Consider the following 72,089-nt stretch of genomic DNA (forward strand, 5'->3'; position numbering starts at 1 on the left):
CATTCCTCAGATTAGTTTAATTAGAGAATAAGAAAACACAAGAAACACTTCCAAATCTTATGCCTCTCTCCATTCACTTTTTCCCCATTTTTGTGCCACAGGTTAATTGCCACAATCCTAAGAATATATATTTTTTTCATCTAGCAGCACACGAGTGAATGTTCTCTGCTCCCAGAAGACTTGGCAGCCAAAGAATTACCATTCCTCAGGCCCAGTTACTCTCTGTAGGCTACTGACTATAAGAAATGGGATTTGCCTTAGGACTAATAGGTTATAAACTTGGCTCTGGATGTACCAGGTTAGTTTGTGTAATATATAAGAACTGTTAGGTTACATATAGTAGAAAATGTTACAAGTAGCAACTTAAGTCATAATGATACTTCTTATTCCATTTTTTAAAAGTCTAGGAGTAGAAGGTGCCAAGATTAGCTGACTTCAGTGGCATAGTGACATCATCAAAGTCCTAGACATGTTCTATTCTTCTATTCTGCTATTCTCAGCATGCTAGCTTCCATTACTCTTAGATATAAGATGGGTCACCCCACTCCACATTTATGTCCTTCTTCAATTCTATTAGAAAGCAGGAAGCCAGAAGGGAGAACAAGAGGAATTTTTCTCCCTGCTGCCCAAATCAAGAAGGAAAATCCTTGCTAGAAGCCCATTAAGACTTTGTTACTCAAATTGTGGTCCTCAGATCACAGCATCACCCACCACTAGTGAACTTATTAAAATGCAATATCCCTGGCCCTGCCTGATTCCGATTCAGCATTTTGGCACTATCTCCAGGTAATGCCTATACACAGCTGATTTTGAAAAGCACTACTCTAATGATGTTTTCCTATGTCTTTTTAGCCAGAAATTGGTGACAAGGCTATCCCCAGATGGAAGGAAAGATGGGAAAGTAATCTTTTTTCAGCCTCTTTACTGGAAAGAGAAAAGGGCCAGTGAGGTAGGAAATACATGTTGGGTAGACAATTCCCAGAGTCTGCCATGGTATTTTTCCAGGGACAGGGTGGTACAGAATGCCATGCTCCCTACAGTTCACTGTGACTCTCTGAGTTCATATAGCCTATGAAAGCTGTCCAGAGAATGCAGCACTGGCCTCACCAGTAGTATTTTTAAAGGCAGGTTGAGACTTTAACCATATGATTTTGGAAAGGTTTCTTGTTTTTATAATCCTGAAGCTTAAGAGAACCATCTGACTCAGGGGAATTCAAAGGAAAAATATTAAAGCTGGTATAATTGAAGGCAAGGTGAAGATTGTAAAATAACAGGTTACCTTTGAGTTTTGGTTTGCGTGAAACATAAAATCTACTCTCATGTACACTTTTTTCTCTGCTATACATTAGTTTTCTGGCCTTATTGAAAAAAATGTGCTAAGAGGATTGTTTATGAATATTAAATAACTGGCTTACAGAATTCTAGTTTAATTTATTAAATGAGAATTGAATGTTTCTAAATTAAGCCATTAATAAACTTAGTCTTCTTAAGTGTTTCATAAAGTAAAACTGTAATAAGCTTTCCAATAATACAAAGTAATAAAACATGAGAGTAAAATGGCAGATAGAAAAAATAATAAAATAAAGGAAAAATGTGAGACACATCTTAATCTTGGGGCAAGAACCTTGTAAACTCTAAGTCAATCTGAGTTTGACTTCCTGGTGATTACATCATGATTTACATGTGGTCGCATAAATACATCGAACACTCATTTAGAAGTCTCCTAAATGAGTGATTTTTCCTGCTGGTTATTAAAAGGCATGTTGAGAATTAATCTTGGGCCACATTTCCACCTTCTCCTAACCAAATCCTCATTTTGTTTCATTCATGGAGAATATATATTCCCAATGAACATGTATCATTGTTGCCTTAACAGTTCGATATGATAGAATAAATTGGATCTAATCCCAGAGAAACAGACATGTTTGCAGAGAAAAAGCAGAGGAGGCGTCCATATAGAAATGGTTGTTTGACTTCAGAAATACTGCACATACTCAATAGCGTGTCCTTAAATTGAGAGCAAAGATGTATCAATGGTCATATGCAGGAGAGCAAAGAACTGGGAACAGGTCACTCCTCACATCACTTGGCATGTTTTCGGTGTATATACTTCTCATCAAATTGGCTGGGAGGCTCCCACAGAGATCTGCTGGCAAACTGGCGCCCACTAAAACAACTGTGACTTTCCATAAAAATCCATGCCATGGGTGCCAAAGCAAACTTGTAAAAATTGTCCACTTTCAGGCAACCTGGATAAAAACCTTAGGAGGGCTGGAGTCATTATCAAAAGCGCTCTGTAAGAGCCGAGAGAAATGTATTCCTGGTTTATTCAAATGCAGGTTCTTGTAAATGGAACAGCCACGTGAGCCAAATTTGCATTTCATACCAGGAGCTTGGATTAAGCTCAGCCTAATCTGGCCAGTTAAAACAATGAGACCCTTTTGACTCTTTTACCTGAGATGCTAAAGGAAAATTTCAGAAATGTGATGATTCTGGACCTTAAATTTAAAGATTTAGGTATTAATTGGCAATTTTGGAGAAATGCTATTTTTAACTTTTCAGATAGATTGCATCCATTGAACTAAATGAGAAATAATATTCTCAACAAAGCAATAAAAACAAGTTTAATTATGAAACTCAAAAATCTAAGCTTTTTTTTTTTTTTTTCCTTTTTGATATCTGAATTTCATATTCTCATCAAATGTGAGTTACGTCCAGTCAGTTTAGTGGTAAATCAGAATGTCACCACTTGACCTTGGCAAAGTTACCTGGTAATGAGGATGAAAGGTACATGGAACAATTTGTGTCTATCTGAGTCACTGAGTTTTCCTTCAACAGCACAAATGTGTCATCTGTTTTGTCATGGCTTGTGTTGAGCAATAGAAGCTGTGGTGGCCACAAAGAGGAATGGGAAGGGCACTGGTTTCAGGCCGGGAGGCAATATTCACACATAGATATCCATCTGTAAATGCATAGACTTTCTGGGAGGATACACAAGAAATTGGTAGTGGAAGCTGCTGCTACAGTAGGGTCCTGGAGTGGGAACCTGGTGAGTCAGGGGTGGAAATAGAATTTTTTTTTTTTCAGTTTTGTAATGTGTGTATATATATGTGTGTGTGTGTGTGTGCGCGCACATACTGTCCATCCAAGAAAATTAACAATAAATAACAAAAGACAGAGTGAGAAAGGCCATATTTTCATTGGCTCTACTTTAAACTGGGTGGATAATTTTTTCCCCTCTGGACTTCAGATGCCTCTTTTCCAAAATAAGATGGAATAGAGTTTCGTCTGCAAAAATAGCTAATATTTCCCAAAGCATTGACTTTACAATAGTATAAATAAAATTTTCCATTCCGAGTCTGATGTTGGAGAGATAATATATTGTTAATAATAACAATGTGAAACATAAGCACTATCTTACTAGCCAAAAAGTTGAAAATTCGTGGTTGTTTATTGAAGAGCTGCTCTGAGAAGGAGCTTTAGAGGAGAACAAAGGGAAAGGAGAAGTGACTTGTGGTGGAAACTGGGGAGGACAGGAGAGCTGGGTGATTCCAGGTCCAGAGGATATAACAAATAGGGCATAAGCAAGAGAGAATCTGGTAAAGACCAGGTTCACCTGGCTGGGATCATCACTTTCGTAAAAGCCTTTACCAGTCATTTGCTTTATCTAGGAGCCAGCTGACCTCATCTTATTTTCCTATAACTTGGCTCTGACCTCACACCTCAGAGTCTGTACTTGCCCACATATCAGACAACCCCTAGCTTCATTCTGTCCCACTCTAATTCCATTACAAACTTCACAGGGAACACTTCGTCTCAGTTCTCTGTCTTTGCATTTTCTCGAGCTAATTTTTGCATTGCAGAAGTGATTTAGCCCTTAGTCACATACAACTGAATGTCTGCAGTTCAGCTGCTTGGGGCAGGTGATACGGAAAAAAGCGTGGGCCGTGAAGTGAGTCAGGCAGGGCCAGCGTGCACATTTCCAAGGTGTCCTCACATATTGGCTGTAGAAATATGAACAAGATATAGAGACTCTCTGTGCCTGCTGCTTTGTTTGCAATGGAATTCCTTGGTTATGAACCATGAATCTGGAAAAAGCCGGTTGACTCTGCCTGTTCTAGAAAGAAAACATTGCCACTCAGAGTCCATTTTATACCTGAGAGTTCAGCGCACAAGCCTCAGCCTTAGCATTTACTGATGTTTTGGACCAGATAATTTTTTTTGGTGTGGAGGAGTTAGTTGTGCTTTTTAGGATGTTTGGCAGCATCTTATCCTCTATCCACTAGCAGCGCTCCCCTTCACCCTATATGTGACAACCAAAAATGTCTGTAGACATTGCAAAATGTTCCTGGGGTGGAGGAATTATCACCATTTAAGAATCACTGATCCAGAGGATGTTTTCCTATTAAGTTTCATTTTGGTTCATATGAAGTCAGCCTAGGGATTGTCTGTACAGTATTCTCTTTTTCCAGCATCCTCATTCCTTACCGTGGGCCCTGAACTCAGCCTCATTAGGTAGTTAGCAAGGACTAGAGGGGCATGGTACAGGTCTTTACCTGAGTCGGCTTAGGGCTTTCAGGGTTCAAGGAAAGCCTCTAAAAGGTAAATAGACTTAGTCTTGCTGATATTGATCATCTCTTGGTAAAACTTCGTGTTATTACTCTGACCAAGTTTCTATTTTAGCAAAGATCTGCAGGAAATTAGGAAAGGAAGAGAGACAGAACACTCCACCTATTATAGCAAAGGGTGATCCCAATAGCAAATTGCCTGGTACAAGACTTGGCATGCAGCAAGAATAATCTCCACATCTCAGAATACAGTGCTCCCTACTAACCAGCTGTCATCTCTCTCCACTCACTCACAGTGGTGACAGACAGCGTCCACACCAAGCACTGTGGCTGTGACTTAGGTCTTGAACTCTTTACTTCTTGGATGGATTATATTCATACTAATCAGGTCTTGAAGTCAGTCTAAAAACTTGCTACATTTTTTTGCCTGTAAAATCAATGAGGTGTTTAAAGGAGAAGAGAATTTCTAGTGGGTGGGACGGCAACGGTTCAATGTATCAAAGTCATGGTGGGTGAGAGAAACCAGGAAAAGGTCTTGGCTGAGCCGACTGGGAGCACACCAGTGATGTTCTCAGAAGACGCTTCGGTGAGAGAAGCAATAGAAACCAAATGATGGGGTAGAGAGGTGATTAAATGTGTGTGTGTGTGTGTGTGTGTGTGTGTGTGTGTGTGTGTGTGTAAAATAGAGCCAGGGGCTTGGATCTCTTCTACTCAAGAAGTAGGTAGGAACACACAGAAAATGCAGATTACTTTCTTTTAAGATAGAGGACAACTGAGTCTGTTTAACAAAGTCGAGGGTAAGAAGCCAACAGAATAGAAGAAACTAAAGGTGCTAGAGAGGAGAGGCTAACTAGAGGGGCAAATTACCAGAGAGAAAGATATCCCTTTCTCTGAGACTGGTGGAAAGAAGGACAATTAGAAGGAATTTCCTTATAACTTACTATCTTTAATTAAGGAGCTGAAAAGCACTTCATAAAACACACATGAAAACGTCAAATATTAGACTATTATCAGCCATGAACACTCTAATTTAAACCGGCTTTAGAAACCTTTGGGTGATAAACTACTGATTAAATATTTATTGTTCACATGCCATAAGGTCTTGGACTTCTGCCAAATCTCTAAAAAGATACAAAATTGTTTCAAAATGTTAACATTATAAGGTAAAAATCTTTAAATGTGAATCTGGTCTTAACATCTTGTAACTTTGGTTATCTTCAACCCACTTGTCACTATTATCTCTTTTAACAAAATAAGGTGTGTGCCCAGCATAGTAGGCAAATAATCACTGAGAATCTACTATGGAAAGCTGCTCTGGGTCCTGATTTAGGGGTGTTGGGAAAGTTAGGAAAAGAGGTGGAAGACCAGGGTAGAAAACTGAGCCAGTGCAGCCTGGAGAGCCAGGATTGTGATGAGTTGCCCAGACTCACAACAAACATTTAAAATCTAGACTCTCATATCCCTGAAACAGGAGGCTTTACAACACAGTATATACAAAATATTTTATTATCTGTGGAACACTAGATACAACACTAAAGAAACATTCCCTGTTCATAGGAAGGGAGATCAAAATACAGAAATTTTTCTATCTGTCCTGGTAATGTTTTTCTTATGGCAAAGATAAAGCAAAGGCGTCTTCTGATAATATTTTTTTTCTTGGTGTCAGAATTTAAATCTGTGCCACATAAACAAATAGCTTAATATTCTCTACTTAAATGCTTCATCAATTTAAAAAGTCAGACCAAAAATATCTTTTTGCCTGAGAACAGTTGGCTGGACTTGATGCAATTTTGAAGTCCACTTCAGCTCCAAGAGTTCTATTTCTATGATAAAACCACTCAAATACATAGAAAATATCATAAATTTATTGCCCTTTTTCAAACAAGTCCATTTTTCTCTTGAACACACTTAAGGGAAAATTTGCTGCTCTCTTTTGTTTAGGCAATCTGTGGAGGATTACCATGGTTTCTGTAGCCTCCTGGCTACTTTTTCTGTACATCAGCTTGGCCATGAGATCATCTGAGGCCAACACTGTCAGCTCTCTGGATGTATGACCCTCAGCATGCATTCCCCATGGAAGCAGTGAAAACTGTTTTCAAGGGTGACATAATCTTAGATATTGCATTTGTTTGTAGCGGGCCAAAGAACCACAGTACATGAATAGATATAAGGTATATCTGTGATATATTACAATTTCACAGTGGATGAGGGAAGATTAGGAAAATAAACCTTAAAAGTCTTTGTGGCAGAGGGACACTAACACAAAAAGGCTGAGAAATACTATCTTAGGGCAAGGATTCCTTGGGGATTTAAGATCTGATGGACAGGACTCCTGTGCATCAAATACAATACACTTTTAAAGTTTTAAAGTATTTAAAGTGCACCTCTCCTCCTTTCCTTCGAATCTACCACAAGACACTTTTTGCACTATTTTAAATTTAGACATTTTAAAGTTCAGTCTACTACAGTATATAAAACTCAATTTACACAAAGGCTGTTCTTGTGACAAAAGGCATGTTTGAAAAATGACTCTGTCTTTTGAGGTCGGACTCATCATAAAAACATTGCCAGGACAGATAGAAGGATTTCTGTCTTTTGATCTCCCTTCCTAGGGACAGGGAATGTTTCTTCAGTGTTTTATATAATGTTTCTCCAGTGTTTCTTCAAGCATCCTGTTTCAGGGACATGAGGGTCTAGGTTTTAAATGTTTACTAGTCTGGGCAACTCATAGAAGATACTATTTCTATGAGCTGGGCATGGCAATATGGCAGCAAGATCTAGCAGAAGGCAGCAAAGGGAAGCCATCTGGGCACCAGAAAGACACACATGTCCATCCCAGATTTGCTTTGGAATAGCCTTGCCAATGGGGCAAGTTGCTTCATGCTCTTGAGCCTCAGTTTTCTAATCTGTCAAACAAGGATACTAATGCCTACCTTGTAGGATGGTTAAAGGATTTGAGATAACAGATGTCAGGTGGCTGGAACCTGCTGCTTCTGAGTTAGGTGATAAGAATGAAGTAAACAATAATTGGGTAGACGAGAACAAGGCACTCAGTGGACCTATTTTGCCAGACTTCACGAACATCCTGTTTGGATCCCTGCTGCTGCCATTGCAATGTTTTTTTTCTCACAGCATGTAGTCTCTGCCAAGTTTAAATAAACTCCAAAGGATTATTGGTAGCTTGCAAAGTAAGATTTGGACTTTGCATCAATGAACAGTCTTGAGGATGGGCAGAGATACCAGCAACGAGAAGCATTTCTCCTGCTCCATGAAAATGAGATTTATTCCTTTAATGAAAAAGTCAGGGGCTTGTGCAGGCACAACAGCTGTGGTTTTATGAAGGGAAAATAATCCAGAATTCCTTATGGTGGGGCTGCTGCCACAAGGGGTCAGATCTGGATTATTGCTGGAGGTTGGCATCATCCCACAGTGACACAAGCATGATTGGATATCACATAACTTGAAATAACTGGCAATTGTTTTAGGTGAGAAAAGCTCAAGCAAGAGCAAACCAGACCAGCTCAAGTAAAGGCTTCAGTGTCTTTGATCTAAGGCTGACTTGAATGCCTGGAGTCAGAACAGAAGAAGGAACACGGTTATCTTTGAAGCTCACACTGGTTGCTGGTTGCCCACTCAACAGATGTAAGCAGTTTAGTTGTCACCATAAATCAAGGGCTCCCCCACAATGTTATAAATAGGGATGGGTAAATATTTTGGATTCATCAATCTCCAAGTATTCTTCAGATGTTTTGGGTTCAACTAAACAGAATACATAGTGCAAAATACATACCCTCCTTGATTTTTTAGGACCGTGTGTGATTTATGGAAAATAGAATCCATATGTTTCTGCTTCATTTACACTTAAATCATCAAAAGGTTGTGTGTTGTAAGAGCTATTTGATGTCCAAGATGCCTCTGCGCATGCTTTAAAAAAAAATACGAGCAGCTTAAAAGTGTTGGTCGCTCGAAAAGACCAGAGAGACACAGAGACAGGGAGAAGGAGAGAGAGACAGAGCACCTAGGAATGCCTGTTTTGCCAAGATGAAATACATTTGAACACCAAGAAGTTCAATTCTGACTGAAACTACAAACCCATGAATTAAAAATGAGTCCAGAATTTGAGAAACAAAGGCTCCACTCCAGCCAGTTTTAGAAGCAGCTTCGATGAATACAGAAAAGCAGCTGGCAACTCGGCCACCACACCAGGGAAGAGCGGGTCGTGAGTGCACCATTAGCTACAGCTAACAAAGCCTGCAAGCTCTGTTATTCTTGGGCCTCCTAAGAGTTGCTCCAGCCAGGATAGAGACTCTGCCCTGCTTTAGCTCAGAAATATCCACTCTCGTGATGTTTTCCTGAGGTTGTCCTCTCATAGGCCAACACTTCCTGTCTCTTCTTCTGCCATCTGGCCCAAATAGCCAGCCACTGGACTGAATATTGGGTGTGCATTTGAAATAATGTTTATTTATTGGGCACTTTCTTTTGAGAAAGATCACATTTAGTTCACAATAGGGCCGATAAAACATGCAGTTTTTGTAAAGTGAAAAGTGTGTTAACTAGGGGCCTACAGGTCAGTAAAAGGCAACATGTAAAACGGTTTTCTTGCCCCTATCTCAACATTTACTCACTGATATTATGTCAGCTCTATGTCATTGTATGCACGTATTATTATTTGTATATGGTATCTTATGATTTCAGAAGCATCTAAATTAGAAATATTTTATATTATATCATAAATTAGATATCTAGACTAGTTAGAGCAGTACTGCAAGTTAGAATGTGAAATGTTACTGTCCCTTGGGATCTCTAGACTGTGTGGACTGAAGAGTCACTTCAGTAGAATTAAGAGTCCTGTGAATTACCTCCATATCCCAGTTACATTATCTGGGGACACGGGGCAAGGTTGGGGAGTATTAGAGGTCAAGTTTTTGTTCTTTTTTTTTTTTTTTTTTTTTTGCTAACCAGTAAGGAACATTCAGTAAAATGTTCTTTAATCTCACCACTCACAGGCAACCACTGTTAACACTGGGGTGTATATTCTTTGAGTTAATTGTGTGTTTGTGTGCACATGAGCACACACAAATAATTTGATGAGATTATACAATTTATTCTGTTTTTTAGCTTCTCTTTTTCATTTAGCAATACGTTGTAAACTTTTTCCCAGGTCAATAAACTATTGCCTCATAAGCTTTAATGTTTGCAGAGTATTTCATTGTGGAATTGTACTACAATTATCTTAATATCTCAGAATATTTTAAAATATGAATCTTGTAAACACTACTTCAGTTGTATTTTTAAATACTGACCTTAGTTTTTAAAATGTTTTCTATGTCTTAGGACATGTTAGAAAAATAGAAAGCATAGATTCTGCATCTTGTAGTTGCTTGCATTTTAGATCAAAGCATAGGACACGCTTTGAGAGTCACGGAGACTATCCATCTTTAGAGGAGAACAAGATCTTCATCGTCTTTTTCTTTCTTCTTTCCTTCTTTTTTTTTTTTTTTTTTTTTTTTTGGATGGAGTTTCACTCTTGTCGCGCGGTCTGGAGTTCAATGACGCAATCTCGGCTCACAGCAACCTCCACCTCTAGGATTCAAACGAATCTCCTGCCTCAGTCTCCCAAATAGCTGGGATTACAGGTGTGTGCCACCACGCCTGGCTAATTTTTGTATTATTAGTACAGACTGGGTTTCACCATGTTGACCAGGCTGGTATTGAACTCCGGACCTCAAGTAATCCACCCGCCTCAGCCTCCCAAAGTGTTGGGATTGCAGGTGTGAGCCACCGCGCCCAGCCCAAGCTCTTCTATATAGATGGTATTAGTATTAGTCAGGGTTCTCTAGAGGGACAGAACTAATAGAATAGATGTATATATGACAGGGAGTTTATTAAGATGTATTGACTCACACAATCACAAGGTGAAGTTCCACAATAGATCATCTGCAAGCTGAGAAGTAGAGAAACCTCAAAAGTAGGGACGCCAACAGTGCAACCTTCAGTCTGTGGCCAAAGTCCCGAGAGCCCCTGGCAAACCCCTGGTGTAAGTCCAAGAGTCCAAAAGCTGAAGACCTGGAGTCCAATGTTCCACGGCAGGAAGCATCCAGCACAGGAGAAAGCTGAAGACCAGAAGACTCAGCAAGTCAAGTCCTTCCACCTTTTGCCTGCTTTATTCTGGCCGCACTGGCAGCTGATTAGATGGTGCCCACCCAGATTGAGGGTGGGTCTGCCTTTCCCAGTCCACTGACTCAGATGTTATTCTCCTTTGGCAGCACCCTCACAGACACACCCAGGAACAATACTTTGCATCTTTCAATCCAATCAAGTTGACAGTCAATATTAACCATCACAGTATTTTTAAAGTCCCTAGAAAAGATCAATAAGATAATCAGTAAATGTTGTTTTCTTTTCTTCCTTAAAATAAAATGTTGTGTTTCTACAGCAAGAAGAACCTGTGACTTAAATTTATCTGTCCCTGTTGGTTGCTGAGTCCGTCGGCAAAGTTCCTGGAGTCAATTTAAAAGAAAGCTGAAATCCATACCTACTTTGCTCTCTGTTTCCCATCAGTTACTAGAGAACTCAGTCCCGTCCCTTTTGTTGACAGGTTGCCAGGATACATCCAGGCCACAAAGGCTGCAGTTCCTGTTACTCAGCAGCCTCAAAAACTCACACCAACTCCTGCAAGGAATGTGAATCTTGGAGGTCCCAGCTATTCTGTTCCTGTTTCCATCAGCTCCTTCCCTGAAAACTCAGAGGTGCTCAGCATGCCACACTAAAAACCAAACTAAAAAGGTAAAGAACAAACGTCCCAAGGTGAGGCTCTCGCGGAGAGCATTCTCTGTTGTCTGGTGCATTCTCGGTTGCATTCTCTGTTGCATTCTCTGTGTGCATTCTCTGTTGTCTGGTAGGTCTTAAATCTCAAACCTTTCAACTAATAACAACTACTTCTCTTAGACATTCTTGGTCTCTTCCATTGGCTTCTCACCAGTATTCAGTAAATATTTCCTTGCTATAGAAAATAAATCCAAATGATAATAATAATAATTGGTTCTTAAGTGAAAAATCTCAAGTACTACTAAACAAAACAATAAATGTCATTTTACTTCTTTGGATGCTGGCAATGACGAATGAACTATGGATTAAATGTTCTAATACTAAAAGATAATAAAATTGTATTTAAAAGAATGATTTTTAAAATAACTTTCTTCAAAGAAAAGTAGATGAAGTAGGGTTTTAACATTAATTCAGAACTATATGCTTATTAGCCAGATTATCCGTGACAGAAAAGGGGTGTTAAAGGCTATAATTACTCAATTGTTGTGGCTTTTTTTTTTAATTATTTGAAATAAAATCGACGTGGGGTAAATTGTAACCACTCTGGAGTTCTTAAATTCAAGTTTCTAAAAGCAATGTGTTTAACAGGTACATACAACCGTGTCATGGTCACCTCAGTCAGGGCAAGGGACATTTTTTCACCCCAGAATGTTTCCACATCCTTTCCAGCCAGTCTTCCCTCCATAGGTGGCCACTGTTTTGATTTCTATCCCCAAAGAATACTTGGCCATTCATGAACTTTATGTGAATAGAATGATACCATATATATTATACTGTTGGACTGATGTCTCTGGTTTGGCAGAATGTTTTTTCAAACATTTCAATGTGACTTTTTAAGTCAGTAGTACAATTCTTTTTAAAGGTAAGTATAATTGCATTATATGCGTATTCTACATTTGTTTATTATATTGATTTTTTTTTTCTAGTTTGGGCCTCATATAGCTAAAGCAGCTATAACCATTCTTGCACAAAGTATTTTTCTCCTAATTTTATTTTTTATGTCTAATTTTTTTCCTGCTTTATTGAGGTACGATTGACAAATAAAAATCACACATATTTGGGGTTTATCGTGAAATGTGTTGATATCTGTAGACATTGTGAAATGATCACCACAATCAAGCTAATTAAGTATTCATCATATCACATAGTTACCTTTTTTGAGTGTGGTGAGAATGCTTGGGATCTACTATCTTAACACATTTCAATTATTAATTATAATAATTCTTAATTATAGTCACAATGCTGTACATTAGGTTTCTAGCATTTACTCACCTATAGCTGAAGGTTTGTACCCTTTTCCTATCTTCCCTTCACCTCATCCTCCACTCATGGTAACCATTATTGCACTCAGTAGGTAGGTATAGGAAGATGCTCACCATCACTAATCAACAGAGAAATGCAAATAAAAATCACGAGGAGATATTACCATATATTTGTGAGAATGACTGTTAAAAAGATAAAAGATAACAAGTGTTGGTGAGAATGTGGAGAAAAGGGAACGCTTATACACTGTCTGTGGGATTGTAATTTAATATAACCATTATGGAAAACAATATGGAAGTTCCTCAAAAAGTTAAAAGGAGAACTACCATCTGATCTAGCAATCCCACTGCTGGGTATACATCCAAAGAAAATGAAATTAGTATATAAAAGAGATATCTACACTCCCTTGTTAACTGCAGCAGTATTTACAATGGTCAATGTATAGGAACAAATTATCTATCAACAGATAAATGGATAAAGAAAATGTGGTATAAACATATAATAGAATATTATTGAACCATAAAAAAGAAGAAAATTCTGCTATTTTCAACAACATGGATGAATCTTGAGGACATTATACTAAGTGAAATAAGCCAGATACGAAAGACAAACACTGTGTGATCTCACTTATATGTGAGGGGAAAAGGAAGCCTGCACAAGTCTTAGTAGATATATGTCCTTATTTATTTTGGATTCGGACCCAGGAGTGAAACTAATGAGTGATAGGGTAGATGTTTGCGATAAATATGGAATAACATCTCACAGTGATCACAATTTGCATATTCCTGATGACTAATGGAGTACTTTTCATGAGCTTCTTGGAGATTTGTATCTTTTTAAAAATTATCTATTCATACCTTTTACCCATTTAACATTTTTTTCTTTTTAATGTCTTTTTCATTAATGTATAACTCACATACAATAAAATGCATAAAATGCACCCATTTTAAGTACACAATTTGATGAGTTTTGACAAATGATTATATCCATGTCACCAACAAAGATATAAATAAAAGAAAGTGTCCATAACCTTTGTAGTCAATTTTCCATTCGTGCACCTACCCACCAAACAATCACTGATATACTTTCTGTCACTACAGATTAGCTTTGCTTATTCTAGGGTTTCATATAAATGGAATAATTCAGTACCTATGCTTCTTTTGTATTTGACTTTTTTAGCAGCACATTATTCAAAGGGATCCATGTAGTGTATATTAGTAGTTTGTTCATTTGTATTGTGAAACAACATTCTACTGTATGAATATGCTATAATTTTGTGTTCATTTATCTATTGATGTATGTTTATGTTATTCCCAGTTTTTCACTACTATGAGTAAAGCTACTGTAAACATTTGTAAATGACTTTTTATGGACATATACTTTCATTTTTCTTAGGTAATTATTTAAAATGTCAATATCATTGGGTAGGCATAGGTTTAACTTTATCGAGTTAAATTTTTAGATAATCCAATTTTTAAATATATGTCTTGCAAGCATTTCTTCCCAATCTATGTCTTGCCTTTTAATTTCCTTAATTTTTTTAATGTGCAGAAGTTTGTAATTAAGAGAAAGTATAATTTATTATATTTTTCTTTTATACTTAGTTCTTTTTGTGTTTTGTCTAACAAATCTTTGCAAATATTAGGATCATAGATACTATCTTCTTAAAGTTTTATCATTTTTACTTTTATATTAAGTTCCATGATCCATCTTGAGTTAATTTTTGTGTGCAGTGAAAGTTAGGAGTTGATATTTTCTCCCTGTGTGCATCCTGTTGTTCCACTCTCATTTGTTAAAAAGATTTTCCTCCCTCCATTGAATTGTGTTGACATCTTCATGCAAAATGAATTGATCATGTATGTAAATTGACCATATGCTTCTGGACTATCTATCCTGTTACATGAATCTACTTGTCTATCCTTATTGGCATATTAATTTTAATAAGCCAACTTATATTATTTGAATACTTTAAACAAGTATTCAAAATAAATATGGAAGTTGAGTCCTTCCATGACTGCTTACTAATGAACCATACACAAGAATTAGAATCAGGTTGGGCAATCCTCCTTGCATGTTGCCCAAATGTTTCCCCAGGCAGCAACCTTATTTTAAGTGATTCTGTAATAAGCGAAAGCCAAAAATATAGTCACAAACTTATTCAGGAATCATAATCCCAGTGAAAAAAATTAGTATTTTTCAAGACTATTAATATAGAATGTGGCTTCAACTTAATTTTATTTATTAATTTATTCAATAATTTATTGAGCATCTACTGTATTCCAGACACTGTTCTAGACAGGAAAAAGCAGAAGGAGAATATTTATTTGTTCATAATTTCTGCAAGAAAACATTATTTATATCATCAACTCTGTTTCCTATTTAACAGTATATTTCTCACAATTACAGAAAAAAATCTATACCTAGTAAAATAAGCGTCAGAATAAATGTCATCACATATCTTACAAATTGACAGAAAATTATAAACATTCAAATATTAACTAAGAAAAGATATTTTCCAGCCTTTCCAAATCTTTCTATCACTTCCATAAGATACCTATTTCTTTTGAGACTAAAATGTAAACTATTATTTCTATTAGTTGCATTTTCCAGATTACTTTATTCATTCATTCATTCATTCATTCATTCATTCATTCATTTCTTTGAGAAAGGGTCTTGCTCTGTCACCCAGACTGGAGTGCAGCAGCACAATCACAGTTCACTGCAGCCTCGACCTCCTGGGCTCAAGTGATCCTCCTACCCGAATACCCCAAGCAGCTGGGACTACAGGCGTGCACCACCATGCCTGGCTATTTTTTTAATATTTTGTAGTGATGAGATTTTACTGTATTTCCCAGGGTGGTCTTGAACTCCTGAGCTCAAGCAATCCTCCCACCCTGGCTCCCAAAATGCTGCGATTACAAGCGTGAGCCATAGCGCCCAGCTCCAGCTTATTTTAGAATTTAAATATTATCTATTCTTTCTAAGAGAATTTTTTGTTTTACCAACTAGACCTCCATATGACTGTTTCTTCTCTGGGTCTACATAATTTGAATAAATACGTAACAGTATGTTAACTCATTTTCTCAGAGTATCTGGTGAATGATACATTTTCAAGATTATATGCAATTCTAGACGTAAGTTGTAAATGGTGAGGAAAGTGAACCATTCCAAAACACCCTTCCTGAGGAATCAGTGATGATTTCTGTGGAGTCTTACAAACCTGAAGAAGCAATTTCTAAATATCATAGCACACAAATATGGAAATAGGAATACACTATGTTGGGGGCAGCAGAGAGGGATAATGTAAAGAAGGCAAGTTGTTAATTGGTTAAAAAGGATGGCAAACTGCAAATAGAATGTCCAAGGTGCAATGCAGCCAAGCATTTGTTTGAGAGAAGACTCTAACAGGAGCCTTATGGAGTTCTGTGCAGATGGCATTTAGTAGGATTCTGGTTGCATTGAGTACTGTAAGTTCACATTGATTAATAACTTGATGTCTTAACGTTAAAATGAAATCTAGTTTGAATGGTCTAAAGGAAAGATTAGAAAATGTTCTTGTCTTTGCCCAAATGGTAAATAGTTAAGGGCTTTTAAGTCATACACTCTGCCATTGTAGGGCAAAAGCAGTCAACGACAAACATAAATGAATAAACATGACTGTGTTTCAATAAAACTTTATTTACAAAAGAGCTGAACAATGGCCAGATTTATCCTGGGGGCCATAGTTTGTCAGCCCTTCCAATGTTCAAGAAGTTCTGATGAGATACCTTCCAAAAATCATACATTGATATTGAAAGGCCTGTGGCCTTGAAAATGTTCTTCTTGAGTGCCTGGTACTTGGTGGGGGGTCGCTTTAGAAGGGAGATGACTAGAGATAATTATATGCCAAAGAATGAAACGAAACCCCTATCTCTTGCCATAGACAAAAATCAAATCAAAAAGGACTAAAGTAAATCTAAGATATAAAACTATAAATCTTCTAGAAGAAAACACTGGGAAAACACTATCATACATTGGTCTGGTCAAAGACTTCTTGAGTAAGATCTCAAAAGCACAGGCAACCAAAACAAAAATGGACAAATGGGATCACAGCCAGCTAAAAAGCTTCTACCTAGCAAAGGAAACAATCAACAAAGTGAAGAGACAACCTATAAATTGGAGAAAATATTTGCAAACTACCCATCTGACAAGGGATTAATTATCAGATTATATAAGGAGCCCAAACGACTCAATAGTGAAAAACTAAATTATACATTTTTAAAATGAGCAAAAATCCAGGCTTGGTGCCATGCACCTATAATCCCAGCTACTCGGGATGCTGAGGTGGGCGGGTCACTTGAGGACCTAAGTTAGAGACCAGCCTGGGCAACATATCAAGACTTCATCTCAAAAATATTTTTTATTTAGAAAAAAATTAAAACTGGACAAAAGGTCTATATAGATATTTCAAAAGAAGACCTACAAACAGTCAAAAAATGTTCAACATCACTAATCATCAAAAAAATGCAAATCAAAACTAAAACAAGGTATCATCTCATCTCAGTTAAAATGGATTTTATCAGAAAGACAGGCAATATTGATTGCTGGAGAGGATGTGGAGAAAGGGCAACCCTCGTACACTGTTGGTAGGAATGTAAATTAGTACAGCCACTATGAACAGTATGGAAGTTCCTCACAAAACTCAAAGTAGAACTACAATATGATCCAGCAAACTAACTGCCGGGTATATATCCAAAAAAGTCAGAATCAGTATGTCAAAGAGATATCTGCACTCCCTTGTTTATTGCAGCAATATTCATAAGAGCCAAAGTATGGAGTCAAGATAGGTGTACACCCGTGGATCAATGGATAAAGAAAATGTGGCATATATACACAATGGAATATTATTCAGTCATAAAAGGAGTAAAATCATGTCATTTACAACAACATGTATTGAACTAGAGGACATTATGTTAAGTGAAATAAGCTAAGCACAGAAAGACAGTAGAACATGTTCTCACTCAAATGTGGGAGATAAAATAATTTAGATCTCGCTGAGGTAGAGAGTAGAATGATGGTTGCCAGAGCTGGGAAGGGTAATGGGAAATGGATAAGTAGGGGTTGGTTAATGAGCACAAAAATACAGTTAGAGAGAATAAGATCTAATGTTCAGGAACATAATAGGGCAACTATAGTTAACAATAAGCTATTGTAAATATTTCAAAATAATGAAAATAGTAGAATTGTAATGTTCCCAACACAAAATAATGATAAATGCTTGAGGAGGTAGATATCCCACTTACCCTGATTTGATTATTACATGTTGTATGCTTATATCAAAATATCATACCTATCCCATAAATATGTACAACAACTATGTATTCATAATAATTAAAAATTTAAAAAAGAAAAGATCTGACTTCCAAGGGGAATTAAATTTTGAAAGTCGTTAGCACTCAGAACATATATGGTCAAGAAAAACAATGTATGAATAAACTTAGCTCGGGGAAGTCAAACTCTGTGATTCTCCTTCAGCTTTTTACCTAGTTAGGAAGTGCCCCCAGCACATGTGACTAGCTGCTCATATGGCCACCATTGGTGTGCCTGTCTGGGTCCATTCTCTAGGGAGCACCAGCCCATCTATTCTGGTTGCTCACTACTTGATAAACTTTACCATGAGGTATAGTGCTTGGTCTAGTTCGTGGTCCTTGGAGAGATTCTCATTTCTCTTAGATTCAGTATAGTTATGCTTTTAAAGCTATAATATTTTTATTATGCTAATTCCTTGAGATAGTTTTATAAAAATGACAAGAGTTAAATGGTCACGTATGCGTAAGACTTGAGAAAATATTACAAAGCTGTCTGTTAAAGCTTCTTTTGCAAAAGCACCTTTATGTTTTTTATTCCTCATATAAACAATGAATTTCAGTTTTGTTTAAAAATTTAATATAAAATCAAGCTAATCTCACTCAGCTCAGTCAACATTAAATTTATTTTGTTATGACCTACAATGTGCCTGGCACTGGGCTAGGTGCTGGGGATATAACTATGTAGAGAGCAAGTAACCCTCTGCTGTCTTGAAGTTTACATGCAATTTAAGGAGACAAATATTATACATGCAAACAAACAAAACAAAAACATAGGTGCTGAGTGCTGTAAAGATGATAAACAGTGGCATCACTGAACATAACTATGATGGTGATGGTGACATCGGTTCCATGAATGAACATAAATGGGCATGTGTATGTTCACGTGTATGGGTGCACGTGGATGTGTAAGTGTGTGTGTTTAGGAGAGAGGGAGAGAAATTACTTGAAAAAGAGTAGTCAAGAGTTCAAGGCTAGCCTGACCAACATGTCGAAACCCTGTCTCTACTAAAAATACAATAGCCAGGTGTGGTAGCAGGTGCCTGCAATAGCTCCTTGGGACGCTGAGGCAGGAGAATAGCTTGAACCTGGAAGGCAGAGGTTGCAGTGAGCTGAGATTACAACACTGCACTTCAGCTTGGGCGACAGAGTAAGACTCTGTCCCCCGCCCCACCCCACCCCCAAAAAAAAAGTAGTTTGGAAAGGCCTGAGTTGACAATATTTAAATAGAGACCTGAAGTATAAAATAAGAAAGCCAAGCAAAGAACTGGAGGAAGATTCCAAGCAATGGCAAGAGCATGTGCAAAGCCTCTTTCCAGTCCCTCCCCGAATCTCCACCAGAGTGACAGAGAGTTTGACTTGTCTGAGGAACTGAGAGGTGAACATGGATGGAGCACAGTGCAGAAAGAGGAGAGCAAAAGGAGATAGGCAGAAACTGAGGGAGGTACAAAGTTACAGAGGGCATTCAAGGTCAAGAGGTTGGATTTTATTTTGAGAGTAGTGGGACAACCATGGAGCAGTTAGGCAACAGAGGTTTAAGTTGTGATTGTAGCTTAAGGAGTTAAATGTGACTGCTCTGAAAAAGATAGATGGGGGTTGATAGCGGAAGTGGCTCTTCACCTACATGGTTGAAACAGCCCACAGATGGGAGGCACGCCCATTCACCTGCCTGGCATTAGATTTACGAGTGCAGGCAAAACAGTCTAAAGGAATAACCAATCACTTCAATGCTAGATGTGGAAATGCTTCTACATAAATTGATGTAATATCACAAGAAGTTATCCAATATCAGATGGGTAGAATGAAGACAGGAGTAAAAAAACATGGGAAAGGAGACATATTAAAATGCAAAGGCAGCAAATACTAAGATGAGAAGGGGAGCAGAAGGAAAATATAAGAAGATGATAGAATAAGATAAGTTTTTTTCTACCAAATTATTAATGGGTAATCACATAGGAAACAAAAACATGCTAAATATTGTTTAGAGTGTCTGTCAGTGCCTTTTCCCTTTTCCCTTTTCCCTCGTTGTCTAATTCCTTACCTTACATTTCACATGCAAACCCACAATAAGACGGGGAATCTACTTGAAGAGCTGAGGCAAAGGAAAACATCCTCATGATCTTCTCAGCCTGGCCTCACCATCAGTGTGACTTCTCCCAAGTTCAAAGATATGTTCAAGAGGTTATTTTAGTGAAATTATTGTGAAATGAACAGAGAGCAAAATGAAGAGTAGTGAGGACTGGAAATAGAAGAAAAAAGGCAATTGGGCAAAGACTCGAATCTCGAGTTTCAGTTAGTCTCTCAGCCAACAATTGTCCTTATTAGTACCATATGACCTAGTTACAATCCAGCATATCATCACCATATATCATAAGTGTCAGATGGACTGGTATTGTGGCATGGATTAATTACTAAATGAAGATTATAACATTGATTATCAATGCATCCACTTGACCCGGCAGAAATATGGAGAGGAATGTATAAGGTCTATGATGTATGTGTGTATGTGTGTGTGTGTGTGTGTGTGTATGTGTATGTGTATTCATGTGTGTGAACAATTGGAAGCAGAGTCCTCAGTAAGGTGATAATAAATATAACTGACAAAATTCTATTTTCTTGACAATCAAGTATACACATCCATTGAAAGAATGGAAAAATATATAATTATTTTGTGAAAGACTTTTTCCATTTTGGTTCATTTAAAAATCATTAATGGGTAATAAAAGTTAATAACATTCCTTGAATCCGTTCATGGCATTTCCACTCAGAAATACTAAATGATTGTGAAACATTAAAATCAGATAAATCTTGGATTGCTTTATCTATTCAGTTCCAAGTGAACTATCTTATATAGGAAACATATGACATTTCATCAACAAAAATTAAAACCACATTTTCCCCTTCAGTTAACCTGTGTCTGATGTAAAACACCATGTCAAATAGAGTTTTATTATTTGAACTATTGGGGCACTTATGGGTGTTAAGCAGTTTCCAAATAAAGTTTTCAACAGAGATCCCAGAAGTAGCACAGGAATGCTATTTTAGCTAAAATTACTTAAATGAACACTATCCATTCCTTGCCTACATGAAACAGGCTTCATTATCATTCCCTAAAAATGTAATGATCTTTCATGTAATCAAATTTATTTTATTGTCAATTTTGTACCTGGAATTTTACAGTCGACTAAAAAGGATCAAGATTTGTGACCTAAAAAATTGCCATTATTTCATGACATTTACAGGAAAAATCCTAAATGTATGAATTTTCAAATATTGATTTCATAATGTCTTCAGGTAGTTCAGCCTATTCTATGCATTTTTTTCCATACAATTATGGTACTATAAGATTCTGGTATTTGAAAAACTAGAAAACAAGGATCATGATGAACAAGTAGATGAAAACCAGCTTATAACACTTAAATTAGGAAGAAAGAGTAGTGACTGAATAAAAGTGAAACATTAAGAAATTGTTAATGTCTGTTGAAAGGAAATAAGGACATGACATTACATCTGCACATTCCGGCCCTGGGATCCAGAGTAAACTCATCAGTTCTCAAGGTAAAGAAGAAAAAACCTTTTAAGGCAGCTTAGGAATTATTTTCCATATTTGCATTTAATGGAGCGGTCTTTGAAGAGAGGACTTATAAGCACAATGGACAGGAAAGGTAAAGGGGAAGAGTGAAAAAAGAGGATGCTCCTGATGCCTGTTATTGGTGTCCTATGAACGTAGGCCAGTGGAATTCTCTGAAAAGTTTACCTAGAAGCTGTGCTAACCTCAAACCATCACACAAGACCCTCACAGGTGAAGCACTCTTCTGGACCCTGGAATTGGAAACCCTAAGTGTTATGGTAGAATGTTTTGTCCCTTCCAAAATTCATGTTGAAATTTAATTCCAACCAAAATTCAGATGCTACCAATGTGATAAATTCTCATTAAAAACAGAAGTAGTGGATATTTATTAAACAGTTGATACAATTATATAGAGCTTAATACACACATATGAGTACAAATAAAATTGAGGTTTCTGACACCTCGATTTTATTTGCACTCATGTGTATGTATTGTACTCATGTGTGTGTATACCACAGGCAGCACCTCCAATGTTCTTGTGCTATTTGACAGTATATTCCAAATTTTGTCCTCGCTTTGCTCATGTTTATGTAGAGCATACGGAATGGGTATGAGCTAGATAAACAGCAATGACCATGAGCTACTGATGCCAAGGGGACATTTAATGGGGTTACACACAAGTGTTATAGCACAGCAGGATGGGAGATCAATTTTAGGTTGGGATTCCATATAGGAAATGACACCACAAAATGGAAATGTGTTTTCAGCTTTTATTTTTTATTTTATTTTATTTTTTGAGACAGTCTGTTGCTCAGGCTGGAGTGCCATGGCGCAATCTTGGCTCACAGCAGCCTCCAACTCTCAGTTTCAAGCTATTCTCATGTTTCAGCCACTCAAGTAACTAGGATTACAGATGTGTACCACCACACCTGGCTATTTTTTTTTGTTTGTTTGTTTTGTTTTTTTTTTTGAGATGGAGTCTCCCTCTGTTGCCAGGCTAGAGTGCAGTGGTGCGATTTTGACTCAGAGCAACCTCTGCCTCCTGGGTTCAAGCGATTCTCCTGCCTCAGCCTCCTGAGTAGCTGGGATTACAGGAGCACGCCACCACACCTGGTTAATTTTTGTATTTTTAGTAGAGACGAGGTTTTGCCATGTTGGTCAGGATGTTCTTGATCTCTTGACCTCATGATCCATCCACCTCGACCTCCCAAAGTGTGGGGATTACAGGTGTGAGCCACTGCACCCAGTCCTGCCTAATTTTTTGTAGAGATGAGGTTTCACCATGTTGGCCAGGCTAGTCTTGAACTCCTGACCTCAAGTGATCCTCTCACCTCGGCCTCCCAAAGTGCTGGGATTACAGGCATGAACCACTACACCCAGCTCACAGCAAGATCATCTTTCTTTTGGGGGCAGTAGAAGAGAATCTATTTCCTTGGTCTTCCTGGCTTCAAGAGGTGCCTGCATTTTTTTGGCTCTTAGACTCCTTCTTTGAACAGCTAATTGAGGCCTTTTCACACTTCAAATTTTTTCTGCTGCTGTCTCTCTCTCACTGACTGGGGAAGAAGTTCTCCACATTTGATGACTCATGTGATTAGACTGGGACCCTCACTTCTAATGCTGCTTTCTCCAGAATATAACAAAGTTAAAATATAAGCCACATTTTTCCCAGTAGTGAGCTGGAATTGTTGGCATTGCCTTATCTCTCCAGCCAGATGGAAAACCCAGAGGACGTTAGCAGTGGTGTCAACCACGGAATGCTATATTCTTCACTCTCTTTCTAATGGCATCTTGTCCTTATTGGGTATTCTTGTTGGGTTGTCCTAAACTTAAAGCTCAGATAGATAGTGGAAATAATGAAACAAAGTGAAATAGAACCCAGAGGTGGGAAAAAAGACCCTGTTGAAAACACAAGAAAGATAGGAAACATCAACATCCACAAAGTTGATTTTAAATTAAACTCTTCCCACCCAATATCCTAATATTTCCAATCCTATGTGTGACTTAAAATATACATGTGACCTTTGTGTTTACTAAAGGCAAACAGAACAAGGCAGTCGAGAGTTATTGGTCATGGGGTGGAAGGAGGCTTTCAATAAATGTTGAACCCCAAAAATTTTGAACTAGAAGCTGAAGAGGTTTTTAAATGAGCCATCACCACATTGCATGGTTGTTTGGGTCTGGGGACACAAAGAATGAGCAAGTTTCCCCCAGACACCAGGAGACTCATTCTGGTGGTTTTCTCCAGCAGGGAATATTTTATATAAGCTTTCCTGGGAAATGAGAATTTGTAGGGCTGAGGATTCTGAACCATCAGTGAGCTCTAACTATGTGGCCCATGAAAGAGTGCCTTGTTGCCATGATTCAGCGATGTCAAATGGTATGACAATAGTATTTTGATGACTTATTCACGTAGAAGGATGAGAGATGTGGGGAGAACAGCAACCAAAAGCCCATGTTCAGAAACAGCCTTCAGTTTGTGGGCACATACAAGCTACCAGGTCTCCAGAGTCACCGCCAGGCACGTCATGGCGAGCATATCGGAAAATAGAGGCACATTCATTCATGCACACAGCAGAAGCCCTGCCTGCCTTATGGACTCTGCTATTTTTGACTTCCTTCCCAGGCATTTTCCTCAGAAACAGCTTTGGGTGGAGAGCACATTATTAACAAAGGGTGTTGATGTCTGTAATGAATGGTATTGATAATCAGTGTAAGTGTTAGCCAGGCTCCAGGAGGCACTGACCTCCTGGAGGTGGACAGAAATAAGGCACAACTTTGAGACCCCTGTAAGGTAAGTGGGTGATGTGTTAGAAAGGTTCCTTCAGAATTCAGTGAGTCCATCTCTCTTATGCCAATTTATCCTGGCCTAGCAGCTCCGTTCATGCACAACTATATTCTTCATCGTGTTTGTTTCCACCTGGACACACAGAAGTGACCACACTTCTGATACTAACACAGTGTGGCTCAGAAGTCTGTGCCAAAATTGTCACACTGAGTTCAACTAAATCAAGAGTATAAAGACACTGGGAACTCTGTGCAAACATATCACATAATGGGGGCTGGCAAACATATGCATCTATTTGCAATTCTTTTAAAACATAGATACTAAAATATGGTTATCTGTGGATTTTTCCATCCAATGTTTAAAAACCATAATATATCCATTTTAGACACTTGATGGCTATAGATCTCATTCTAGGTTGAGAAGGGGCTACTGTACTGTTCTTACACATTTTCAGTTCAAACTAATTTATAGTTACTTCTTGACAAAATGGACAGCTTGGCAGAAAGAAAAAGTATACCAAATCCTGTAATCCCCATGAGGAAGCATAATTCTCTTATAAAGTATTTCCAGAGCAAATCTTTACAACCCAACTATGGTCTATATTGCTAAGAGCTTATTTATGGTTCTTTTAATTAGTTCTTTAAACTAATAATATAAAACATCTAACAGTCCTCATCTGGGGGGTCATTTAATGGTGAAGCAAGGTCCATTGGCTTAAATAGAAGAGTAGCTCTTATGATATCAACCGATCAATAGATCATTATGGGAATGCCTCTAAAAAGTTTACATGGTCCACAAAACACAATTTTGTCTGTTTGTGTTTTCCTTTTTTCTTTTTCTTTCTTCTATAATCCCACCTGTAGCTGTTCTAAACATTGGCAGCTTTATTTTTTCCTCTGAAGTTTTGTATATATCATCTTCTATAACCCTTTGATAACTTATGAAAATTCCTTCTTAGGTCACTGATTCTGTCTTTTCTTCTTGGATTTTACCCTCCCTCCTAGACCAAAGCATTTCAGCCCTAATCTACTTTCAGTCGGAAGATTCCTTTCTAAATATTCTAAATATTTAATAATAAATATGTTGTGTTTATAACAATTATATCCTATAAGACTTCAGTTGGATTCTCAGTTCCTTGAAGTGATTTTCAATATTTAATTAAGAAGAAAAATGTCCCCACAGGACACTTTCAAGCAAGAAGCATGAACTATAAATTAGTGAATCCAACTAGTGAGAAGCTTTAGAAGAGTAAAGGCTGGCTCTCTGAGCTACAGGCACAGCTCTTACTCACCATCAGCTTATGTTGGATGTTGCCACACGGGAATGTGGGCTCTGTTCGGCCAGCTCTTCCACTTTTCAAGAGAAACCAAAAATTCTTATTTTTTGCGACGTCTCCCACTTTTAAAATAATGGGAACTAAGTCAAGCAGTTTTGACTTTCTGCAGGCTAAAAAGAACATAGCTATGGACCAGATGTGCCTATGAGCCAATGCTTAAAAAATCTTGAAAAAAACATATTGGTATAGAGCTATTCTGTTGGAATAAAATTATCCTAAATGTGAGAAAATATGGCATGTGAAATTCCTTTGAAGACTTTTTTCTTTTTTTTTCCACTTTTTTCTTTTTTGGGCTATCCTTTAAATTTCAATGTATTATAGGCCTCTAATGTGATTCTACTGACAGTTTGTAGAACCAGTGCTCCACCACTGCAAATGTCAATATTACAATTATATGATCATACCTGTGTGGCATTCATGACTCTTGGGTACTCTGTAATTTGGATGCTCAATATAGAGTGAAAATTACAGGCTTGATCTAACAATAGTTTTCATAGAGTGATATTATAAGCCTTAACAACATAAAATGCCTTTTGCAGAGGGCTCTAGTTAGAAGCACAAAGAGTGCATTTCTCCCAATTTTTTCATAGCTTTTCTAACGCCATAGAGTATTATGTTCATACTTGACAATTAGATTGAATGAAAGTGAAAGAACTTATTTTCTTGGCTTAAAATTATTCATAGTGAAGGAGAGACAAAGAAAAGGAATTTTTTCATTAGTTATTTATAATCAGTCTAGAAATGCCAATATTTTCTCAAAGCCATGCCTCAGGCTAAGTGGCTTTTATGAAAATGCTTCCACTTTTTACCTTTCAAATGCTGCTCCTATATTTCTTAAACCATACTGCTTCTAGGTCCCAGCTGCTCTCACATGGCCTTTCCCACTCACATCAGATTGGCTAAGGTCTGCAGATGCCATGGGACCAGATGCTGCCTAGAAGAGAGTGTGCAGAACCAGTGAGAATGAGCCAGACGAGCTGCCCAGCTGCCCTCAACGCTCCTGGTCACCTTTGGTCTATGAGTAGGATCGCTTTGCTGTGGCTCTGGTAGCCTTATGGCTGGGGGGTCAGCAGGTGAAGAGTGTCATATAAAATTTAGCAAAATACAAGCATGCTTAGAACAGAAGGTTTCCCTTATGAAATTTGTACAGCTACTGGAAAATGGAAGAACAATACTTTCTAGCTCTTAAAGCACGGTGATAGCGTAAAAATAACAAACATGCATTTTCAGTGGTCTGAATGAGTTGAGGATTAAATGTTCAGGTAAGAATCTTATTTTGTAAGATGCCATGAAAGAATTAATTTGCATTTATATTTATTGCAATATTTAAGTAATATGCAGATTGAATATCACAGATTATTATTACTTGTATTTTGAGGGTTGTTACATCGTTTGAATTATTAAAATTTAGAAACTTAGAAGATGGATTTGAAAATCAGATCTCCAAGGAGGGGACACAGACTGGCTGGTGATTGCATCTGGTGGGGAAGGGTCAGTTCGTCTGGTTTTACAAATTTGGTTGGATTCAGCTGCTGCTGTTGAAAAGAACTGCTGCTTCAGGAGTAGAGAAGTGTTGCTGGAATAATGCTCACAGCGACCACACACACACAGGAAGCCTTTAAAAGGATTAAATGCCCTCTTGCTCCCCAATTCTTGCATTCTCCTTCAATTATTCCTGTTGGCAGAGCATAACACAGAGCCAGCTTGCAAAGCAGAAACGGGCTGTGCAGAGTCCCAGTACCCATATCATAAAGCTAAATAAAGAAGATTGGGAGTATAGAAACAATAAGTTAACAACTGGCACAATATTGCTCTCCGCTAGCTCTTTAAGAAGCTCGTGGAAAAAATAGGCTATTTTTAGAAAAAATAGTCATTAAATTTTTTCACTTAAAAGAATCTCTAAAAAAGGAAGTGTTGTGATCAATTTCATAAGAACCATTGATCCAGTATTTATAGTATCAATTTTAATTATTGATTTTTAAGAAGTACATATTTAATAAGTCAATTTTGTACCCAAACCTCTACTCCCTCAAAAAAAATTCCTTCATCAAAAAATGCTGAAATTTGAAATAACATTATTAGAATTAATTGTGCTAATCACCACTATTAAAATACAAATATCTCTCAATTACTATTAGGTTTCTATGTGAATAACAGACTTTTAAAAATGGCTAAAATAAAAATAAAAATTTATTTTTCTTATGTAAATGAAGTCCAAGGAAGGCATTCCAGGGATTCTATGATGGTTCCAGCATTATCAGGGACCCAAGTCCATGCAGGTCTCTGCTCTGTCATATCAAGGGTTACATAGATGAAATCTGTTCTCAACTGGCTGCTAAAGCACCAGTCATCACATCCATCTTCTAAGCATCAATAAAAAGGAAAGTAAGAGAAGCAGGTGTTCTCTTCTATCTTTTCAAGAATTATTCTTACAAGTTCCACACAATATTTTCACTAACTACAAAGGAGCTTGTAGATGTGCCCAGCTGAAAACTGGGGCCTATTAATTGAGGGTGTTGAGTAGAATGGCTATTGGTAAGGAAATAACTGTCTCTGCCAGACATTGGAAGGGACATTACCTCATCAATTATAAGCCTTGGTGTGAATGAGTCCATCAGCTCCTTTTTGAAAGCAAGATTTCATAGGTAAGACAGACTGTGAGCATACAAGAATACTAGGCTGGAGAGTGGAGGCTACTGAATGGGGTGGGTGAAGAATATTGAAGATGAACCTCCTCTCTTTTAGAATCTTGCCAGAGCCACGATCAGCCCCACCTCCATCTTTCTTATTTATATTTTTGTTCATTTAAAGAATTTGAATTCCATACTAATAGAGAAGGGGTCATATCATGTATCCACCATATTTCTTTTGTTTCAAAGGACTAGTTTTTTTTCATATTTTAAGTTCTAGGGTACATGTGCACAACGTGCAGGTTTGATACATAGGTATATATGTGCCATGTTGGTTTGCTGCACCCATTAACTCGTCATTTGCTTTAGGTATTTCTCCTAATGCTATCCCTCCCCATGCCCCTTACCCCACGACAGGTCCCCATGTGTGATGTTCCCCGCACTGTGTCCAAGTGTTCTCATTGTTCAGTTCCCACTTATGAGTGAGAACATGCAGTGTTTGGTTGTCTGTCCTTGTGATAGTTTGCTCAGAATGATGGTTTCCAGCTTTATCCATGTCCCTGCAAAGGACAGGAACTCATCCTCAAAGGACTAGCTTATATTTTAAAAGATATGATCACACTTTTGATTGTGTTCTGTTCCCTCTCTTTTGGAGAGACACCTTCTAATGCCAAGATGGTTTTTGGATTTCCACGGTTATTACATTCATCTTTGTGTGTTTGTCTCTCCCTTCCCATGAACCCTGAAGAGAATGGAAAAATGGCATCATGTTGATAAAAAGTGATGTCTTCCAAGACATTCTTTAAATGTCCTATGTGCAGATATGGTCAAAACGAATAATCCAGGCCAACTGAGTGAACATTCTCCAGAGATGCTTGAGGTAAAACTGTCTGGCTTTGCAAAGTGATTCTCTTTATAAACCAGCAACATTGCTTTATGATGTTTTGGGTGACAGGCCAATTTCTTAGGTGATTTAAGTATATGTATTTAGTATTTTCCAGTACTTTTGCTTTCAGAGCTAACTTATAAAGGGAGAGCAACCAACACTGCTGTGCCGTGGCATGTTGCCTTTGCAGTCACTGGCGGAAACATTATGCATTTCTCCATAAGACACCTCCGTTCCCAAAAATTTCACTGGCTTCCAGCTACCTCATCTTTCATATTTTGATACCTTTAGTCACAATAAGGGAAAAATTTCAGGAGAACGTTGGAGGAGGAAAGGGATGGTAGAAAAAGAAAAGCTGAAGATTCAAATGGACGTTTTGTGATGTTTCATCGTGTTTGCTGCAGAGAAAATATTTGCAGTGCACAAATGTTCGTGTGCGGTAAGATCTATCCCTAATCAAAATGGTGACATGGCTTCAAACTGAGCACTACCTGGCCTCTTGGGGCAGCCTTCACTTTTACCCTGTGCCCATGATAAAGAAAGACAAAACACATCATTCATTGGTGGTCTGCCCCATTCCCCCAACTGGTCCCTACCTCTGCTGGTTATGTAGATTTTTCTGAAGATATTGGTGAAATTAAGACAAGACTCTGTACTGCACATCACTCAGGAAAAACTACATCTAGGAAACAACTGTATATGGAAAAAGTGATTTTTTTGGGGGGGCGGGGGGGAGTTTCACTCTTGTCAACTAGGCTGGAGTGCAGTTCCGCGATCTTGGCTCTCTGCAAACTTTGCCTCCTGGGTTCAAGTGATTCTCCTGTCTCAGTCTCCTGAGTAGCTGGGATTACAGGCACCTGCCACCACACCAGGCTAATTTTTGTATTTCTAGTAGAGACAGGGTTTCACCATGTTGGCTGGGCTGGTCTCGAACTTCTGACCTCAGCTAATCTGCCCACCTCGGCCTCCCAAAGTGCTAGGATTATAGGCGTGAGCCACTGCACCTGGCGTGGCAAAAGTGATTCTTAATGGAGAAACAGAAAACCAAATACCACACATTCTCACTTATAAGTGGGAGCTAAATGTCAAGTACATGTGGGCATAAAGATGAGAACAACAGACAGCAGTGAATGCAAGCGGGGGGAGGGCTGAAAAACTACCTATTGGGTACTATGCTTACTACCTGGGAGATAGAAGATTCATGTGTAGTCCAAACCTCAGCATTACACAATATGCCCATATACCAAACCTGCACATGTACCCCCAAACCTATAAAAAAAGGTTGAAAAAAAATGGCCCCTGTCACTTAACATTGAAAACACTGTGTTCCATAGCCCCAGTCTCCCTCTTCTGCTTTGTCCCTCTCAGAGGCTTCTCCTCTGTGCCTTGTCTGCCCTCCTTTTCTTTGCCTCTTCTTTCTCCTAAAAGGAAGCATAACAGCTGGTGAGAGCTTAGTTACCTTTCCCTGAGGCATATGGATAGTACATTAAAACAGGGATGAAAACTAAAGGGAAGAAGCTCTGCTGGAGGAATTTAGGCAGAATGAATAATGGAAAGAGCCACATACTGGAGCCAAAGAGAGCTGGAATTGATTCACAGTTCTGTCATTTAGACACTGACAGCCTTGGGCAAATTACCTGTCTTTTCTGAGTCATTTTCGTTACTTATAAAATTGAAATAATAATACCTGCTTCATAATTATTTAACAATTAATTAAAATTATGTTTACAAAAACATCAGTGCCATATCTGGCACATAATTGGTATTCAATAAATATTACCTCTCTTACCTTATCAAAAGGGAGATGGAGGGGTTGTTATGGAAAGTCATGGAGATTTCTCAGTATTTTAATCTGCTGGGAACAGAATTGACTCGTGTGTGTGTGTGTGTGTGTGTGTGTGTGTGTGTGTGTGTATGAGAGGGAGAAAGACAGACAGAGAGACAGAGACAGAGGAAGAGAGACAGAGACAGAGAAAACTTAGGGGAAGGAGGCTTATTTGATTGCATTGATTTTTCTAATCTGCCTTCTTAAATCATATTAGTGTCTGCAATTTCCTAGTATCAAGGAAAACGATAAACTAAATTCCTCAGTGAACAGAGCCAATGAAGCAGAGTGGTTTATGGAAATAACCCATGGGCTGGATTAAAAACCTAATGAAATAATTTTACCCTATTCCTATGTTCCATAGATCTACTTTCTCTTTTAGATGGTACTAATCAAGTGATAAATTTCTCTGTTTCATTTTCTAGGCTGGCCACTCTGGGGCCAACACGTACTTTTGTCACATCTGTTAACATTACTGTCTTAAAATCTGTCAAAATAAAGAATAACTTCCTTCTCCTTGCCAGACCTGATTTGATACTCTTAAAGGCAAGGATTCAGACCTTTCTTGGCACCTAAGTCAGGAGCTGGGCACAGAGATCACAGCTCTTTTTGTTCTTTATCAAGTCCAGTGCTCGGGGTTTCCATATTCCCAGGACTGCTGGCCTTGCACTGCCCAAACTGAAGTGTTTGCCATGATGTGCAGGATCCAGCTTCACACCAGGGCTGCTCCTTCTGTGGTTAAGAACGGATGCTTTAGAGTTTATCACCCTGATCTGGGTCATCCTTCAGGAAATGAAAAAGGTCCTGAGGCTTCTGAAAATAATCGTTTTGGGGAGCCAGATTATAAACCCACAGTAAAATTTACTCATGACTTTTCCCAATACAAAAATTTAGGATTCTTCCCATAAATGGATATCTAAGCTGCCACTTCTTCTGGTGGGGATTCTTGGGGAATCCAGTGCCTTTGTTTTATATTTTAAAGATATTTTGAAGTCATATATTTATAAAACAAGAAAGTAGGTATGATACCTTTAAGAAAAAAGAGCCTCAAGCAGCATCTGTGTATCATCTTTCCATGAAAGATCTGCAGATATCTCACCAGGATGGGTGCCAGCCTAGGCTGTACTCTGCTGGAGAATTATAGCTCCACTTATTAATACTCTATTCCCATAATAAACAAAAGTGAATACATGATGTGTCACAAGAAGTTTATGTCCCTCTGAGGGCTATCCTGATAATCCTCTTAAGATTCATTCTTGAATTACTTCTTCTGCAAGAGTTCTTAATTTCAGGTCCATGGACACTCAAGAAGTCTGTGACACAACTTTATCTCAATTAAAATGTATATCACAACTAGAAACAGTTGACAAATTATTTCAGTAAAATTGATTTCACCTGTGATAGCAACAATTTTAATTTTTTGCTTGTAAACATATTACACAGAATTGTCAGAGGAATCCATGTCACTAACAAGTTAAGGATCTCTGACATAGTGGAAGTTTCTGTGGGGCCCAGGGGGTCTTTTTGTATGACCTGCTGATTTCATTAATCTAATTTTCACAGTTTGCAGTTTTCTCTTCTATGGTCTTACCACCCTGGTCTCAGCCTCTGTAGGTTTGCCTCATCTGTATCTATGATGTGCTGTCATTGTCAAGTTAACTTTTTGGGCAGAACACTATTTTTAATACAGTGATAGTGCAATTGATGATGGAAGATTTCCTCAGGTTTATGTCAGTTTATTGACCAAATCCCATATGCTGGTTATTATGCTAGTCAAAAAGTATACAAGGTCAATATTTAAAACAAGCAAAAAAAAAAAAAAAAAAGAAAGAAAGAAAGAAAGAAAAACACAAAAAAACTACGGCCCTTTATCAGTTTACAGCCCAAATATGTGTGTATGTGTGTGTATACATAATAACTTCTTATGTCTCCCACACCCCTCCACAGATCTTGCAGACATCTCAACTTTAATGAGGACTTTCCAACATTCCAGACTGCTGTCCTGCAATGAAGCTCTGAGTCATGGTCTGTGGGGCTAAGGTACTGGCAACAGTGTGAACCCCAGGACAACTAACCTCACTAACCTTCACTCTAAGCAGAAGCCCAGAGTGAGTCTGGCCTGAAATCAGAGCAAGCACTACAGAAAGACATCTTTGTTAATGGAAAGAGGAAAGAAGAAAAGAATTTCCAATAAGTTACAACAAACTTTTCACCATTCTAAAGAACCCACTTTCCTTATCAACCAAGCTGGGTTTCTCTCTAGTGACTCCTATTCTAGCCTTTTGCCAGAAACAGAGAGTGTTAATCCTGGTGAAAAGATTAAGACAGACACTCAGAAAAAGAGACCTGGGACTGTGATACTATCAAAACCGTCAAGTAGAAGAATTATATCGGAAAGCCAGCTTAGCCCCCCTGTGATCCCGGCCCGCAGGCCTGGATTCCAGGTATGCTACATCTGTGGTCGAGAATTTGGGTCCCAGTCAATTGCCATTCATGAACCCCAGTGCTTGCAGAAGTGGCATATTGAAAACAGTAAGTTGCCCAAGGGCTTGAGGAGGCCAGAACCCTCCAAACCACAGTCTCTGAGCGGCAGTGGGTCCTACAGTCTTCAGGCAAGTAATGAGGCTGCATTTCAGAGTGCCCAGGTTCAACTGCTGCCCTGTGAATCCTGTGGCCGCACATTCTTGCCAGATAATCTTCTTGTTCATCAGAGAAGCTGCAAGCCAAAGGGTGAGGGTGCCAGAGCACCACAATCAAACAGTTCTGATCATCTTACTGGCCTCAAGAAAGCTCGTAGTGGAACCCCAGCCCGACCAAGGACTGTTATCTGCTACATTTGTGGTAGGGAATTTGGCACCCTGTCCCTTCCTATTCATGAGCCCAAATGCCTGGAAAAGTGGAAAATAGAAAATGACCGGCTCCCTGTGGAGCTCCACCAGCCACTCCCACGGAAGCCTCAGCCCCTTCCGACTGCACAGTCCAGCCAAGTGGGACCAAGTCAAGCTCAGCTTGTGTCCTGCCCAAATTGTAGCCTAACCTTTACCTCAGACCACCTTCTGGTACACCAGAGAAGTTGTAAAACTCAGCCTCAGGGGCCAAAAGATCAGAATTTGACCTTAGGGAGTAAAGGAGGCCTAAAAGAGCCCACTAATTCCAAGCAGCAAAGGAACAGGGCAGCACCCAGTGTAACTGATAGGGTAATTCATGCCACACAAGAGGCTTTAGGTGAACCTGGTGGCGCCCTCTGCCTGTAGGGGAACGAGAGAAAACTATCCCTAGAATCAGTCACCTCGCCCCCTAGTATTTTTTCTATCAATGCCTTACATCAGCCTCAATGCAGCCTGTTCAAGTTAACTCCCTGTGGAACTCCAGGGCCTATATCTCTCTTGGCTGAATAGATATAAGAACATCCTTGCCTGATGGGTTCATATTCCTCTTCAGTTCTGCTGTCTAAAAGGAGAAGAGATGGACTTCTTTCTTCCCTGATCCCTGATACAAATAATCCCCAGGAGACTGTAATTTGAAAATGAGTCATTAATGCTGTGTCTACATCACAGAGATATAATTCCCATTCCAACAGCCAATATTTATTGCTGGTTTATTTTAGTCATCTACCTTAGGAATTCATTTTTGGCACTGCTGGGTTCTGCTGAGTTTATCTTACTAAAATAGAATCTGTGTCAAAAACCCCAAATGACTTTAGCAACAATTAAACACTGAAGAACTTGCAAAAATACACATAGTCTGTAAATACAGCATATTTTTTCTTTTGACACTTATATGGTTGTAGTAAGTAGGAAATTAACCCCAGTGTAGACAATGAAGCAACTAGGTTATTTTTTGGGAGGTGCTTGGTTCCTGCTGCTGCTCTGTGCCCTGTGTTCAGGCTGACGACAAGGCCCTGACCCCCCACCGTGGGCCATTGTGAACAAGCATGACCCCAGGAATCACCAGCTTGAATGGCAAAGAGTTTTTAGGGTTTTATCTAAAGTTTCATCATGGACAAGGATTGTAGAGAGATGCTTACGAGGGTGGCTACCTGCAAGATAAGGCCTGGTTCATGTTCTTTGTCCATTAAACCAGATTGTGGTTGCTTTGTCTTGTGTCAACCTTACAGAATATCAAATCATGAGAAACAGGAAGTGGTAAAGGTCTTTTTTCCATGGCTTGCTACTTGAAAAGCCCAGCCTGCAGAGATAATGAATTCTTCAGAAAACTAAGATTAGGCCGGGTGCGGTGGTTCATGCCTGTAATCCCAGCACTTTGGGAGGCCAACTCCTGAAGTCAGGAGTTCAAGATCAGCTTGACCAATATGTCTCTACTAAAAATACAAAAATTAGCTGGGCATGGTGGCGTATGACTGTAGTTCCAGCTAGTTGGGAGGCTGCAACAGGAGAATTGCTCGAACCCAGGAGTTGGAGGTTGCAGTCAGCTGAGATTATACCACTGCACTCTAGCCTGGTTGACAGAGCGAGACTCAGAAAGAGAAAGAAAGAAAGAAAGAAAGAAAGAAAGAAAGAAAGAAAGAAAGAAGGAGGGAAGGAAGGAAGGAAGGAAGGAAGGAAGGGGAGAGAGAGAAGGGAAGGAGGGAGGGAGGGAAGAAAGAGGAAAGAAAGAGAACTAAGATTACACAAGCTATTGTAAAAGGTTAAATCAAAGGAATTGGTTGGGAAAGGGGCATTCTTTGTTTCTAATTTGATTTTTCTTTCTTTTATTTTATTACTTTGAGGACTGTCTAGTCCTTTGCTCCTAAATTCTATGTTAAAATAAAATGAGTATGGTCTTGCTGGTTTAGAAGATTCCAAGACAATGATTCGAAAGCTGAAGAGTCACTCACAGCTGCTGGGCAAGTTTTCCGATGAACATTGAAGAAAAAACAGCTCGTTTCTTTGCCTAATGAAAAACCAAACTCCTCAGTGTGGCATAGTCTTCAAGCTGGTTTCATAAACATGACCTGTTTTTCCTATCTTCTGTCTGTTGCTTTTCTTCCATAACGTGTGGGGTCTGGATTCAGAGAATATAAGAATCTGTGTCTCAGGGTCACAAATCAGAAACTCTGTTCACTTTCTGCCTTACAGCACTGTTTCTTGATTGTATGCATTTACTTCAAATGTTCTCATTACAGATCTAGAGATAGGGAAGCGTGTGGTCAGGATTCTTGTGCTTGTTGTTATAACACATACTTTGTGCTCAAGAGTAGAGCCAACAGGCTGAGCACAGCATGTTCTCACTCAGTCATGATGGCTGCAAGTGGCTGGCTTGGGCCCCCAGCTTCCTTCCCTAGGAGACACCTTCCTGACTCACCCGGTCATCTGGAGGGGAGAATGTCAGGAGAGGCCAGCGATGGTCCTTCAGTGACTCGACTTATGCATTTAGACAAGAGTAGGGGGTGGTGGTCTAGAGGACATGGCTATGTCAGAGCACACCCAACCCTGCTCTCAGGCCTGAGAACACACATGTGAATGAGAAATTGGCCCCGACCACTGTCAGATATGTGCTGGCCTGTTTGGGGACCACACAAGATTCAGTAGAGGGCATAGAAAGGTCATCCAACATAGGGTCCCTTTGGCTGCCAGACTTAAAACAAACTTGGGTTAGTTATGAAGGAGAAAACTCTCAGGCTTCCAGGGAGCATGAGAACTTTCAAAGCAGTGGGCTTTAGTCCTTCCTTAGAGGAGACATTTACCATTCCATAGTGCTTTCAGCAGAAAGCCTTTCCTTCACTGTGTAGTTTAGTTATGATTTGATCCTGCCTATGGATATTTTTCTTTCTTTCATTTAAATTTTAGATAGTGTTATGAATTACTCATTTTCCATAAAGAACACTACTGTAATGATTATTAGATTTCAGAATTTCATCTGTCTGTGAAAGCTGACTTTTGGCAGCCTGTGACACTCATACATTCCTTCTTACAATTCAGATTTCCCTCTGGAATCCTTGGTCTCATTTCAGATTAGAATCAGCTATCTTGCCTTATGTTCTCACGGGGTTCAATCTTGTAGTGAATTCAGGTGAGAGAAATAGTTTCAGAACTATGATCATAGTAGTTGGAAAACAATTCACTCCAGTGACCCCACAGTCACTGTTTCACTGGTAGAATGAATTACCTTTCCCTCGGAATGTTTCTCCAAAATAGATTGGCTCAGGTCCCTTATGGCACAGATGCTCCTTTGATCCTTCTGTCAAATCTAAACACAAACACCGATTAGACAAGTTCTGCTCCAAGATCTCAGTGGGCATTTTGCATTGCCTTCTAACCAATATGCTGGCTCGAATTGTCTCATTGTTTCACATCCAAAGTATAGGACTGAACTCACTCTTCCTGATCTCCCAGGAAACTTGTGTAGGACCCTAAACAGTATTTAAGAGGAATAAAACCTTCGGTGTGGATTTTTATTTAAAAGATGGAACGGTCCTGGGACTGTGTATATGTATTTCATGGTGTAATGAGCAGCATCACACTTCCTTTCTTTCCTCTAAAAAAGAAGCCTGGATGGGTAATACCCAATTTAGCAAAAATTTAAAAGTGGTGTCAGTTCCAGATAAAATTGTGATTCATAATATGGATCAAACTGTATGTTAACATTTTAAATTTTAATGTCATATCTATTCAATGAGATTCTTGATGTCTATTTTAGTAAATGATTTTCTCAGCTATGCTGAGGAATATAATAATAGAAGTAATTATTCTTATTTTAATATGAATGAATAAATTTTAATAATTGCATTTAATAGTTGATAAAATTTTGTCTGTTTTTGGAAGCTGATTGTAATTCATTCTTTAGCTTTAGGCCCTTTCAAGCTAATTGGAACAGAACAGAGTTCGTTAAATATAACTATAAACCAAAATGAAACTTTTGCCTAATAAGTTTTTATTAGTTACGGCTTGGGGTTATTTTCCTAGGATTTCACTTGTAACCTATGAAACACTCTTCCTAAAACCTTATTCTATATTGCAAAATATGTATTATTTTTCTTAAGGGGGAACTATCTTTTCTATAATGATTGTCTCTCTGAACACAGTTTTAAGCTACTTTCAGCATCCTCAATGCTCAGGTTTGAGCTAAAGCCCCATCAGACACATCTCCAGCATCTGGTGCTGCCATCTGGTGTTTTCTTTTAAAGTAATGTCTTCTGCGCTATCAAATCATATTATTGACATTTTCCTCCTTTGTGTTATCCCCAAATGTATTGGAGAAGGTGCCCTTATTAGATAAACTCCAGTTATTTAGTGCTAGAGTTACATATTTGATTTAAAGCTACAAATGTTCTTCTCTGGGTAAGTATCTTATTCTTTACAGGCAAAACTCACAGTAGGAAGAGCATAATCAGAAAAATCCAGGAGGACGGGATAGATATTCTCATATTTTCAAATTCTGTATGTGTGCATGTGTATCTATTGGGTAAGAAGAATTTGGAATGTAGGGGAAGGCGTGGAAGACAGGGAACTAACTTTTACTGAATAACTTTATGTCTTAGTCCATATGTGCTGCTATAACAAAATACCAAAGACTGGGTAATTTACAAAGAACAGAAATTTATATTTCATGGTTCTGGAGGCTGGGAAGTCCAAAATCAAGGTACCAGCAGGATTTTTATGAACTTGTGAGGAATGCTCTACTTCCAAGACGGTAATTAGTTGCTAGATCCTCTAGAGGGGCGAAATGCTGTGGTGGAAGGGATGGAAATGCGAGAAGGGTGTTCCCTCTTCTAATCTTGAGCCCTTTTATATGGGTGTTAAGCCCATTCACAAAGGTGGTGTCCCCACAACTTAATCACCTCACAAAGGCCACACCTCTTAACATTGTTGCACTGGGAAATATGATACACTGTGAATTTTGGAGGAGACGCCACCATTGAAACTGCAGCACTTTATGATTAGCACTTTATATACATGATGTCATTTTAATTCTCATTATATTACTATAAGATAAACATTATTTTCTGACGTTCTAGGTTGGAAGACTGTGGTTAAGCAACTTGCTTAAAGTCATACACTGGATTTGCAAGTGGCTGTCAGAGCCATTCTGTCTAATTCCACAGATTCATATATTTTCATGTCACTATAAAAGGGGCATAGAAGTGATATAAAAAATGGGTATTGCTACCCTGCCAACCTGTGAGTGTTAGGAAAAAGAGGACAGAATTCCATTCATTCACTAATACTTATCATTAGGCCTTGGACTAAGTACTAAATATAGAGTCATAAAAATATAGGCATAGTTCTTGACCTCATGGAGTTTTTAGTCCTATTGAGGAAATTGTATGGAATTTTTAAAAAATATACAATTTAAAATTGTGTTATGACGGTGTGGAATGGTGGAAGACAGACATTCAGGATCTTGGCTAGAGAAAATCTATGGGAGGAAGATATTTCAGCTAAGACATAAAAGGTGTGAAAGCACTAGCCAAGAGGAAACATGTGGAGGAAGGGAATGGTTAGAGAAAAAGACATTCGGATAAAGGGCAGCATGTATGAAGGTTCTAAGGTAAGGAAGATCTTATAATGAAATGAAAGAGTGCACATGTGGCCAGGGCCTAATACAAGAGGGAACAGGCACATGAATGAGGCTGAAGAGGTAGCATAGTTTCCTCCAGCTGCTCTGTGGACACAGGGACATCAGCTGTTTGGTTACTGCAGGAACCCAGGTGACAGCTGGTGATGGCTTGGCCTATCATGTTGGTAGCAGAGATAAAGATAAAGTACAATGGGCAGATCTTGGTGACAGGTGGGATGTGGAGGGTAAGAAAGAAGGTCAAGGATGACTCCCAGATTTCTACCTTGAGCAACTGCACTAGTAGTGCCATTTTCTAGGATGAAGAATACTGTGGAAGGGTTGGATTTGGGGAAGTAAGATCTATAGTTTAGGCCGGGCGCGGTGGCTCACACCTGTAATCCCAGCACTTTGGGAGGCCGAGACGGGTGGATCATGAGGTCAGGAGATTGAGATCATCCTGGCTAACACGGTGAAACCCCATCTCTACTAAAAAATACAAAAAAAAAAAAATTAGCCGGGCATGGTGGCAGGCGCCTGTAGTCCCAGCTACTCGGGAGGCTGAGGCAGGAGAATGGCGTGAACCCGGGAGGCGGAGCTTGCAGCAAGCCAAGAAGCACCACTGCACTCCAGCCTGGGCGACAGAGCAAGACTCAAAAAAAAAAAAAAAAAAAAGATCTATAGTTTAATTCTGGCCATATCAAATTCAAAATGCTTATGAGATTTTTGAGTTAAGCTGAATCGATTGGGCTGGGATATACATTTATGCATTATTAACATATATTTAAAGCAATCCGAATGAATACTCAGATAGAAAAACAGGCCCAGGGCTAAGTCCTGAGATACAATATTTAGGGACTAGAGGGGAAGAAGCTGGAGAACGAAGGCCTGGAGATGCAAGAGGAAGGTCTAGAGTAGGGTGCCATGAAAACTGAGATCCGACAAATGTTGTAAATAAGGGTGTTGAAAACAGTGTTTTATGCCAAGAGGTTGAGTAGAATGAGGACCAAAAAATATTTGATTTGGCAGTGTGGATGCAGCTGCTAACCTTGGAAAGAACATAGTGGACCGGTGAGATCTGCAGAGTGTATGGAGAATAAAGATAGGTTGTGTTTTGAGAAGTATGGCTTTGAAGACTAGAATAGAAATAGTAGGTAGGCTAGGAATAGAGATATTGGGATGAGAGGTATTTTTGAAAGATGGGAGCTTCTAGATTATGTTTTAATACTTAGGATAATGATCCAGTGGAGAAAAGGAGGTTGAAGAAGCAAGAGAGGTGATCAGAGATGGTGCAAAACCTGGAGAAAAAATAGGCACCAGGAGATGGGATCACCAATGTGTGTGGAAGGAAGGACTTCGATAGGAGAGGGCACTTCTTTGTTTCAGGAGAATGATTAATACAGATGAAGGCAAGACTGTAGGTTATTAGTGGGGAGATAAAGTAACTACTATCTGTTAGCTTGTATCTCATATTTTCTTGATGAAATATCAGGCAATCTTACCAAGCCTATCAGATGAGAAAGAGAGGTATAAAGAGAGAGAAAAAAGTTAATGTTAAGAACTTTCTTAGTCCTTTGTCTCTCCATGCCTTCTGTTAAACTGAGCGCCTGAAATCAAGACTTAAGTCTTTTAGAATGCTTTCCCTCTATGATCTCCGCTTCTTTGGAGGTGGTAGATGAAATATTCAGTGGGATCCTACTTGTAGATTCAACCATTTTAATAATCTTCAGTGGTCCTAGTTCACCTCCTCAGCTGTGCTGATGTCATGAAAACCAGCCTCGACCTCACAAACTACCCCTTGATGATGCTGACAGCTGGACTACTAATACCCAACTCGCTGTGCCGCTTCTTCATCTTTCCTTGGTGCCAACCATGCCTGCATATCAGGGCAGCATTCCATGATCCCATGTCTCTCAGGTCAACAAACCACAACACTAAGGTAACAGGGCCAGTTCTCTTCTACGTTGTTGGCTCCAGAAGCCAACCCAAGGGAATTTGTGTGTATGTATTACATGTGTGGAATATGTGTGTGTTGAAGGTGGGGAGAGTTACACATTTTAGAGCAACAGCCTCATCAGTGAAATTGATGTATAGCTTTCTAATGTAAAAATTTAAAGGATAATACTCACCTGTACAAATCACAGTCTAATCTAATCATTTAAAAACTCATCCTTAACTTATAATTATATATCACATATTGCTGGGTAGAGAGACTGTGATAGATACAACTACATCTCCCAGAGCCCAAAGCCCAAAGCAAAAATAGGTGCTCTTTCTTTGCACTGGCACTTCTTTATGTGGCTTTCTGCTTCTCTAGAAAGAAAAACACTGACTGTAACTTCTGTGAGAGGAGAGGATCACATATTATAAATTCAAATATTACTTAGGCCTAAAATGAACAAAAACCATAACATAGTTATACTCTCAAAAAGTTAATCTAGCTTAATTTCGTATGTCTTCAAAGCCTTTTTTCCCCATCACTTGCTTCCAGCCCAAACACATGTACATCCACATTTCCTAGTGATCATGGATACTGAATCGTTATATAGTGAGCGAATGGATATAGCTCCAGTACTTAAAAATCCAAATTCCAAGGTCAACAACTACAGTCTCTCCCAAAATTCTTAAAATTCCAACAAAGGTAGTGCAACGCAATCTGTAAAGAGTCCTTATTGAAACAGAGGTGATTGTCCCATAAACAGAATCTCAGTGCTCAAAGTGAGGCATAAGTTCAGCCTTATGGATAGGTGGGGAATTGAGAGAACTTAAGACTCCATCTTCTTCTCTCCCATTATGTTGTGCAGTGCTCATCTTCCTTATGTCTCTTGTCTCTTTGTAGCATTTACTTTATGAGGTTGTCTTATACATAGAAAGAAATGACCTACAAATTGAAGAAAGGGCTAGTAAATCCAGGAACTCAGTAAGTTTCCAGTATTCTCAGCCCAAGCACCTGCTCTGATGCCATGATCTCATCTTTAAAGTCTCCCATGCTGCTGTCATATCCCCAGTTACTTTTAATCAGAGAAGGTGGGAACATAAAGGTATCACTGGTCCCATGTTAAAACTTCAAGTAATTGGAGGCAGAGAGTAGAAGCAAAGGATAAGGAGAGATCGGGGTCAACTCTGATAGGAAAATTTTTAAAAAATATCTTAAAGTTAGAATTCTTTCTGGCCTATCCAAGGCGATGATCTTCTTTTTATAGGAAAACTCCTTTTCTTGGCCTCCACCCCTGAGCGGTATGCGCTCTAACACGTAAGCTGTAGACAAATCAGGTACTAGAAAAAACCCAAAGTCCAAGTTCAGGTCAGAGAGCATTTTTTTTTTCATCTTTTTAATTATATGCACTGGACAAATTGAGTGTCTGCCATAGCCCATGGGTGTTTCTTGTCTTTCCTCCATTTTCCCTTGTTTCTCCATTTTACTCTGTGACCTGGAAGCCAACTGGCCTAAGAGTCAGGACTGTATCCAAACTGAAGAGCACAAGAACCAAACACTAAGAACATTCTCCAACCATTTTCTTCAAGGAGAGCCATTTCAGACAAGAGTTTGGCAAGACGTTTAATCAATACCTCAAACACTTCACCTTCCAACTATGTTCTTCTAAGATCAGAAAAACAAAAACAGAAACGGTTCTTATCTCAAATGTGAAAATTAAAAAAAAAAAAAAAAAAAAAAAAAAAAAACCTTCAGCTAGGAAATTGTGTTTCTTTCAGAAACCTAGACCAAATTAGAGTCTAATTTGGAATTCATTCTTTGACCTATATTTTTCAGCTTTGTAGCTTAAGATTAACAATTAAATAACTAAAATGTCAAGTATGCATTTGAAATATCAATAGTTCTTTTTAAAAAAATAAATACATAAAGATAATTTAATAAAAACAACATTTCCAAATGAATGTCAAATCTTTCTTATGTTAAAAGGAGCAAAACAAAACTCCAAATCACAAGTAACAGCCTCTTTTAGTTGGCCAATAGACAGGCTGGATTGGGAAATTCTTTTACGCGGCATCCAGTGATTTCCAAAAACAATTTAATTTCAAACAACGATCCTTCCAGATGTGACATTTGGGGAGAATTGTTTAAAACACCAGAAGTAAATGTGAAATACCAGTGGTTTCTAAACAATCAAACTCTCCAATTGTTAGGGTTTGGGATTGAACTATGCAGTTACTCCTATATATTAAAATACTATTTATACTTTGTATGTAGGACATGACTAAAAGAGTAGAAACTTAATTGTATACATTCAGACTCAGTCAGGTTGGTTGAAATTATGTTTTAAATGGCTGAAGGCAAGATTCTGATTTGGAGAAATGAGTCTCTGGTTGCCTCGCCTCATATTCTAATCTCCTTTGCATTTTAGCACCTTCTGCACTCTCCCTACCTCTGCCACCCCCACCCCTTGGTATTGTTGGAAGGGGGTCAAGATAATTTTATAAACTTAACAGAAAACCATCTTTCATAGGACTGTTTGCATTCTGAAAACCTATCTGGGAGAAAGTAATGTTTGACCCAAAGGAATAAACTTTCGAGATAGTTGGGAGAGCAAAGGCGGGAGTTTTGCTAGTTTTTCCCCAGTCCTGTCCAATGGCTGACTCTGGACATGTAAGGCAGGGCATGATACCCCACTGACCACTGATGACTGTATCTCCCATGTTTTTAGAAGCAACTGGAATCAGACAGACCTGGATTCAGATCATAGATGCACAATTAAATCAAATATCTTTGAACAAGTTACTTAACCTCCCCAAGTCTCAGTTTCCAGCATGAGAGATTGAAATGAGAGGATGCCTGCAAAGGACCTGGGATGGTGCTTGACAAAACTTTATCTGTGGGCTTTTCCCTGCCCGCTTTACAGAAGACCCAACTCTCTGCAATAGAAACCAACTTTTCCACTTAGTAATCACTGTGTGCCTCAGTTTCCTGGTTTATAAAGTAGGGGCACTGAGCTCTGCCCAGAGGGTTATTATGAGAATAAATGAAATAAAGCATGTAAAGTGTTTAGTACAGGGCCTGTTACTTAGTAAATGCTGGTAATTAGCTGCCATTATGCCACTTGGTCAGACATGTTTAATATTGCAATATACACAAGGATTTATAAAAGAGGTTTTAGCCTTTTTTATCAAGTATGGAGGGAGGAGAACGCTCACTCTTACTTCCTCCATCCAAACTTCCTGCATTCTATGATATGCCCTGTGCACTTACCACAGAAATCTCAATTATTTGGCTTAATGGAAGGAATCCGGAGTGTAGAAAATCTAAAACAGAAGCTAAGGTCCAAATTTTTAGTTTAATTTTATCATGGAGAAAGAGAAACACTCGTTGATGGAATGACACACATTCAAATATCTACACAATCACATAATTCCCTCAGATCTTGGCAAAATGTGCCCTGTTTTTGACAGCCTGGGATCCAGCTGGGAACAGGGAAAGCAAAAATCCCCCAGAGAGTAAATGACTCAAGGATTACCCATGCTCACTGTGTGCACAGTGTCTTGGAAATCAGTCTCATGCCTTAAAGTACAGTTTCTTTTGCCTAAGGATAGGCTTCAAGCCTCCTGTCAAGTTCTGTTGTAATCGTCGTTGTGCTTAAATTCAAAAAGAACAAGGAAGCTTCAATGTGACAATCTCTGTGTCACTATGCTTTTTTTTTTTTTTTTTCCTCTAAAGTACCTTTCCTACTATCCTACTACCTGGCAAGTTTTGTTTTAATTCCTCAGTCAATGATTCAGCTTTTGAGTGAAAACACTGACTCTATAGGAGATCTCAGCTAAAATACAAAAATTCCCTTGATAGGTGACAAACCCTTTTTAGTCATTGGCACATTCATTTCTTAGACATGAGATATAAGGAAAATACTTTTTATTGGCGATATGACTGAGGAGAGGAATTGGAAAAATAGGCAGCTCAGAGTCACAAGCTCAAATGCTTTCAGGGGCAGAACAGGCTGCATAGAGGGCAACGGGGAGTGGTAGAGCTTGTGGTATACTAGAGAGTCAGCCTCACCTAAAGATATTCACATTTAAAACTTTTAAGAACATTGTCCTGGCCAATTAAAACATGCTGTTGATTAAAATGACTGTTGGTCCATCCGCTTGCAACCTGAAATCCAGAGCATAAAGCCGAGAGGAGGCAGTACCATTGGGTAGTCCAGGTGAGATGCTGTAAAGACCCAGGCCTGGGCCAGGAGAAGACAGCTGCAGATGCTGAAGGAGCAACATGCTTGTGCGACAGCTGTGTGCAGGGACCAGGGGCAAACACACTTCGTACCTGAGCATAGGGTAACTCACCCCAGCAGCCAACTACCATGTGGATCACCTGTGGGAGTCTCTGGAATAATGAAGCTATTCTTCTGGATCAGACATCTTGGAGTCAAACCTTCTGATAATTTTTAAGGACCAAAAGTCAAGGATGCTAGAGAGGCTGCACATCTGGAGAGTAGTTTTCAAAATTCATCAGTCTGACTTCAAACATGTTAGTGGGCAGAGAAGTCAGGATGCTTCCTCCACTCAACAGGTCCCCTTCTCACCCTGCCCCTGTATCTTGAGTAATTTCAAATGAATGGGCTCAGCACATGCCAAATAGGGATCTGTCAACCTGATACTGTCTCAGAGATAGAGCTTTGGACAAAGCTAAAAAATATTTTCTAAATAAAGGGATTGGATTGAGACGAAAGGGGCAAAAAGAAAAGAAAGTAAATAAAGTAGTGAGTTCAAGATAGTCATTTCCACTGTTAGGGCTAGTTCTCAGTTCTGTACCCAGCACAGTCCCTGGCACATTGTCAGTAATCAGAAAATACTTCTGAGCAACAATATCTGGGCTTCAATTAAATCACCTAGCGAGGGACAGCCCTTTCCTCCAGATGCATTTCCATTTAGTGTGGGTCTCAGCTGTGTTTCCAGCAGATGTCTCTGGTTTATTTCTGCTCACAATGGAAATGCAGTATCAAAATCTAGAATCCTATTGTTTCATTGGCTTTTGAAATTGAAAAGCATCTGATTCATCCCAGATATTTGTGGACTAGCATACTGTACCGGTTACCAGTCACACTCCATCTGAGAGACAAAGTACACATTGACATATACGGCCAGTTCTAGGCCCAGTTGTGAGACAGGGTAAGGATTTTCCTGTCTATCTCCCCCGTGGTCACCATTTTTTAATTCTACATGTTGTGACTTGTCTTATTACGGATTAGTGATTACAACCGTATGGTTGGAAAGTGTCTGAAGGTAGGAGTGCCTTTTTTCTGATTTGCTCCAAGTCACGGTTCAGGCTTACAGGGGCTATTTCCCTTACAGGATATTCTCTTACCTCTGGGTTCCCTGAGTTCTCTTTGACTCTTAGGTTAATGAATAATCTCAAATGAAAACAGGGAACATGGCTGTTTTGATGTAGGGATGATGCAATCTACAAAATGTAGGTTTGATGTAGGGATGATGCAACCTACAAAAATAAAAAAGACCATTAAACTTTCTGCATTTAAAAAAATATTTCCAAGTAATATACAAAGCATGTTACTTGGGAGGACACAGGCATTTCATTTGCAGACATATTTAGTAGTAACATAGTTTACATTTTGATGTGGCTCTTTGGCAAAGGCCCACTAAAATGACCTCATCAAAAAAGCAGAGTGTTTTTGTAATGGTTACAAATAAATCCAGCAAATTACTGCCTTCCAATGTGTGATTGCAGGAGGCTTCCTCTATTCCCTGGTAGCAGATGGGTAATTGTTTCTGTGCCCTTCTAGAGCCAAAGTTCTCAGCTCTCTCTTTCTGAGCTGAATGACCCTAAAGAAAATAATTGTAGGCTGGAGAGTAGACAAGGGCAAGCACAAGGAAAATATAAAGGAATAAATAGTGTGACACAAGGGGAGCCTTTCAGTATCCCTAAAATCAACTGTAGATGAAGACTAACTGAATTTATGTGTTTTGTGCGTATACACACACACACACACACACACACTTATATACTAATAAACCTTGAAGTTCCTCATATGTTGGAAGATAAGAAATTGGTCAGTTATGTCTCTATTTTATTATTATTAAACTTTAAGTTCCAGGGTACATGTGCACAACATGCAGGTTTGTTACATATGTATACATGTGCCATGTTGGTGTGCTGCACCCATTAACTCGTCATTTACATTAGGTATATCTCCTAATGCTGTCCCTCCCCACTCCTCCGACCCCACGACAGACCCCGGTGTGTGATGTTCTCCACCCTGTGTCCAGGTGTTCTCATTGTTCAATTCCCACCTATGAGTGAGAACGTGCAGTGTTTGGTTTTCTGTCCTTGCAATAGTTTGCTTAGAATGATGGTTTCCAGTTTCATCCATGTCCCTACAAAGGACATGAACTCGTCCTTTTTTATGGCTGCATAGTATTCCATGGTGTATATGTGCCACATTTTCTTAATCCAGTCTATCATTGATGGACATTTGGGTTGGTTCCAAGTCTTTGCTATTGTGAATAGTGCCGCAGTAAACATATGTGTGCATGTGTCTTTATAGCAGCATGATTTATAACCCTTTGGGTATATACCCAGTAATCAGATGACTGGGTCAAATGGTATTTCTAGCTCTAGATCCTTTAGGAATCGCCACACTGTCAGTTTAATTAGATCCCATTTCTCAATTTTGGCTTTTGTTGCCATTGCTTTTGGTGTTTTAGACATGAAGTCCTTGACCATGCCTATGTCCTGAATGGTATTGCCTAGGTTTTCTTCCAGGGTTTTTATGGTTTTAGGTCTGACATTTAAGTCTTTAATCCATCTTGAATTAATTTTTGTATAAGGTGTAAGGAAGGGATCCAGTTTCAGCTTTCTACATATGGCTAGCCAAGAAACTGGTCGGTTATGTTTCAAACAGACAAGATGCCATGCATGTGGGTGCAAAGGGACAGTCCTGCTTTTATGTTATTCATCTCTGGCTACAGGGCTCAGGTACTGAAACTCTAGGGTTGAGTTTTTCTTGAAGAAATCTTATGTAAATGGGGTTGCTTCTTAATGGACTTTGTCCTACAAAAAATGTAATGTCCTGAAAAAAAAGTCTTGATAAAACATTTTCTAATTTGGTGTTTTTATTTGTTTTCTTTTGTGGTTATATGCTTTGTTTTTTGAACTAGGAAAACTTCTTGGGAGACAAATTAAAGAGGTTAGAATAGAGATCATTTGAAATATTCCCTAGGTCCCGGCAAAAAATAACTAAAATACATCACTTGATTCTGGAATTTCTTTTACAATGTGTAATGCTGACTTTCAACTGACTGCATTTCATGAGCATGGCAATGCAAAAATACTCCACTAAACTGTATCTGCACGAGTGTTTTTAAATCAGCCTTATTGAGAAATAATTTGCAAACAATAAACTGCATCCATTAAACATGAGCAATTCAATGAATTTTGATGGTTTTAGAAACCTATTATACCACCACCATAACCAAGACATAGAACATTTTCATTACCTTCCAAAATGTCTTATATTTCTTTATCACCTTCCACTTCTAGCCTCTAGGCAACCACTAATCTACAGATTAGTCTGGATTTTATATAAATACAATCATGCCATGTGTATTCTTGTGTTTGGTTTCTTTCAGCATAATGATTCTGAGTTTCATCCACTGGTGCAAATAGCAGTCGTTCCTTTTTATTGCTCAGTAATAGAGCATTGAATGACTGTATTCAACTTTCTTGCTCTATTTATGGATGTTTCCAGTTGCATTTGTGTTTTGTTTTATTTTATGTTTTTTGTTTTTTTGAGACAGAGTCTCACTCTGTTTCCCAGGCTGGAGCCTCAGCCTCCCTAATAGCTGGGATTACAGGCACCCACCATCATGCCCAGCTAATTTTTGTATTTTTGTAGAGATAAAGTTTCATCACGTTGGCCAGGCTGGTCTTGAACTCCTGACCTCAGGCGATCTGCCCACCTCGGCCTCCCAAAGTGCTGGGATGACAGGCGTGAGCCACCACACCTGGCCAAATTCATGTTTTTTTATTGTGACTTCAGAACTTCAGTGCAGGCAGAACCAATTTGCATTTCTCCAATATGGGAAAACCAAGATGGTTTAGTGTATAAAAATTATAAATTGTCCCATCTGGCCCATTTCTTAATCTGATTATGTCTCAAAGATATGAAGTCCACATCCTTATATTCAGGGCTCAACACAATCCCCAAAATTGCCCTCTCTCTATCCAAAACAACATAACACCTTAACTTGACTGATGCAGCTCTCTTATTATAGAAAGTCCTTCCTTTCAGTGTTATTTGTCAAATCTCTACCCAACTATTCTGACAGGAGGATGAAGTCTGGGATCTGGACTAAGGTGGAAAGACAGAGGGCCAGGGGAGACACTTAGAAAAGGTCACGACCTTCAACTATTTTCTCAAGGTCTAACCACTCGTGTTTCCATCCTATGTGGAACAGATTGATCTTCACTTGTATACTTCCTCTAAGCAGACTTCTTGTTTCCATTATGGGCGTTAGGGCTTTCATGTTCACATACTACAGTACTATTAAACAGTTGTTGAAAAGGTCATGTTGTTTAGCAGCTTGCCTAAAGGAGTTCTCCTCTCTCCAGTACAGTTCTACCATTCAATAAACCCACTTCAGATATTATCCACTTCATTGGCTTCTGATCAAAACACTTCCTTTTCTTCCTGCTTCAGACTCCTGTGGCACTATGTCCCCATATCATGATACTTACACCTTTTGGCTTGTAAATTAATAGTTTATATGCTTGCCTCCATAACCACAGAGAGTTAAGGATTGGGATTCCCCACAACCTCCAGCTTGGTGCTGGAGGAAGTAGATGAATGAAGGCATGGAGACAGCAAAGTTGAGGACTGTGGCCTCTAGCTTGGGGAATAGTGTCCAGTTTGGTGTGGCTCAAAGATGTGTTTCGTGGGGCTAAGATTGGCCATGGCTGAAGTCTGCATGAAGTGTTAGACTTTACTCTGTAGCCACAGAGAACCATAAAATTACTGAGATCATGTTAGATAGGCCAAGTTTGCACAAAACAGTCAAGTGGGGTGGGGGCGGAGATAGTTGAGAAGATGAAAATTATATGGCGATATGTCAATCCATCTAGAATGGGCAATACAGGATCCAAAGGATGGCCTGGTTCATCCATCCACCAAATTATCCTTTTGACCGCCACTTTTCAAAATAAAATGACTAGTACCACACAGCCCCACTTAGTTGCTTGTGAGTTCATTTTTTGACTAATGCGTTCAGGCGCGGGAAACAGCCTAGACAAAATTAAAATATCTGTAAGAGTTGCATTTAGGATTATCTTATGGTGGAAATGGACTCCGGCTAAATCTTGTTCTCAGATTATTTTTCCAGACATTTGTTACTGCTTTTTAAAGTAATGGAGCAGAATTCTAGGATTTCAATTATGTTTTGCCATACAAGTATTTAACTGATATGTACTCAACTACAAACAATTAGCAAAATAAAATAGTATTGGAATAATGCAACTTAAAGTACTGTAAGTATTTTTATTTTGTATTTAAAAGGAAAATGTTTTCTATTGACAACATTTCTGACACCAAATGTGTGGATTTTTACCCCTACAGCAACAACCAGTTCTCCAGTTCTCCAGACAACTGAGTGTTGTCCCAGAGTTAGTGCAGACCTCACAAGTCGAGGGCTCAGTCTCACAAGACTGCCCCCCAGCTTCAGAAGCCAATGACAACTACTGGGAAGTCAGGTTACTCACACTTCTGTCAACTTCGTTAAAAACTGAATTTCCCATGATCCTCCCTTCATGCTTAATAATTTGCTCTAACAGCTCACAAAACTCAGGGAAACATTTTATCGTGTTATTTATGTTACCAGTTTACTATAAATGATTACAGATGAACAGTCAGATGAATAGGTACATAGGACAAGGTATGGGGTTGGGGTTAGTGTGGAGCTTCTGTAACCTTTGGGGCCACCACCTTCCCAGCACCTCAATGGATTTGCCAAGCTTGAAGCTATCTGAAACTCTTGGAGTTTCTATGGAGCTTCCATTACATAAAAATAATTGATTGAATCATTGAACATTAGTGATTATCTCAATCCCCAGCCCCTCTTCCTTCCTCAGAGGTCAGCAAGTAGGGCAGAAATTTCCAGCCCTCTCATCAGGCCTTGGTCATTCTGGCAACCAGCCTTAATCTTTAAGCTGTCTACGGGTCCCAGCCACCAGTCATTCATTAGCATACAAAAAGACACTCATCACTCCCGGGGATTCCAAAAGTCTTAGAAGCTCTTGTTTCAGAAACGGGAAAAGGACCAAATACAATTTTAAAAGCTCCTATCAACCCTATCACTCAAGAAGTTACAAGGATTTTGAGAGCTCTGTGTCAGGAAGTAGGTGCAGAGACCAAATATGCCTTTCTTATTATGCCACAGCCTTGTAATTTTATGCTATGCAAAACTGTATTCATTCCTAATACTAACTCTAATTCCAACTACTAGTTTGTTGCAATACTAAACTATGTTATATACATAATCTTGGAATATCTTTTATGAGTTATTTCAGGAATTTTCAGAAAGTAATTCAGTCTGCATTATTTTACCTTTAAGACTGATTTTACTACCCAATCCAGATTAACTTTTGACTCCAGAGGTGATACTCTTTTTTTATTATTTTATTATAAAAATGATACAAATTCATTTTAAAATTCAAGCCATTAGGAAAGTATAAAAATTACCCCAGACTCCTCTAATTTGACCTTAGTGGATATGATTCCAGGCATCTGTGTACACAGACATACATAAGTAGACATGTATATGTTTTCATATAAGTGAGATTATTAGTAGAGATAAATTTAATTTACTTGCATTTGACAAAAAGACACCAAAGTGAAACTAATAATTTTGCTGAACTTCAAGATAATATTTCTTCACTAAAAGTTTAGTTTTTAAAAGGACCTACTAAAGTTGAAAAAAAAGTAATTATTCAAGGATTTGCAAAACATTAACTTCAAATTTTAATTTTACACTGCTTCAATTGACTGTTTCACATGAAAACTGAGGAATTTAATGTCATTAACTTCTTTGTACTGTTCCTTCCCCTACTAATTTTGATAATTTTATATTCTCTTCTCTATAATTTTTTTTTTTTTTGAGACAGAGTCTCACACTGATGCTCACACTGGAGTGCAGTGGCACAATCACAGCTCGCTGCAGCCGCAACTTCCTGGGCTCAGGTGGTCCTCCCACTTCAGGCTACTAGTAGCTGGGAACTATAGGCACGTGCTACCATGCCCAGCTATTTTTTACATTTTTTGTAGAGATGGGGTCTCACTGTATTGCTCAGGCTCAGGCTGGTCTCAAACTCTTGGGCTCAAGCAATCTACCCTCCTTGACCTCCCAAAGTGCTGGGATTACAGGTAAGAGCCACTGGGCACAGCCTCTACAATTTCTATAGTTATTTTGCCTCCCATGATTTAAGTGGATTAATTGCCACTCTTTTAGTCACAATCTCTATATTTTTTAGTTTTTTTGTTGTTTCATCCTTGATTTCTTGTATTAACTAATGTTTTTCAAAGAGAATCAGAGGTAGAGTGGTTATATCATGTATTTATTATACAGGGACATTTTAGAGAGTAAAAGAAGAGCTATTAATATTAGCAAAGACAACAGGTAAATAATAAGACTATTCTAGGCAAAACAGTGCTTAGAATCACCCTAAAGCCAGATATGGTGTATTTTATAAGCTCTTGAATGCTTCAACTCAGAACTTTCTGAGCCATTTAAACAGTGCCAAATGGCCCCTTTAGCAACGAATTATCTATTGGAAGAAAAAGTTTGGCTCTGGCTAAAGGCCCAGTAGCTCACTTCCTGGGGCTAATAGATGAGTTTTAGGGAATCTACCAATCAATTGAAACCATATCCACAATTCTGTATACATATGCATTTTTCTGGGGAGATCACTGTGACACTAATCAGATTTTCAGACTATTGCTCCATAAACATTTCTTACCAATTTCTATTTCATAAGGTGATGCTTGGATCACATTCTCTGAACTCCCCTGTAAATAACATCACAGAACTATACTTTCACACTATAAGTTATCACTTCATATCTTCTGTATAATTAGTATAAGAAGTGAACAAATGTGGGCTGGGAGTGGTGGCTCACGCCTGTAATTCCAGCACTTCGGGAGGCCGAGGCAGACAGATCACGAGGTCAGGAGATAGAGGCCATCCTGGCTATCACAGTGAAACCCCACCTCTACTAAAAATACAAAAAAAGCCAGGCGTGGTAGTGGGCGCCTGCAGACCCAGCTACTCAGGAGACCAAGGCAGAAGAATGGCGTGAACCCGGGAGGCAGAGCTTGCAGTGAGCAGAGATCACGCCACTGCACTCCAGCCTCGGCGACAGAGTGAGCCTCCATCTCAGAAAAAAGAAAAGAAAAGAAAAGAAAAGAAAAGAAAAGAAAAGAAAAGAAAAGAAAAGAAAAGAAAAGAAAAGAAATAAACAAATGTGGAGTGTTTCTGATATTTTGTAAAACTGCTAGTGATGACTTCCATTTTAGTTTTCGTTACATCTTTTATTAAAATTCATAAATTCATGCAATAAATTTAGTGCTAGGAGTATTTTTTTCCTTCTGACCAGTTGTCATAGTTCTTTCTGCAAACTCTGTTAGTTATTGAATTGTGTATTTCACAGTGGTTTCCTTCTAGCCTGTACTATCAGAGAGGTCATCTAGAGAAATTTGAACCTATCTGAAATATAGGTATTCTAGTCTTGGTTTTCTGAAACAACTATGTCCATTCCTCTTTTATCCAAACCTCTCTTAAGGGTCTCCAACAAATCAGTCTCTTTTCTTGGTCCTTAATCTTTCTCCCCTGCTTCAATAATGATACTATGACTATTTCAAACAGTAACAATGAATGGATGGATGCCCGGTGATATATACAATAATTAGGATAAAAGTAGTTAAATGTCCACTTCCCTGTGTGTTACACAAACCTGGCCTAAAACATTGAACATGAAGTGTTCCTGACAGAGAAAAGACATTAACAGAAAGAAAAAGATGCTGTGTGGAAAATAATATGATAATTCCAATAGTGGCCAGCAAAATAATTGAAAGCATATGAAAAGTTAGTGGATTCAAGTTAAAAGCTTTCCCTAAAGTGTTCAAGTGCCTGCCTATATCTAGCCTAAATCAACTTTCCCAGGAAACTGAGAGGACCAAAACAAAATTGTGATGAGCCCTGACAGACTTTTATGCACACTTACATAGATTTAGTGATTAACTTTTTGTAAAAAATGTCTTTTACCTTGATGTTCGAAAAGTAATGCCACACCAGCAAAATATTATCTGAAATGTTACAGGAAAACTGTTGACCTAATTCTTTGCTCTTCAGCAACCTCAGACTTATCAACTTCCTCTTTGCCTTCCTTTGATAACACTTTCCTGAAGTTGGCTGGTCCTGGCAAGGGCCTCCATAGACAGGGCACCCTGCCCTCATATAACCTCCTCAGCCACCCTTCCCCTGCCCTCCTTACTCTGTTATGCCATGCCACTGAAAGCTACAGCCTGAGCATTTGCTAAGAGGGAGCCTTCTGCTGATTCTGCCAGAGCTATAGTCCCTTCTTTCCGTTCCTTCTGTCCATCCCCCACATATCCACTTCTATCTGAAAAAGGCCAAATAGGAAAACCCTGGACTGGAAAAAGAGGCCAAACAGGAAAACCTTGGCAGCTGGGGCAGTGGCAATAACCACAAGTTGGAGATTGCTCAGCTTTCCCTGGAAGTTTCAGACTGACAATTGTAAAGTCAGTGAAAAATAAGATAGGTTTTCTTATCTCTGTTCAGACCCATGTGGATGTATTTTTCTCTTCTGCTGTGGCTGGGTTGTTTGCGCTTCACTAGAGCATGGCTTAGGAGTAAGATGCTCAAAACATAAGAATATGGAGTATATTGCAGGTTCAACGGAAGTTCAACCACAAATACAGAGCATGGGGCAAGCTTTAGAAAATATAATATAGACCATCTTCGTCTTTTTATGGTATTAATTTTCTCCCACATCCCTTTCAATTGTTTGGTAGATGTCTTCTGACCTCTGTGTCTGCCTGTTTTCTTCTAACTTTCCTTCCAAAGGAAATCTTCTGACACGGTGACACAAATGTCTTCATTTATGACCCATTTATTTTGCTTATACGCTTGGTTAAATACTGGATTTGGCTCATACTTTCCATGTGGAATTTTATTAAATTCACTATTTTCAAAGTAAAAAGAATAACTTCTCATTTTAAACTAAAAATCTGCATTTAATTAACCTTTCCAGTAAATAAACATGTAAAAAAAGTAGTAAGAAACATTTAAATGTCTTGAAAATTTTTGCTTATGCTTTGTACTTTCTGTTAGGTCTTTCTTGAATTTCTCAAATATTTTTAATGTGACTTTTCAATTGTTAGAACCCACCATATGGCTAAGAAAAGAAGGATAAACAACTATTTAGTTATTTTGATAAATGTAGACAGTTTATTGGCATAAGTTAGTATAGAATAATAGAATAAAATATTCCACTTCAAATAATACTCTTTTTATAAAAACTTCAATCATCCAGGGAGTCACTTTATTTTCCCTTTTTGCTTGGTCTATGTAACTGTGGATTTATTCACCTAACATCTCTTTTTATGTTTGGTAAGCAGAAATCATAAATGTGTTTCTTTCTGGTTTTGATATTGCTCTGTGCAAGGTGAAAGTCCCAATAGTTATAGTTAAAAGTAGGCTGATTATATGACACATACATCTACCTAGTTTTATTTCCCCAAAGGAGACCACACAATCAGCTTAATTTGTTTCTGTTTTCATGCCACCTGGCGCTACTAAAGAGCATATTGAAAAAAAGTCATTTAATTCCAACAAAATTTCTTGCAGCTTCAGGTAACTAGGTCTTTTCCATTATTCAGTGAATATTCTTCCCTAATCGAATCATTACTACATTCCCCAGAGTGCATAATCCCAGCATCTTTCACTATTCTATTTCCCAGAATTCAAATCTCTTCATTCTCTGAAGATCACTTTGCCTCATACTTAGAAGACTAAGTCCACGTATGTGAGCTCCACCAATTCCTCACTTCTCTGCAAACACCTTTTCCCTTTCTCTAGCTTTCCTTTCTTTCCCTTTTCTCAGAGGCTAACACCTCCAATTATGCCCTTAATCTCATCTTCTACTGCCTCCTCTGTGATTTTTAATTATCCCATTTCATTGGGGACCTATAATCTTTTCCTCTCTACCTAAGGCATCCCTATCCTATAAACAACAACAAAACAAACCTTTCTTCTACTTTGCTTATCTCTCAAGTTTTTTTTTCTGCAAGTTTTTTGAAAGTATGTTGTTCTCCTCCTTGACATAACCTTTAACTCCTAACAATTTAGCCTTTACCATTACCACTCCTTTGGAACTAATCTCTCAAAGTCCCTGCTATGGAATCCACTGATAACTCCATCTAATAGCCTTTTCTCAGCCCCTCATTACTCTTTGTAGCATCTGACAGGGTTGATGATACCATATTTCTGGAAACCAGAAATGTTTCCAGAATTCTGAATGGAATCTTTTGTCTGCATGCCCTGTTTCTTTAACTGCAAATTTGAACCTTTCTCTGTGTTTTCTGGCTGTAATTTCCCGTGTCCAATATCTCTACTATAAATATTCCCCCAATAATTTTTCTCCATATATTCTTTACATACTCCTATTTATAGAATTTACATGGTTTTAAACATTTTTTTTTTCTGTGTGAATAGCTCTGAAATAAATGAATACTGAATTTGCAGGCCTGTATTTCCTGTTTTGGCTGGATTTATTTATTTAAATTCTACAATTATGTCAAACTCAACAGATCCAGAACAAAATGTTTTTCTCCTTCCCTAAATTACCTTTTTGGATTTATAAATTTTATTTGTACTCTGTGCAATGCTTTTCTATAGCTCTATCCTCAGATTTAGACAGATCCTGTGTTCCTAAAATGGTAGAGGCTTCTGTCAATGCCCAGTCCTCTCCCCAATGTCAGATTGTTACCTCCTATCACTGAGTATAAGACTTGGTGGGTAGGAGAGTATACACAGATGGTCCCTGCATGCCTGCCCCTTAGAGGTGCTTACGCTCAGCTACTCTGCCCTTTTCTTGTGGCAGACAATTACGTCTCATATAAAGTTTGGAGCTTGGAGGCTTTTTCTTGGTACTATTGATCTATCTTCAAACTTAGGTAGGCCTTTTAGTTCATCTATTTATCTTGCAACTTTGAGTCTCCAATGGACTCAAAAATTATGATTCTGTAAGCTATTCAATTTGTTCTCATTGTTTAGGTGGAAGCAATGATTCTTCTGCTTTTCTGTATCCTAGACAGAAACTGAATTTCCCTATTGCATCTTATCCTTAACTCTCCCGTAGATTTGGTTCTTCCTAAGAACAAGAAAACTAAGAATTTTAGTTCAAGTAGTTTATTTGGGAGGTGATCTCAGGATACCCCAGTAAAGCAATAGGAAGAGAGACAGTGAAGAGAACAAAGCCCAGCTAGTGTGTTAACAAGTGACTGTGGTCCAGTCACTCTGGGGACTTCTGGAAGACTATATGGAATCAACCTTGGTGAGGAAGCTGGATATGTATTCGCTGAGTCTCATCTGCAATTGATGAGCTGCTCTGCTGTGGGCAGAGCCTCCTCCCGATCAAAAAAAGCAAAGAATCACAAGTGCTTGCAGTAGAAAGTTGTTGACATGATCCCAATGTGGGCAGGCATAATAGTGTTAACAATGTCTGTTATAAACTTTCCACTGACATTTATTACTTTTCCTCTCAGATATATGGGTATACTAGAGCCTGGTGTTATTGAGAAGAGTAGTTATGCCTGATTTATCTTTGTATTCTCCCAGCATAGTAACTTGGATATAATAGTCAGAAGGCAATCGATCAATATTTATTAAATGAGAAAATATAATTTATATAGTATCAATATGAAGAATTCTGGTTAGCTCTTTTTTATTTCCTCCGAAGCCCATGTCCTCACCCCAATCCCAAGTATTCAAATAATATAGTTTAATCTTTTAATTGCCAAAAAGATAACATCACCTGACTAGTGGGGATTTTTTAAAATCACATTGATTTTCCAGTTAACTTAAATGTGATATAATTTTAAACTATGATTTCCAAATCTAAGCTTTATCTAACAGATTTTTTTTTCTTTTTTTTTTTTTTTAATTATACTTCAAGTTCTGGGATACATGTGCAGAATGTGCAAGTTTGTTACATAGGTATACACGTACCATGGTGGTTTGCTGCACCTATCAACCCTTTAACTACATTAGGTATTTCTAGCCCACCATCCCCAATAGGTCCCAGCATGTGATGCTCCCCTCCCTATATCCATGTGTTCTCATTGTTCAACTCCCACTTATGAGTGATAACAGGGGGTGTTTGGTTTTCTGTTCCTGTGTTAGTTTGCTGACAATGATGGTTTCCAGCTTCATCCATGTCCCTGCAAAGGACATGAACTTATCCTTTTTAAGGTTGTATAGTATTCCATGGTGTATATGTGCCACATTTTCTTAATCTAGTCTATCATTGATGGACATCAGGGTTGGTTCCAAGTCTTTGCTATTGTGCATATTGCTGCAATAAGCATACATGTGCATGTGTCTTTATCATAGAATGATTTATAATCCTTTGGGTATATACCCAATAATGGGGTTGCTGAGTAAATGGTATTTCTGGTTCTAGATCCTTGAAGAATCGCCACACTGTCTTCCACAATGGTTGAACTAATTTACACTCTCCACACCCTCTCCAGCATCTGTTGTTTCCTGACTTTTTAATGATCACCATTCTAACTGCCATGAGATAGTATCTCATTGTGGTTTAGATTTGCATTTATCTAATGACCGGTGATGATGAGCTTTTTTTCACGTTTTTGGGCTGCAGAAATGTCTTCTTTTGAGAAATGTCTATTCATATCCCTTGCCCACTTTTTGATGGGGTTGTTTGTTTTTTTCTTGTAAATTTGCTTGTTTTTTTCTTGTAAATTTGTTTAGGTTCCTTGTAGATTCTGGATATTAGCCCTTTGTCAGATAGATAGATTACAAAAATTTCCTCCCATTCTGTAGGTTGCCTGTTCACTCTGATGATAGTTTCTTTTGCTGGACAGAAGCTCTTTAGTTTAATTATATCCCATTTGTCAATTTTGGCTTTTGTTGCCATTGCTTTTGGTGTTTTAGTCCTGAAGTCTTTGCTCATGCCTATGTCCTGAATGGTGTTGCCTAGGTTTTCTTCTAGGGTTTTTATGGTTTTAGGTCTGACATTTAAGTCTTTAATCCATCTTGAATTAATTTTTGTATAAGGTGTAAGGAAGGGGTCCAGTTTCAGTTTTCTGCATATGGCTAGCCAGTTTTCCCAATACCATTTCTTGAATAGGGAATCCTTTCCCCATTGCTTGTTTTTGTCAGGTTTGTCAAAGATCAGATGGTTGTAGATGTGTGGCATTATTTCTGAGGCCTCTGTTCCGTTCCATTGGTCTATACAGCTGTTTTGGTACCAGTACCATGCTGTTTTGGTTACTGTAATCTTGAAGACAGGTGGCATGCTGCTTCCAGTTTTGTTCTTCTTTTTGCTTAGGATTGTCTTAGTTATATGAGCTCTTTTTTGGTTCAATATAAAATATAAAGTAGTTTTTTCTAATTCTGTGAGGAAAGTCAATGGTAGCTTGATGGGGATAGCATTGAATCTATAAATTACTTTGTGTAGTATGGCCGTTTTCACAATATTGATTCTTCCTATCCATGAGCATGGAATGTTTTTCCATTTGTTTGTGTCCTCTCTTATTTCCCTGAGCAGTGGTTTGTAGTTCTCCTTGAAGAAGCCCTTCACATCCCTTGTAAGTTGTATTCCTAGGTATTTTATTCTCTTTGTAGCAATTGTGAATGGGAGTTCACTCATGATTTATTTTATGTTACTTACAGCCAGCAATGATACGGCGTCCACCAACAGTTGTTTGCTACATTTGTGGTCGTGAATATGGAACAAAATCTATTAGCATTCATGAGCCACAATGTCTGAAAAAATGGCATAATGAAAACAACTTGTTGCCTAAAGAGTTAAGGAGACCAGTACCTAAAAAACCAGAAGTCAGGACCATTACTGGTAAGTTCCTAGAAAAAAGAGTTGAGTATATAAGGGGAGACTTTTCTCTGTAAACTAATAAAAGCAGAAGTATTTTCTTTTTTCACTTGTTCAAATGACCAAAATCAGCAACATTTCCTCCTTTGGTTAAAGACAAATAAGAAAAACAGTTCCGGAATGCCTATCAAAAGTATTATCTTCCGATGCTGAGACATAAAGACACTGTCCTGGCAACACTGTGCATGAGAGAGATCTATAGGAATTTGCTCTATTTCCCAAAAGTTTCCTTCATATATCATCAAACCCTTTGAATGTAAAATAAATAATAAAATATTTTTAAATAAAAATAAATAAAACTTAAAAAAATATGAAACTTAAAAAAAACCTTTGGGAACATCCAAAGTCATGTTTCCAAATATGAATGTGTCTTGGTGTTCACAGAGCAGGGGTACCAAACTTGAATTTTCACCAGGTCCACTAGTCAGGTTATGACATTGAGTAAACTGGTCTGTGTGTACAACAAAGGGGAAGTAAGGACTACGATGAGGTGTGGAGCATCGGATCACTCTAAAGGAGACAGGCCGCTGCCCAGTTCCAGCTGGTGTTATCATTAAGAAATTTAGTCCAATGTACTCATATCTTTCAATAACACAAAACAAACTAGAAATCCAGACATCTATTTTAAGTTTCCAGAATTTTTTGCATTTAATCATTTGTAAAGCCTGGTGCAAACCAAATGAAACTGAAACTACACTGCCATGTTTGGCCTCATCACAAAGCCTCATGCTTATTCATTTAGGGTATGAGAATAGTTAAGAAAATATTTTTGCCATGCAAGCTCAGACTTATCATATTTTTACCATTGTCATTTTCTCAGTAGATCCCGTAAACCATCTCATAGGACAATGTTGGTTTTAAGAGGAGTATCTTTCAATTTATCCGTTGTCCTATGTAACCATAGATTTGCAATGCTGAAAAGTACCTTGGGGGGTCATTTAATGTCAATTAGTCCAAAGCACTTGTGTCAGAGATGTGACACAAGGAGAGTTTTATAACAACCTACAAAGTAGATCCTAGATTGTATGATAAATTCTAGATCCTGCTAGATCCTAGCTGTTTACAGTCCTTGCCAAAAAGAGGGCTTTACATACAGGTGGGAAAAGAGCTGAAGATGAAAACAACCAGCTACTGAAATTAGAGAATTTTCCACAAACAGGTTGTTTATTTCACTGAAACTCTCTTTCCAGCATTTCTCACTTGGTGTCAAAATCTGTTTCCTTCCCTTCTGATCTTTATCACTTTCTCTGCTTGACCATAACTACCAGAAGGCTAGAAGTAAGAGGAACGATTAGTCTGAAAGCCCTGGTGGTTCACCATTCTGTTACTGCCTACAGATGGAAAAGATAGGTCCTATAACTGCATTGTCTTCCTCTCAGTCCCACGTTATTTATCTCTGAAGATGCCCTTCCCCTCTAGGTAAAAATATTTCACATTACCATTTTTATCTCATGAACTCATTGTAGTCATAAGGTTCAGCTAACCCCTCTTCCTGATCTGAAATCAAAGCCCTATGCAAAAACACTTAGAAATGTGATGAATCACCTTCAAGTGAGAGTCAATGACTACTCTGGAATTTTTGAATTCATTTTAAAACTCATATGAGTAACGAGAAAGTCAGCATCATTCTTTTCTCATTTTTCAAAGCACTCAAAATACACATTCATATCCCACATAGACAGTGACGTTTGCTATATCCAAAGAAGAAATACTAGATTTTGCTGGGATTTAAATTCCCATGGAGCAGAAAAGTAAGAATTAGGAGCAGACATGTTAAAAAATTTAAGGTTCACTGTGGTTGTGTGAACCATTAGATAGAAACAGTATGTGAATTGCCTAAGCTTTAACGAAGTAATCTATGCTGTGCCAAAGATAAAAACTAAGTAATATGTTTCTGAGTGCCTTGTTACATTTTGGGGGCCTATTTTCAGTGGTTCTAAGATATAGTCAGTTTAATGTACTAAAGTCATTCTATTTTAACTAAGGTTTATTAAAGCTAAATCCCACATTGTTTCTCTAAAATAAAGCCATATGCTTTTTTCCCCATGCTCTGCCAATGAAGATTATACATTTCTCATCTGTCTTTGTTATTTTCTTAAGGACACATCTTTTTGTCAGATTATTCTGTTTGCATTCTCCACTTTGATTACTTAAAGAATATCTGAGTTTATGACCATGAAGAGATCATAAGTTTTTAAGATACAATTCATCTTAAATTCACTCTCAACTGTCAGTCTTGGCTTCTAAAAACATTCCACTGAAGAATTACAGAAAAGGAAAATACAAATACATGCTGATTCCCCTTTGTAAGCTTATATTTAGAGTCAACTGAAAGAAGGCCAAAAGTTATATTTGCAAAATAATGATGTATACGCAAAGATGTTAATAATTAGTGAAGAATGCATATCATAACATGTAAAACAATGTCTTTCCTTTTTAAAATCCAAAGAGTGAAAACCTCTGTCTGATTCCCAGCTAACTTTACTCAACCCTTGAAAGAGCGAGCAGCCCTTTCTTTTTTGGAGGTAAAAGTAATATGATTTGTTTAAAATACTCAGTGAACAGGTATTTCCTGAAAATATTTTCCATAGAAAGTAGAATATGGTTCTCCCGAATAAAAACTGATCCATTTTACCTTTTTCTTTCCTTTTTGTTTTTGGTATTTTTTTCCCTTTTTTTCCTTTTGCTTTTTCCCTTTAACTTTCCAGCCAAAGGCTTCTATGATCTTGATGCTTTAAATGAAGCTGCTTGGACAAGTGCCCAGAGCCAGTTGGTTCCCTGTAATGTTTGTGGGCGTACCTTCCTGCCAGACAGACTGATTGTTCACCAACGATCTTGTAAGCCCAGAGCCGCCAAGTAAAGCCCTTTTCTCTCTACTGAAGTGTTACAGGAATTAATCCCTTTGAAAGAGATTGGGATAGGGTGGGAAGGAGAAAAAGGAGGTGAGGAGGGGAAACAAGGAAAACTGCAATTGACCAAGTGCTGTTCTAGCAGGGGAGGCCCAGCTCAGCGCTTTGGTGTTGTAAGCGTTGCTCACTATTATGCAGTTGGGCAAATGCTCTGGTTTTAACAAGCAGCTGCATGTGCATAGGCACGCTGGGGACCATTTCACACTTTTGTCAGGCAGATTTACAAGCAGGCTGCTTCTCATCAGAGCTGGGATTTTGTCTAAAAGAAATTTCAGAGCCAACCGTCCCCATTTTTCTTCCATTTTCTTTCCTGAACAAGATTTTGAACTTCACAATTAGGGCTCTTATTCAGTGCACAAGGGCTCCAGAGGCAACTTCAGGCAACTCTTTAATCCCAGGAAGAACTGGATTCCTTCCTCTCCCTGAGCTTTCTGAAATAACCTGTCATTCCACATGTCCTTTTATCCAGGGACATCTTTTGAGTTATTGATTGGGGCAGTTCTTTTCTCTATAAGATTGTTCAACAGCAGAGACATTCAAAACATCGCTGAGAACTCAAAGTACCGGAACCATATCTAACTCATTCTCGCTTTCAAATGGCAAGAAATGCTACAAGATATTTCAGAGCCACTGCCAGCCTCATGTGTCAGGAGACTGCTGCAATACAATTCATCAAAATAGGTGGAAGCTAGCTAGCGCCTTCCTTCTTTAGGAGAAGTCCAGCATGAATTCTTTATGCCGTCATAGGGGTTTATAGGTGTTTTATTGTTGTGGTCTAAATGCCTGCCAGAAAGTTCTGTGCCTCCCCACCCAAGGCTCATGCACAGTAAGTGGGTTGTGAAACTGCTTAGTATTTTAGAGTCCTTGAATGTGTATTAATCGAGGTGGGGCTCTCCTGGGAGGACGCCAGGGTCAGCGAGGGACTCTGCCCAGGAAATTCTGCTCCCCCAGGCTGTGCTGCTTTGCCTGGACTCCCAGTGGTTTTGCTTGAGATCTTTGTTCATTTTATGGCGGAATTCCAGGGCCATTCTGGATCCAGTGGGTTCCTGCAAGCCTCACATTCATGACTTTACACAGCACAGTCAGATCCAAATTACGCAGGCAAATTTATTCTACCTAATACTTTGATCATACTTCTACTTATAACACAGGGTTGGGTTAGGATAATTGTGCAAATCTTTCTATTTTTTCTGCCTGCTTCAAAGGAAGCAAGAGATGAACTTTTTAAGTCTTTAGATACCCTCAAATAAAAATCTTGTGAAAAATCATGGCATTTAGTGACTCATAGTTGATGATTTAGTTGTTTTACCTTATTAACCAAAATGACAAAAACATCAAATAGATGTTGAGTTTACTGTGGGTCAGGCACTGTGCTAAGTGCTTCATATATGTTACATTATATACATCTCATGTCAAGCCTACAGAAGGATATCATTATCTTTATTTTACAGATCAGAAAACTGATATTTGGTCTAAACAGCTAACTCAAGGTCACACTGAGCTTGAGTTAAGGAATAGTGAAGGAAGCAAACTCAGGACTGCTGGACTTCCAATTCCACACTCATCCATTGCTATATGTACGCTGCATTTCATCACTAATAAGATTACCCATACTAACACAATTGATCTGACAAATCTGAAACATTTTGTACATTATTTAAGTAACAAAGCAAATGGGAATCTTAGCATACGTGCAGTTCTGCTGCTGGTTTGGGTTTAACTTAGACTGAGGTGAAAACAAGCTTGAAGTGGACAGTGTTAGGTTTTTCAAAAGACACTTCTGCATTTTGCTGATGTTCAGAAATCAAGTAGCAGTGAATATAAAAAATTCTGGCCTCAACCATGAAATGAGTTGCCACTGAGGTCATAATAAGTGACTTTTGAGCATGACAAGAATAAAAATTAAAAACCCAACATCCTTATGTGTATGAAGCATTAAGTCTGTGAGTTCTTGAAGTGGTTGAAAAGAACGAGCTCTTGTAGAAATCATCATATCCACAAGGAACTGTGAGCCAGCTTGAGACACATCAAGGTGCTGAGTATGGAGATTCCACGATGGCTCCACCTCAGCTGGCCTACAAATGTTCCATGGAATTAAATCTGGAGCAAGCTCAGTTATAATGACATCAACCCAAGAGTTCTGGTCTATGATCAAGACAAGTCATTAAAGTCTCTCTATTAATGGGAAAGCACTCACCTTCTCTGCCAATGGCCTTCCCACAGTGTGTTCACATCTGCACAGCTCTTTGTAACTCTCAAAATAAAATAATTTCTTTAACAATGCTTGGCATCTCCATGAACTATGAATTCAAACCTTGAAATAGTTCCCATAGATACTGTTTTAGATTATAAAGAGCAGATACTAGATGAAGGTACTAGGAAGTCTACACTAACCCAGGCCATTATTGTTGGGTGTGGGATGTAATGCTGTTACAGGCATCAACAACAATGCAATTTCCTCACCATTCTGTTACTTGGCACTGCGAAAAGTTTAACTGAATTCCCCTCTAGTCAAAGTTATAGGAAGAATTCCAGGATCTCTTGATGCTCATTTGCATTCAATTAACATTAAACTTTTAGGGTCCGTCCTACCAGAAGGGGGCTGAACAAGAATGTTCTAGTCAGGGGCATGGAGAGGGGAAATCTCTTACTCTGAGTGAGCATGTCAATCTCTCAGATCCATTATGGGGGCTCTTTAGATAGCTTCATTATAGTATTTCCTTTTTCAAAACTTTTATTCTATGTTCAGGGATACATGTGCAAATTTGTTATATAGGTAAGCTGTGTGTCACAGGGGTTTAGTGCACAGATTATTTCATCGCCCGGGTAATAAGCACAGTATCTGATAGATAGTGTTTTTAAATCTTCTCCCTTCTGCCTCCCTTCACCCTCTACCCTAAAGTAGGTCCTGGTGTCTGTTGTTTCCCTTTTTGTGTCCATGTGTTTTTGTTGTTTAGCTCCCAGTTAAAAGTGAGAGCATGTAGTATTTGGTTTTCGGTTCCTTCATTAGTTTACTTAAGATAATGGCATCCAGCTCCATCTACGTTGCTGCAAAAGACATGATCTCATTCTTTTATATGGCTGTGTAGTATTCCATGGTGCATATGTACCACATTTTCTTTATTCATTCTACGGTTGATGGGCATTTATGTTGATTTCAGATTTTTGCTATTGTGAATAGTGCTGTAATGAACATACATGTGTATGTGTCTTTATGGTAAAATGATTTATATTCCTTTGGGTATATACCCAATAATGGAATTGCTGGGTAGAATGGAAATTCTGTTTTAAGTTCTTTGAGGAATCACCACACTGGTTTCCACAATGGCTGAACTAGTTGACATTCCCACCAATAGTGTATAAGCATTTCTTTTTCTTGGCAACCTCGCCAGCATCTGTTATTTTTTGACTTTTTAATAATAGCCATTCTGACTGGTGTGAGATGGTATCTCATTGTGGTTTTGATTTGCATTTCTCTAATGATAAATGATGTTGAGCATTTTTTCATATGATTGTTGGTCATATGTATGCCTTGTTTTGAAAAGTATCTGTTCATGTCCTTTGCTAACTTTTTAATGGAGTTGTTTTTTGCTTATAGTTTTGTTTAAGTTCCTTATGGATTCTGGATATTAGATCTTTGTTGGATGCGTAGTTTGCAAACATTTTCTCCCATTCTGTAGATTCTGTTTATTCAGTTGATAGTTTCTTTTGCTGTGCAGAAACTCTTTAGTTTAATTAGGTGCCATTTGTCAATTTTTGTTTTTGCTGTAATTGCTTTTGGCATCTTGTCATGAAACCTTTCCCAGGTCTTATGTCCAGAATGGTATTTCCTAGGTTATCTTTCAGGGTTTTTATAGTTTTATGTTTTACATTTAAGTCTTTAATCCATCTTGAGTTGATTTTTGTATATAATGTAAAGAAGAGGTCCAGTTTCAATCTTTTTCATATGGTTAGCCAGTTATCCTACTACCACTTATTGAATAGGGAATCCTTTCCCCATTGTTTATTTTTGTAGACTTTATTGAAGATCAGATGATTGTAAGTGTGGAGACTTATTTGTCAGCTCTCTCTCTGTTTCATTCATCCATTAGTCTGTTTTAATACCATACAGTATTGGTTACTGTATCCTTGTAGTGCAGTTTGAAGTCAGGTAGCATAATGCCCTCAGCTTTGTTCTTTTTGCTTAAGAATGCCTTGGCTATTTGGACTCTTTTTTGGCTCCATATACCATAGTATTTTCTAACAAGTATTTTTTTTTCTTTTTTTTTTTCTTTTTTTAAGACAGTTTCACTCTTGTTGCCCACGCTGGAGTGCAATGGTACGATCTTGGCTCACTGCAACCTTCATCTCCCGGGTTCAAGCAATTCTCCTGCCTTAGCCTCCCAAGTAGCTGGGATTACAGGCATGCACCACCACACCTGGCTAATTTTGTATTTTTAGTGGAGATGGGGTTTCACTATGTTGGTCAGGCTGGTCTCAAACTCCTGACCTCACATAATCCACCCACCTTGACCTCCCAAAGTGCTGGGATTACAGGCGTGAGCTATGAGCCACCACTCCCAGCTCTAACAAGTATTTCTAAGTGAAGTCTCAAGGATATGAGCCACCACTCCCAGCTCTAACAAGTATTTCTAAGTGAAGTCTCAAGGATGGCTCCCTGATGCACTGCTCTAACAGCTTGGGGAACACGAGTCTGAGAGTCTTTATGAAAAAGGAAGCTCCTATTGATAATCAGGACCATTTGTAAGCTATATATATATATAGCTATATATATATATATGGCAAATAAATATCCAGTCCTCTCCTTTGCAAACCTGATAACAGCACTTGGTCTTTCTGTATTCATTTACTTCTGGCATGAGTAGACTTCTTCTTTATACTCCTTTCTGAGACCAACTCATATGGCTTAAATTCCATATCAGGTCAGAGCGGGAAGTCCTGCCCTTTCCTTCCCCACTCCTGAGAGGTCCTTTCCCTCCTCTGGCAATGGTCCCACTTCCCTTATCATTTATGACTTTCATATTGACTCACTGTCTGGACTACTCAAACTGCTGTGCCTGTTTCTGCTAGCCCTGCCTGCTCTCTGTGAGCACTGTGGTGAGATATGAAAAATGAAGCTTTTCTGCACTTGGAGGAAACCACACAAATGAGAACCAGTGAAGTTTCCAGTAGAGGCCAAATTGGGTGCTGTGGAGAGAATATATACCAGGAAAAACACTGCTGGGTTATCTCAGGATGGTAGACCTTTTTGCTAAGCTCTTTTAAAATTTTGTTATAAAACAGATACTCTCATTGTGAAAAGTATAATGAAGTCTCATGTTCTCTACATCCAGGTAAACCTAGTTGTTGACATCCACTGAGGTTGAATTTGAATGGTTTAAATTCCAACTACTACTATTTTTAATTAAAAGGAAGATGAAGATGGCAGGGAGGGGTTGCTGGGATCCCAAGATTCCAGGGTATCTCTGACAATGCCTTTCAGTCCTCCTTACAGGAACATGAAATTAAGCCAGCATGGTCATAAGCTTACTGTGAGTGAGATAAGAATGTGAAATCTGCCCTAGACATCCTGGGGCTGGGTCCCATCATTGTTGACACTGATCACCCTAGAGGCCAAGGGTTTTCAGATGTCTTTTAGTCAGCTGAGAATGTGTTAGGCAAAATAATGGGCCCCAAAGATGTTAACATCCTAGTCTCTAAAACTTGTGAACACAGGAGCTTAAATGGCAAAGGGAAATTCGCAGATATGATTAAGTTATGGACCCTGAGATGCAGAAACCTTATATGAGTTCTAAAAAGTAGAAGAAGGCAAAGGGTGGGTGAGAGAGATGGCAGCATAAGAAGGGTTTAACACTGTTGCGGGTTCTGAGCTGCAGGGAGCTACGTACGAGGAGTAAGAGAAGCCCCTCAGAGCTAAAGGCCACCCTCAGCTGAGAGCCAGCAAGGAAACAGGAGCCTCAGTTCCACAAGCACAAGTGGCAAACTAAATTATTTTAAGAACAGGAATGAGCAAGGAAACAGATGGTCCCTCAGAGCCTCAGAAAGAAATGCAGCCATGCCACCTTGTTTTGCATCAGGTGAGCCTAGGATTGAAGTTCTAACCCTACAGAACTGTGTGAATATCTGTGTTGTTTGAGCCACTGAGTTTGTAGTAATTTGTTATGGCAACCACAGGCAAAGAATGCAAGATGCATCTATGTGGTGTAAAGTAGGACCCATAAAATCGCCTATTGATCAGAGGCATACAGCTCTCAAGCCCATAAAGGTTACTGGCTACCTCCACAGCTTGTTTTAGTGAGAGAGCAACTAGACAACATTCTGGAGGGGCAGATACCCTAATTAAAAACTGGCTCCAAGATTTGCCACCATTGAATACACAACTATTTTGCAGTGTATATAAATTTTAGTTGCAGATTACTGATGTTATGCTAAGGAAAAATACTGTCTTTAATATTCTTAATCACAAAGCTAATTCTGTCATATGTACATACTTGTTTTTAAAGTAATAATAAATGGACAAATGCAGTTGAATTATTTGATGATTGACTATTGGCACCAATAGCTCCATGCCCTTGCCCTGCCCACCTGTCTGTACTAGAAGTCATATTCCTTTCCATTAGCTGCAGAAAGAAGATAATAACTGCATAATCAGGAATGGTAAGCAGTTATAGGAACCTCTCAATAAGGCACTGCCTGAAAACTAATCAAAACATCTGAGCTCTGGAAATGCACATATGTTTTGAACAAATTCCAAAATTCTCATAAGATTTTCACTGGGGCTTTCCTAAGGAGCCATTTACAGATCTAAAAAGTAGCCTGGACCATCAAAATAACTGCTTACCGGGTAGACAAAGGGTGTTCAAAAGCACCTGATTTGAGGACCAGAGTTCATCTATATTATCAAACTTACCTTCAATGCCCTCATCTCCCATCTTTGAACCTTCTGCATCAATTTCCCCATCAAGGTTTCTTCTGCAGTCTCCATTGCCACCTTCTGCCTACCTCTGCGCAGTGGAGTAAAAACAGCTCCATTGTTCCTGTTGGAGCGAAAACTCAAGTGCTCCATGATAAAGATATTCCTTCATCTCCCCTAATCTTCCCTTTAACATTTTATTGCCTGTATCCCTTTGTCAACTTTTCACTAGGTATTTCATTGCAAAGACATCTGAGAAACTCATCTATGCTAATAGATTCATGGAAGATCATGGTTGAATGTGCTATCTCTTTCAGGTGATAGTTCTTTTAAAAGAAGATTCCTGGAAGTATTACATCTTTATCCAAAGTAATGAAATCCATGTGGTGGAATTTTAGACAGCCGTATTGAAATGGGGGCTGAGAGGGCATGGGGAGTGAGCCTCTCCTTAACCACTGGTGTGCCTTATCCCACCACACAGACCTGTGCTAACTTTCCATCTCAGTAGGGGCTTCTCTGACTATAGGGTATCCATTTATAGCTTGTATTGAGACAAGCTAGTTGCTGCAATAAATAAGACCAAAAGAGTATAATGGCTTAAATAAGATAGAAAATTATTTCTTGCACTAAAAAGAGCATTGGGCAAGTGAGCAGTTAGTAAGCTATCCCTTTCTCATAAAATCAGTCAGGGTCCTAGGCTGATGAAGTTTCTATTTTCAACATTCCATATGAGGCACTCAAAAGTTGCCCTAGTTGTGGGGGAGTGGGGGAGGTGGAGGGCTTTCCTTTCAGCCTTGCCAGAAGAAAAGGTGAAGGAGTTAGCCATTTGGCAGTTTTGTACAGGCCCAGTCTGGAAGAAATGCTCCTCATATCACTAACATTCCTTGGCTGAATCTCAGCCACATGGTAGTGCCTAAGTGCAAGAAAGGATGAGAACTGTGTTCTTTCTGCAGCTTCAGGAAGGAGACGTGCACAAGAATTTGGGGGACTAATTAATGGTGTCTCCAAGCAGCTCAAACATGAATCTATTTCTGGCTTCTTGTTTAGGGACTACTTTCCCTCTTACAGAAAACCAACAATATTTGGGCATTGTTCTTGCCATCAAGAACAACTTGTCTTGCCAGACAAGTTTGGCAAATAAAGACAAAAAATGTGAAACTTTAAAAAATTGCAGCCATTTTCATATATTAGGCATAGGAGCATCATTTCTTTTTTGAAAGAGAGAATCAATGTATTTGTTTGAGGAAACACTTTTAGAGGTGTTTTGTTATGCAAAGTTTAATCTTGGGTTTAGTCTCATAAATGAGAAGTCTCATTGGGGCCAAGATGAGAGAGACAATTTTGCAAAAGAATGTGAATAATGAATGGCCACCTTTGGAGTGGAAAGAGCTCCAACTCTGGGTAATTATGAAGTAAATTAGTTTTTCATCCTCTGTCTGGAGTCTGACAGAAAGAAATTGGAGCTCTGGACTCAGCACAAGATCAAGAGGAACGTCCACCTATATGAGAAGGGACTGAAACCATAAGCCATAGCAACATATCAGCAATACAGACTGAGATGAGAC

At 38.6% G+C, this 72,089-nt stretch overlaps 2 protein-coding genes across 5 annotated transcripts; both read left to right on the forward strand.

Moving 5' to 3' along the window:
• Positions 1 to 11,183: 11,183 nt before the first annotated feature.
• Positions 11,184 to 34,775, forward strand: LOC112626550 (zinc finger protein 474). Of its 3 annotated transcripts, XM_025388700.1 has the most exons (3): positions 11,238 to 11,354; positions 29,075 to 29,206; positions 32,985 to 34,775. In XM_025388700.1, the coding sequence occupies exon 3, from the start codon at positions 33,197 to 33,199 to the stop codon at positions 34,289 to 34,291; it is 1,095 nt and encodes a 364-aa protein (XP_025244485.1). In that variant the 5' UTR covers positions 11,238 to 11,354; positions 29,075 to 29,206; positions 32,985 to 33,196; the 3' UTR covers positions 34,292 to 34,775. The 3 variants fall into 3 exon arrangements, with proteins under 3 accessions (XP_025244483.1, XP_025244484.1, XP_025244485.1); XM_025388698.1 differs by lacking the exon at positions 29,075 to 29,206 and having other exon boundaries at positions 11,184 to 11,354; XM_025388699.1 differs by lacking the exon at positions 29,075 to 29,206 and having other exon boundaries at positions 11,231 to 11,375.
• Positions 34,776 to 41,391: 6,616 nt separating this feature from the next.
• LOC112626682 (zinc finger protein 474-like) lies at positions 41,392 to 63,578 on the forward strand. Of its 2 annotated transcripts, none has more exons than XM_025388962.1 (3): positions 41,392 to 41,472; positions 60,486 to 60,666; positions 63,411 to 63,578. In XM_025388962.1, the coding sequence occupies exons 1-3, from the start codon at positions 41,440 to 41,442 to the stop codon at positions 63,560 to 63,562; spliced, it is 366 nt and encodes a 121-aa protein (XP_025244747.1). In that variant the 5' UTR covers positions 41,392 to 41,439; the 3' UTR covers positions 63,563 to 63,578. The 2 variants fall into 2 exon arrangements, with proteins under 2 accessions (XP_025244747.1, XP_025244748.1); XM_025388963.1 differs by lacking the exon at positions 41,392 to 41,472 and adding an exon at positions 45,570 to 45,688.
• Positions 63,579 to 72,089: the final 8,511 nt, after the last annotated feature.

Source organism: Theropithecus gelada, chromosome 6 (genome assembly GCF_003255815.1).
Source record: "Theropithecus gelada isolate Dixy chromosome 6, Tgel_1.0, whole genome shotgun sequence".
NCBI classification, from domain to species: Eukaryota; Metazoa; Chordata; class Mammalia; order Primates; family Cercopithecidae; genus Theropithecus; species Theropithecus gelada.

Coding starts and splice junctions, on each gene's coding strand:
- LOC112626550 (XM_025388698.1), top strand. CDS start 33,197: ATGGAAAGAGGAAAGAAGAAAAGAATTTCCAATAAGTTACAACAAACT.
- LOC112626682 (XM_025388962.1), top strand. CDS start 41,440: ATGTCTCTCAGGTCAACAAACCACAACACTAAG. Junction 41,473..60,485: donor CAACAAACCACAACACTAAG/GTAACAGGGCCA, acceptor TGTTACTTACAG/CCAGCAATGATACGGCGTCC. Junction 60,667..63,410: donor AGAAGTCAGGACCATTACTG/GTAAGTTCCTAG, acceptor TTAACTTTCCAG/CCAAAGGCTTCTATGATCTT.